Raw genomic sequence first — 60948 nt, 5'->3', positions numbered from 1 at the left:
AGTCATTCTGAGATAATAAAGCTCAGCGGCTGTGTGCAATGAATACTCGTCTGCTTGAAGCCTGTTTAAATACCATATCACGGCTTATTCGAGTAAAAGTTGAGAGCTTCTACCTGAAACTGTTACACTGTGTCCGTCGATAAACGGCAGGAACCATAACCAGGTGTCCGTCTTATAGAGATGTCCGTTAAGAGAGAGTTGGCTGTATGCCAGTTCCCGGAAGTAACGTCACTGTCTAATTGCGTTTCGCCCACTACGTTATTATTTGTTACGATAAAGCACGAAAAATAATCTGCTTGAGATATTCGGCCGAGGACTATGTATATAAACAAAAGAAAAAAGCTGGCTATGACGTTGTACTGCATGTTTTTGTTGTTGCTGTTGTTTGCTTGTGCTGTTGTTTTTGTTTTACCATATTCGTTTTTTTGTCTCGTGACGTCATGACGTTGTCATGACGACACGAGATATATCTACAGGGGGAGAGGTGCATTCCATGCGTGTTTGCTTTCTGAGGCCGCCGAATTTTCCCGCCATGTCAACATTTTTCCCGCCATGTCAACATTTGCTTTGTGAGGCCGCGGAATTTTCCCGCCATGTCAACATTTGCTTTGTGATCTGAGGCCGCCGGAATTTGTATTCTTTTTCTAATGTTATCGGAGTCCTATAACTGTTCAGCGGCTACATGCTGGAATGTACTTTGAATTTAAGTCAAGCCTACTTTCGGCTGCTTGGAAAAATCGCTTTTGATAAGGTGTCGGAAACAAGTCGCGTGACAATTATAAGTACAAACATTATCCGCCTGACAGAAATAGCAACGATCAGTTAGTATGCATATGAATCAAGATGGACGCTTAATCACCGTGATAGTGATCGGAATGGATACCATTAAGGCATCGATTTCAAAACTTTGTTTTTAAGCATGTAATCTTATATATATATATATATATTTAGTTGGATTTTGAGCCTTTCGCGTGAGAACCTTTTGTAGTTGGAATAAACCTTTGTTTTTATCTTTAACTGTGAAATCGTCAAGTTCAGCGCAAGCATTCACGACAAAGGTTTCTGAATTGACAAGTGAATCAAGAGTTTCGTATATCGTGTTGTGAATGTCACAACTTTTATCGAGCGACAAAAGTAGCTTTAGTTTTAGTTCAAATTTTAGGGGTGAGGAGTCTAAATGTTTCTTTATGTTAGATGCACGCTTTTGAATTTTCGATATCTTTACAAACAATAAATAGACGTGAAAAGCGGTCTATTTTCAAATAAATTAAACTCTGAAAAGAGTCACGAGACACTAAGCCCAGAGGGCTTTTGATTTTCGTAGCTATAGCCAGCTTAGCAATAGTCTTCGGACAAATTACTCGACCGACAAATGTTCAAGATGAAAACCCAAAAATGACTCCTGAACGAAATTACGCGTTCTGTTTCCATCAAAACATAATTATATGCACATTTGCTTGATAGCATGAGAATATTCTCTTGGTGAGAGTAATTTATGTTATAATTAGTCATTCTGAGAATCACATAAAAGAATATTTTATGGCAGAACAAAAGAATATGCTTTATCATCTTTGGTCATCTCTCAAATTATTTTCAAAATCATTAAAACGTCATCTTCACAGGATTAACAAATGCGACAAAGATATCAAAGAATTAAATGTTTTAATTGGTTGAAACAAAGTAAACCGAATTCGAATAAGAACTTAATGAAAATACAAAGGAAAAAAGGTTTTACTTTCTTCCAAAAAATAGGTCTCTTTTACCCGCTGTGTCAGGCCAGCTATTTATGTTTGGTCAAATTAACAGAACATTTGTACGTTAAGTCGAACGCGATAGCGCTGTTGTAAACACTACGCATTTTCAAAAGTTCATAAAGTTAAGCTTGGCGCCAGCTGTTAAGAGGGGCTCATTCTTTCAATTTGTTTTTAGCGATTATAAATACGTTTCATCCATCGCAAAGAGCCAGCTACTCCACATAAAAAAACACCATAATCAAAAGCTATCAAAGTTGTATATTAAACAGCAGTGCTCTGTGGGACTATCTTATACTTTTCGATGAATAGGTTAGTTGAGCCCGGTTTTCACTAGCGACGCAAGCACAAGCGCAAGAATAACAGCTCTTATTTCGCCGTGAAAACGGCTTCCACTCAAGCAAAAGCACAAGCGCATTGCAGTTTTATGCTTGTGCTTGTGCTTGCCGCAAGCACAAGCACAAGGATCAAAATTTGCCCTTTTTGCGTGATTGCGCTTATTCTTGCGCTTGTGCTTGCGTCGCTAGTGAAAACCAGGCTTTTTTAGACCGATCATTAATTATTCTTGTCACGCTATAAATAAAAAAATAAAATATACAACAGTAATTGAAATAAGCGTGTTCTCGGCTTCGCATCATTACAGAAATGTTCGAAAGTGTATTTTATGTATAATATAAAAGAAATGGAGTCTTCACACACATGCCACTAACAAGTATCAAATGTCTTTCATTAAAAGAGAGCCATGAAAGCGGAGGTGGGGGATGCGTAAAAAATCCCATTTCCCAGCCTATTGTTTTCCCAATTTTCCAAATCCCATTCCCGGTTCTATTGTTTATTTCTTTGTGATTCGCAGTCCCAGTGCCCCATTCCCATTTTCCCAGTCAACCAGTTCCCATTTTTCCCCTTCAGGCCCAACTTATAACTTTAATAGTACTTATGAAAAAGCATTTTTTATTCTTTCCAAGCGAGCTGGTGGTTCATCGGCGCAGAGCACGAGGGTTTTAATTAGGGTAGAAGAAAGCAGCTGCTTAACGAAAGTGCATGTATACATACAAATAAATGTGACGGCTTGACTAAAACTGTCGATACCCAGCATATTAATTTTGGAGTTCTTCTGCGAAAACTATGTCTCAGCGTATGTTTATGAAGAGCACGAAGCTGTGTTTCTGAATTTGTATTGTTTTTTTCCCTGACATTTTCGTCTTTTTAAAACAATTTTGCTGTTTGTGTCAAATCAGTTAAAAAATGAAACGTGATCCGAACACGAACAAAATAATGGACTCATTTAGTTGTCTAAATATAATTCAGTATGATGTACATCACATTTATATGCGTATATAAACTGCCCCTGAGTAAAGCAGCTGGTAACAGAACAGTACCTAACTCAGTCTGCAGATCTAGCACATTCTCTACCTGGTTGGTCTACGAAAGAAGTTGTTGTACTTGGAAAAAAAATGCAAGATGAGTGCATGTTCTTATCTCCTGATACGATTCGTCACTGTCTTGGCGTGTGCTGTTATCCTCCCAATAGTTCCATGGGAAGGTAAGCGGACAAACGCTTACATTTGTTATCGCTAAAACGTACAACGCTCAACTGAAAACGATTCCACTCAACACAATCAACGCAGTTCATCTTTAATCATTTTCTCAAACATACGTACTATACAAAGCCGAGGGGAAGACCAAAAATAGGAACAAGTTCCCTTACAAATGGCCACGCCAAAAAAACCCAGAAAATTTAGATATAAATCTAATAGTAATGATAAAAATAGTAAAATATATATATACAATTTTTGTCGTTCTTCGCGTTGCTTCCCAACCTACCGAACGCCTGGAACAGGGTACTGCCGTCAACCCTACACTTTTTGTAAGGAATTTAATTTCAGTTGATCAATTCGTTGAGCTTGCTCGCAGGCTAGAACTGGTCAGTTGCATTCTCTCCGTTTGTAAGTAACCCTGAAAGCACCATTTCATGCATTCAGCGTTCCTCTCGGAGTTCTGAGAGTGTCTCGTTATTTTTCTTCTTTCTTTTTAACCCTCGGACGTACCGTGAAGGGGGGTGGATGCCACCCCTCTGTAAGGTTTTTCCAAAAGAGGATTTACTCTATAATGCTGAAACATTTAGTAGCTGTTCATTTTAAATTCCTTGCGAAAATTTTAATATGTCAACCATGTGCCCATGATATTTGACGTTGCCATGGCAACCTCATAATTAGAAGCATGTCTGGCAAAAAAAATCGCAATCTTTAACCTTTTTCTTAGTTTTCTCTTTTTTAAACAGAATTAAACGATTTGCTTATTTTAACATTCCATAAGTATTCTGGATTGATTTTGCATTATTGCATTGTGACTTTCTAAGAAAATGGTCAAATCGAAGATGGCGGTTCCAAGAAGGCGACTCTAATGACGTCACGTGACGTAATATGATGTCACAACCAACAAAACTTATGTCATCTTGTAGAGTAAGCAACGGGCTTTCTACTCAGTGCAAAAAAATTTTGCTGCACCTTAATAGAACGAAAACTCCGGGGAGGGGTTCCATCCCCCCCCCCCCTTGTACGATGGTGGGGGTATGATTTTGTTTGTACGTCCGAGGGTTAATTATTGTGTCCCTCTAAATATTCCCGTAATTGCTTGCCTCCAAACAACAGCTGAGGCAGCTGCAGACATCAACTTAATTATAATAAGTCATTCCTGAAAACGCCCTTGCATTTTAATGTCTAGGGGGATGGACTCCCATGTTAAAGGCGCGGGGTTGTTCCTCGTCTCTTTTATGGGTGTAAATTGAAGACAAGAAAGCTTAAAATAAAGCTTGTAACTTGGCGGTTGATGTTTTACCAGTACTTTGGCACGAAAAGCTCGCCGATGTACAGTAAAATATCTTTAAAAAAGCAGTCACCTTGAGTCAGATCCCCCTGTTCTCCCACGAGAAAGTAATCCAGGAGGTGGAGCGGAACGTGCCTGTGCCTGGAAACGCTTGCACCCCAGCAGCTTTTGATGGACTTCTTCACTAGTCATCGAAGCCACGGTACCCAGTGTTGCTCGTGGATGTCGGCCATTTTGAGAGCCACGCCTCCATGTAGTGTGCGACGATTTGATCTTTGTACCAGCCGTCCCTGTAAACAGGCAGTCATCCGGTAAGTAGACAGGGTAGCGTCCTTGTATCCGCCCTCGGCATTCCAAGATCCCCTACCCGTTGGGTTGTAAGTTTAGCTGCGCTTTATCCATGGCAAACTTGGGTGAATTTGTGCCACGAGTCTGCGCTCTTTGGATCCACCAATCAGTTAGAGACTCCTGTTCGGCTGCTGTGATAGGCCCGTCAACCCTTGGAAAATTATATTGGCGGTTGTTCACAAACCTTGCGATCCACGCACAGATGCGTAGGGTTTTCTGGAGATCATGGCGGTTTAGTAGCTGGTCAAACTCGTCATTCTCCTTAGTAACTGCCGTAGCAGCTAGCACGTCTTTTACGATCTTGGACTCAACGTCGGATTCCGGACTGGCAGTTGTCACTGGGTTTTCAGGCCACCGATATTGGTCCTGGAGCCACTGCGGTCCAGTCCACCACAATGCCGACTCGGAAACAGCCCCGCCGCGACTTCCAAGTTTTGCGGGATTCTGGTCGGTTGGGACGTGCATCCAACCGTCAAGGACGTTCTCCCCAATTTTCCGGACGCGATTCGCTACGAATTGACGATATTCTCCGCCACCTCGAATCCAATGCAAAGCGACGGTGCTATCCAGCCAACAGTGGACCGAGGTCACGGGAAGACCAGTCAAAGCGCTACGTACATTATCAACTAAGTTTGCAGCCATATGTCCCGCTACCAGTTCGAGCCTCGGTATCGTCAGACGTTGCTTGGCCAGCCGTGCGTTTGCTGCCACCAGTCCTTGCGTTGTCCCGGATAACTGACGCACTACGGCATAGACGGCAGTAGCGACGCGACGCCCACTAGCGTCTCCGAAGCTGTGAAGCTCCACACCTTCAATAGGCTCGCCATGCGGTGCTAAACCTCTGATCGATAATGGTCGCTCCGTTTGACCGTAGTATACAAAATTACAGTTGGTGCAATTGATTTTGTAAACTACGCCAGATCTTGGGCGGTCAACATCATTTTGAGCCTTTGGGCGCGTCGAAACAAACTGTTCACAGTTTTTGGTGACAATAATCACCACATGGATTTCAATGCCGTCAATGTAGTTGAACATGAGCCAAATTACCACAAGCGACTCTTTTTGGAAGCCTGGTTGTCCATTAAGGATCCGCACTCTGGGAACGACCATGCTGTCATCCCAGAGGTTTACAAGTCCTTGTCACGTGCATGAGTTTCGCGCCACGTTTTCTTTTGTTTCAAACTTTTACACGTTATGTTTTAAAGCGCGCGCTAACGTGCTGCTATTTTAAATCGCGTGTGACTGAAAGCTTTGATTTTTTAACTGATGAAGGCTTAAGCAATAGCCGAAACGTCTTGGAAAATAACATCAAAAACACAGTCAGCGACAAACCTTCAACAAACTATGTCTTCCCCTGACTACAATTACACTATTTTCAAACGTATTGCAACAACGAATGGCGTGGAAATCATGAAGTTGGCCAGAGATTTGGAAAGAAAAACAACAGCTCTCGCCAGGTACAAGCAACATTTGACTTTTAATTATACGCTTAAGGGACAAAACATTTTGCCTCCAAGCCTTGTTATTACTCCGCCTATCAGAAGTAAGACAGGCTATATAAGATCGCTAGAAATACAGGTCTTAAATATTTAAGACTGCGAATTACTCAATGTCACCAAAGAATACGGAGTTTGCAGACAAAGATCACAGAAATTGTGCAAACACTTGAGCACCATCTTTCACGCGAAGATATGCTCGCTCTTCAAAATGTTGTAAAGCAAACCTCCGAGAACATTTCAGAGAAGTTAGCTCAGACGGACGCAAGGAAAATCAGTCAACTAACAAGCAAAGAGAAGCCAACATCAACTATGGTTGACCAGAAAAAATGGGTTGTCAATGTATCCCAACATGTTTTAACTCCTGTTGAAAGTGCAGCCCTTAAGAAAGGTTTCAACTTCTCAGTCACTCCGACAGAAGTTCCCGTTTCAAAAATATTATCTTCAGTGGAAACGGGTATTTACAAACTGAGTCAATGAGCGAAAGACACAGTACGCGTCTCTGTCAGTAACATCTTAAAATCTTGCAAAATGCCTGAAACGTCTAACATGACAAGAGAGGAGAAAAACGCTTTGCACGACCTGAGGAGAGCTGAGGATGTAACAATCGTTCCTGCCGATAAAGGTAAATCCATAGTTGTAATGGATAAGGAAGAATATCAAGAAAAAGTGTCTGTTTTGTTGAATGATACGAACACATATCTCAAAATAACAGACAAAAGATCAAACCCAACAACTAGTGTCGAAAGGGACCTTAACAAACTTTTGCTTAACATCAGAGAGGAAAAGAATGCCGGAACATCCCAAATTGGACCAGAACTATACAAAAAGCTACATTGCAACAATTCCACACCAGCGTCTTTCTATGGTCTACCAAAAATCCACAAACCTGAGCGACCACTCAGACCCATCACCAGTAGCATAGGTAGCCCGACATATGCTGTGTCCAGTTACCTGGTTTCCATTCTATCCCCTCTCCGGAGGAACAGATTTTCAGTCAAGAACAGCTCAGAATTTGCGCAGCAAATCCGCCAACAGTCCGTCACTAGTGATGAGATAATGGTCTCTTTTGACGTCAAGTCTTTATTCACTTCTATTCCTGTGAACCTGGCTCTAACCATTACAAACGAGAGGCTCCACCAAGATCAACATCTGGCAGATCGCACAAATATGTCCATCAGCAACATCATGAAACTATTAGAATTTGTTCTTAAGCAAAACTATTTCAAACACGATAACATCTACTACAAACAAATCTTTGGATGTGCGATGGGCTCCCCGATCAGCCCTGTTATAGCTGACCTTGTAATGGAAGAGATTGAAGAAATTGCGATCACCACAGCTCATCACCCTCCTAAGTGGTGGTTCCGCTACGTGGATGACAGCCACGCATGCCTCAAAAAGGAACACGTAAATGAGTTTCATCAACATCTGAACTCCATAAATCCCAGTATACAATTCACTGTTGAACTTGAGGACACCACGGAGCAGGGACTACCCTTTTTGGATACTATCACAACAAGGAGTGGCACACGAATTGAGGTGAATGTCTACAGGAAGTCAACACATACAGACCGATACCTTGACTTCAATTCTCATCACCCTGTGTGTCATAAGAGATCCGTAGTTTGCACACTGCTACGAAGGGCAAAGAACATTCCTTCAGCACAAGAAGGGAAACGAAAAGAAACAAAACGAGTGAAGTCGGTGTTGCGCGAGAACAACTATCCACCATCTTTTATTAACAAGTGTGAAAGATCACTATCAAAACCACCAGCAGATTTACCAACTAATGGCTTCGTGGTACCCCCTTATGTTCAAGGCATTTCCGAAAAGATTGGCCGCATTTTGAGACAACAAGAGATCAAAGTCGCCTACAAACCGCTAAAAACTGTGAACAGTTTGTTTCCGCGCCCAAAGGCTCAAAATGATGTTGACCGCCCAAGATCCGGCGTAGTTTACAAAATCAATTGCACCAACTGTAATTTTGTATACTACGGTCAAACGGAGCGACCATTAAAGACCCGGATTGCGGAACACAAACGGGCAGTGGGCATGTTCGACCATGACTCAAAGATCTCCTGTCATGTACATGACAATAATCACCACATGGATTTCAATGCCGTCCGGATGTAGTTGGACATGAGCCAAATTACCACAAGCGACTCTTTTTGGAAGCCTGGTTGTCCATTAAGGATCCGCACTCTGGGAACGACCATGCTGTCATCCCAGAGGTTTACAAGTCCTTGTCACGTGCGTGAGTTTCGCGCCACGTTTTCTTTTGTTTCAAACTTTTACACGTTATGTTTTAAAGCGCGCGCTAACGTGCTGCTATTTTAAATCGCGTGTGACTGAAAGCTTTGATTTTTTAACTGATGAAGGCTTAAGCAATAGCCGAAACGTCTTGGAAAATAACATCAAAAACACAGTCAGCTACAAACCTTCAACAAACTAGGACTTAAAATCCGCTGAAATCCAAACCCTGAGGTTCACAAGGGCGCTGTTTGGCTTGGCACCCTAACCGTTCTTACTAGGAGGAGTGGTAGAGCAACACCTGAAGAGCTGGACAAATAGACTCTCGGTCGGGGAGCGTGGCCGAAATCCTACGTAGTCCGTTTATGTAGATGACTTAATTTCTGGGGGTCCCACAGTAACGAGAGCAAAGAAATTGAAGAGTGGCGCGATATCTATCTTCTCAGAAGGAGGATTTCAGCTACACAAATGGCACTCAAACGCACGTATGCGCAAACATTTGTTTACGTTCCGTTTAATCTGACGTAAATTTGTCTTAAAGCCACATTTAAGTGCTGTTTAATAAAAGAAAAGAGAGCTTAAAAGAATGCTCCTTTTTAAAGTTTCTGTATAATCTATTTGCTGGTTTTTGCCTTTTGGTGGCTTTTGGTCTTCTGGTTTATTATCGAGTTCTGACCCTCAAAGGAGCTTAATTGTTTTGAAATGTCACTTCCATTTCAAGTTCCAGGCTAACATCTGATAGAGCAGCTCTCTAAGTTTGCTTTCCAAGAGTAGTTGCATCAATATTTTGCCAGGAGACCTTGCCACTTGTGAAAGAGCGCGTGGGCAATTTTCCTACTCTTGGTGTATGGGCTGCAAATGACTTTGAACCTAGGTCACCAAGCTACTTTTTACCTGTCTGTCGGATTCGCAGTCTTTTTTCTGAAGCTCATTTAACTGTTGATGGTGTTAGACTGGTGGCAGTTTGCCCTATCTCACGCCGTGTCACTTTTTTACCATCCTGTTAAAAGAAAACCTGCATCGTGCGTTGTAATAAGCCCAGTTCATACATTTGTACATGTGCATAAAACTGTTGTTGATATCAAAATTTTGATGTACGAATCAATTCAGAACGACATTTGTAAATTGATTGACCCAGCTGTTTCCTTCATTCAACATTCAGAGAAGGGTATTTGACAGACTAAGTTTGACATTAGCCGAGAATCGACATTTGAACAGATCTTGTTACTGATGATGACCTTTGAGTCGAAAACGTTTTGTTTTTAAGAATTTTAATAACTTTTATCCCTTTTTAAAAAAAATTTGTGTGGGGAACTCAAGAAAACCCACACTTTCACAATTCAACGTAGCAGATGTTTAATCACAGAAAGAGCGCTAGCTGAGACAGTCTGGGGTAACACAGTACAGTCTGGGGTAACACCTATGAACATAATATTAAACCACTTGAAAGAATGCAAAAGAAAGCAATCCGTCTAATTACCTTTTCTGATTTTGATGCCCATACTAGTCCTTTGTTTTCTCAACTCAAACTTCTAAAACTTCAAGATCATATCAAACTTCAAACTCTTTACTTCATGCACCAATTTTTCCATGACAAATTACCTAAGGTTTTTGACTACTTTTTTATTAAAACTTCTGATAAACATAATGTTAACACACGCTTTGCATCTAGGTCAACTTTTTATGTTCCAAAAATTCGAACTAACTATGGCAAATTCAATATAAGATACAACGGACCTATATTATGGAATGAAATTGATGAGAGATTTAAGATTCTATCGCCTTATTCATTTAAAAGAGAATTATCATTGCATTTCATTAACTTCTATTAAGTTTTTCTACTAATAATTTAATTTTGGTATTTCTGCCATTTTTTCATTTTTTTTTCTTTCCTTTTTCTTTTTACTATTATCTTTTTGCTGTTGTTGTTGTACATACGTGTTTAAGAATTATTTGTTCTGTAATCTACCACCTTAATTAATTGTGTAAAATTGTAAAATGTAAAATGCCTCTTTTCTGACGATATATTTATTTTAAATTAATAAATGGTGGTCACCCAACTAGTTTAGCTTTTTAGATATTTTGGGTGACCAGCAACTGTATGTATTTTTAATTTATTTATTGTTTAAACATTTCTTTTTGTAATTTTACAGTTCAAATAAACTTTTGTTGTTGTTGTTGTTGTTGAGATCACAACCAAATCACCACAATCACAAAAATAAATCTACACGCAAAAGCCCATTTGGACTACACACTTGTTACCTCACGACCTTGTTGACAGAAAAGCGAATCCGTAGGATAAACATTGTATCACGCATACGCGATCGTTTATAAATATTCTTGACGATCAAGACACGCATGTAACGCTACAACAAAAAAATATATATGATTTTAACAGTTCAGTTTCCGACATAAATACATGCGTATATAAACGTAACAGGTTAAGCAGCTGGTAACAGAACAGAAACTAGCTTATTTCGCAGTTCTAGAACATTTTATACATGGTTCTGATGGTTCGTCCACGAAAGGAGTTGTTGTACTTGGTCAAAAGTACAAGATGAGTGCATGTTCTTATCTGCCGATACGATTCGTCACTGTCTTGGCGTGTGCTGTTATCCTTCCATCGGCTCCATACGAAGGTAAGCAGGCAAACGCTAGACTTCCCATTCTCATTTGTTATCGCCATAAGTTTACGTACAACCACTAACTAAAAACGATACCACTCAACATACTCAACGCGGTCAAAATATGGTTGTTATTCACTCTAAAACTGAATTGTGTATAGACTTTCACGGCTAAAAGTCTTTTGCTTCTCGTTTCCGGTTTGGTTGTAGTCGACCCCGGTACGCTCGCTGACTCGCACTTCGCGCTCGCTTTCGCGCTTCGCGCTCTGTGTGTCTCGACATGTTGGCAAGTCTAAATCGTGTAGTGCTAGTGAATCCGTGCTGGTTAAACTTTTGGGGAGTACTACCGTTGATCTTCTCATTGAATTTTCTTTCTAATTTCGCGTAGCTCCCCAAATAACCGAATGCCTGGAATAGACTACTGGTTGCACTCTTGCAATTTTAGGCGTATCATAAATAATTCAACCAAAGATTCAAAATGGCGTTTTTCGTTTCCAAATATCTGTTTTAGTTCCTGAGATATTTAAGCTGAGGTTGCCTATTTATCGAGTCAGGATTTCGCGTTGGATTTCGAGTTGGATTTTCGAGTTGGATTTCGAATTAGGATTTCGAGTTGGATTTTCGAGTTGGATTTCGAGTTAGGATTTCGAGTTAGGATTTTTCGAGTTGAATTTCAAGCAAAACTTCAAGATTTCCGCCACTTACCGTACTAAACATTCCGTTTAGCCTACTATACACGCCGGTTAGCGTACTATGTACTCCGGTTAGCCTACTATGCACTCCGGTTAGCCTGTTTACGGTTAGCTTTCAACTGAATAATTGTAATGGGTTTTGCTTTGTCAGAAAAATCCTGACTCGAAAATCCTAACTCGAAAATCCAACTCGAAAATCCAACTCGAAATCCTAACTCGAAATCCAACTCGAAATCCTAACTAAAATATGCAAATTAGGGGGGACTGATCACGTCATCTACTCAACCAATTTGTTTTGGTCAATTTGCTGCAGAGACCAGTGAAACTTGGCAGACTAATAGATCTGCAGGTGACACACTTGTAGTTATAATAAAATTATGTTACCCTGGCGTCTCACTCTTTTCCAGTCCCTATCAATCTATTTTAGAAATATTTTAAGTTTGGAAAAATGAAACGCGGCCAAGACGTCTACCTAAACCATTTATATGCTTGCCAGAACATGCATATAAGGCTTCATTGGCAAATAAACATAACAAAATGGACTGCGAAAATTGGCCAGGAAAAACTTTAGCATCAGCGGTCTGGAACTCAGCATGTTGCCATGGTAACCAAATTGTTAAATTCATATTGTGTTATAGAGTGTTACCATAAAAAAGCAAGCATTTTCGATACAAATTAGTTGAAATATCTCTTTCTTCATATTTGATCAAAATTTGGTTGAGTCTCTGACGTCATCGCATTGCAAATTTGCAAATTTTAAAAACTTGAATATCTCTGGAATGAAAAGAGATATTTGAAAACAGTAAACAGCATTTTTCTTGTCATACAGAGTACTTATTAATGTTTTTAAACGGCTTAGATAGGAAAGACGCGATTTTCACCATAACAGCACTTTAATCTAGGCTCTTACCGAAAGTGCTCGTTTTTTGCCAAAAAAGTGCTAAAATAATGCTAATTTTTTTAAAAAGTGCTCGTGGGTAACATAAAAATGCTCACTTTTTTCCGATTTTTTTAAACATAGAATATTACATTTTTCAGATTTTCAGTTACATTTTTCAACAATAAAATGTAACGATCAATGTTTGATGTCAGAGTACGCTCTCGAGCTATCTCTGCCTTGGCTGGCTGACTTCCATTGTTCCTCGATGACAACGTGGATGACGTCATCTTGGAACGAGTGTGATGGACTGGGTTTCTAGAAGGCAACCACTGACCTATTCCCCAAACCTATTCCCCAGGCCTCCACGGCTCCTTTGACTAAAATGAGGGCTAATGCATCTTTGGACGCCATAAATAAAGTCAGATTGTGCTTTTTAACACAAAATTAGACAAATAGTCAGTTGAAAATCCAAAACAATGCTAGCAGTGCTTTTTGGGATAAAATGATAAAAAAAAATGCTCGCGAAGCCAAATAATGCCAAAAAAAGTGCTAGCACTTTCGGCAAGAGCCTACTTTAATCACAACAGCTTATCATTTAGAAAACGTTTGTACTGTTAATCGAGGTTGCTCTAGAAATATATTGTGAGACAAACTTTGTTATAAGTGTGCAATTCACAGTTATTTATTTTCCTTGGATGGAGTCATTCCTGGGCATTTACTTTGTGTAACAGACACAAATGACGTAACAAACAAATAATACTGACCAAAATACGATGCCTCAAGAACAATGGTTTAACAATGTGTCCTCGTTTGTGTTCGGTACCTGAAGTATATCCCCATTCCTGTGAATTTTTTCTCTCGATAATTACACTGTAGTTTCTAATTAGGGTGCGTTTCTTTGGGAAAATCCAAAATTGGATCATTGATCTCAGATCACACGGATACTTTGCTCCCAAAGAAACGAAGAATCCGAAAACGGATTTTTTGCCATGACAACCCCGTAAACACATTTCGCACAGAACATAAAATATCAGCACAAATTTATTTTTCGTCGAATGTATCCTAGCTAAAATAATTTAAGCATACAAAATCTTTTACAAAAACCACACGTCGAAGTAGATCTTCTTTAGTGTTAAGCACAATGTGGCGAGAAAGCATCTGAGAGCGAAGAATGATTGCGAAATGATCAGTGCAAATTTCACTCGTGACAATTTCAAAAGGATACAACTTCCGTAGGCACACAGAAGCTGTTCTAAAAAACCTGTATCCCGTTTAAAATGATACTACATACCTATCTGAAGCTACCGTTTCCTTTTATCGTGAAATATTTTTGTATTTTGATCGAAATAACCGCCTAAAACTTTCCGTATGGCAGTGTTTACAAAGAGCGAACCTGTATTTTCACAGCAAAGACCGCTGGGCCAAGGTACTTTTTTCGAATCCTTTCCCAAAGAAACGCACGGATCATGAATCCTAAAAATCCGGATTCAGACATGATCTGATGTATCCGCTCGAAGTGTGGATTCTTCAGATCATTGATCCAAGATTAATCCATTTTCGGATATAGGTAAAGAAACGCAAAATCCGTTTTTGGATCAAGAATCCGGATTTGGATTTTTCCCAAAGAAACGCACCCTTTACTTGTTTCTACTCATCAATGTTTGTTCTACTGCAGGTGCTGCGGCACTGAATTTCCTCAATCCACCACAAGTTATCTTGCATGGCTTCCTGGGCTTGAACAGAGATATAAACTGCTCAACTGATGATCCAAATGCTACAGTCTCCCTCTTGTACACCAAAAATTTCATAACTTGGACTGAGAGAACTGTTGAACTAAATAGACTTATTTTAAATGGACAAGTCTTCACACTGATGAACCTAGTTGTCGGTGATGGTGGAAAGTATAACTGCAAAGCAACAGATGGAAACCAAACTATTCGCTGGCCACAGTCCTACGGCTACATGATACTTCAGTCAGGTGAGCTAATTAACAATTAGACCGAAACTCCAAAACCTATTTATTACTTTTGTTACTTAAGCATACTTGTATGATAAGAAAACATGGATTGACTTAAAAACTTCAAAATATATACAGTTCATGATTGTGCAATGTTTGTGCCACTTCATTAATGATTATCGTGGGCTGCAGTTATTTCATTATTAAACAATGTGTCATACTTTACTATATAGGACAGTTGCCAGCCTATTTTGTATTGACTCCTAACACTACACTGATTCTGTTGCGAGGAGGTGATGGACAAATTTTGTGTGAAACTGAAGGTGTTACAGTTAGCAAGCTTCAGTGGAAAAAGCTAACTGCCTTTGGAGAGGAAAATGTTCCAGACAGCAAGATCACTAATGTTGTTGATACGACCACAAATTTAGTGAAGGCTATTCTAAAGATTACAAATGCTCAACCGGAAGATGCTGGTGATTACAAATGTATGCTGAGAATCTATGGCAAGTCGGGTCGAAGACAAACTAGTGTACGAGTTGATGGTAAGTTGGTGTTACGTGATTCGTAGAGGTTCAAGTAGGTTGTGCACAGAAAGATTGTTTCGACAGAGAATGCACAAGAACAACTTTGAAAAGGCACAGGTCTGATGTGACAAAAGCCTTTTTTATGCAAAATTGCACCCGATTGGCCCCATTTTGCGGAAAGCACCAGTTCAGGCGGAATTTTTCAAGTTCTTGCCAAAGTTCTCGTATTTTTGTCTCGAAAATACGCTAGAAACGATCATTTTTGTTTTCTTTTCGGTTGATATCTTTCTTGTGGTTTTCTAGATAGGATTATTTTCTAATCAAATAGAGGTATTATAGCACAGTTTCGACGAAAAAATCAAAATTCTCGTGATACTTCCCCTTAAAAACTGACAATAACTTCACTTGTGCTCCTCTTTATAGCTAAGACCTACTTTTCTTTTAATTAATGATAGCCGAAACTTTTCTTGCTGCGAACATCATAAATGTTAATATTGTAATATTGCTGCTTATGTTGAAAGAAGCGTTACACTCGGGTGTACTGTTGATTCACCCCTTGCAGAAATTTTGATATGTCAACCATATGTCCATGATATTTGACATTGCCATGGTAACGTCATAATTACAAGCCTGTCTGGCCAAAAGTCATCATTTATAACGTTTTTCTTTATTTTCCAGTTTGTTTGAAACAAGATTGTATGATTTGTTTAATTTTACATTCCATAAGCATTCTGGCTTGATTATGCACCAATTTCCGATATTTTCTTTCTAAGAAAATGGTGAAATTCAACATGGCGGATCCAAGATGGCGGCTCTAGTGACGTCATGTTACGTGATACGACGTCACAGCCAATAAAAATTATGTCATCTTGTAGATTAAGCTAAGTGCAAAATAATTTCGTTGCGCCGTAATAGAACGAAATTCCTGGGGATCCATCCACTCACCCCCGCCCCCCGCCTTGTATAACAGTAGGTAAATAAATTTGCTTGTATGTACGAGGGTACCTATAGGGCTTCATTGCACTATGATTTACATTAAGGACTGACGATGGACGGACGGACGGAAGGAAAGACGGACGGACGGAAGGAAAGACGGACGGACGGACCGATGGACGGACGGACGGATGGATGAATGGATAGATGGGCTGATTCAATTATTATTTCATTTTCTTTAGAAGTCAACGGTGCTTGGAGCAAATGGAGCAAATGGAGTCTTTGCACTAAGACTATCAGTGGCATACAAACAAGGACGAGAGAATGCACAAATCCAAAGCCAACGCCTGGTGGAAAACCTTGCGGCGGTTCCAAAGTAACTGTAAGAGAGTGTAGCAACAATTCAAGCTGCCAGGAAGGTACATGAAGATAAGTTATCGAATTATGGCCTTCTGGGTTAAGTTTTCTATGATATTTTATACAACTGTCTAAGGCTCCGGTTTGGTCTTCAAGAAAAAGGCCTTTTGCACTTATTGATTTCGGAGGCACTGTCACGTATTCGTGACTTTGAGAAAATGCAAGTCAAATCATTTTGACAAACCACCCAACACATTCCACCTTCAAAATAAAAGCACAGTAGCATTTACGTATATTAAAAAAATATATAATGACATTTTTATCAGATTTTCCACTACGTTTTCGAACGGGAAAGATTCCATCACTTGGCACTATGGAAATCTACAAGAACAACACCTGGGAAAAACTTTGTACCACAAATTGGGACAAAGACGAAAGCATTTTGACGTGCATGGCAATGGGTTACTTTGAAAACCGCGTTTTGGATAATGGAACATGGTACAATGACAGTGATGTCTCGAACGCTACTTTCCACAGTAATTGTTTCTCACTGACTAACTGCGTGAATAAGAACGATGACAGACTACAACTATGCAAAGGTATTTATTACATCAGAATCATAAAATGTACCGGTATCATGCTTCTTTTGTAAGAGCATTTAGCAACTCCAAAACTAACAGCTTGTACGCCTTGTACCAGAAGACCAAAACGCTTGTGAGGAAGCTCGAGTGAAAGTTATTAAGATCGCTACTGGCATAAAAGTTCATTAATCTTTCCTTAATATACAATCTTCGTTCACTGTCCAAAATCCACGCGCGCAATTGGTTAAAATAGATCACGTGATTTTGCTTTACCTGTCGTCAGCAAACTCAGACAGTGCAGTATTGACAATAATGCACAAAAATCGTGCATTATTGAAAGTGTCTTCAGCTTCAAGGCTTGTAGAAGTGGAAGAAAAATATATTCCTCAAATTATCAACGATCCAATACCAAACAAAATCGAAGAGGATAACAACTTGAAGCGCTTTCATGTTCAAAGGTAAACTGCAGCTCAATAAATACATTTTTGTGTGCGATTGACTTGCTTGTAGTTGCTTGATTGTGAAAGCCATCGACTTGCATTGAACAAGCTTCTCGCTGACTGTATTTTTGAACGACCACAGCTGATGAACGATTTTATGAACCATTTTAAGCTTTATTTCTGTACGGCTAATTTGTGACTTTTATATTATTGATGTAATCCCGTGTAGTTATGTACTACTACACTTCTTATTTTTAAACATTAAGTTTGTTGTTTGAAGTTCGTTAAGTCGATGATCGCTTGCAGTTCGATGCAGTGTACTCAGATTGTATATTAAAAGGGTTAGAGTCTGTTCGTTCGTGTTTTGTTGACAAATACACGCACTTGCTGGCCTCACAATGAACTCGAAATTTTCAATACTGCACTCGGCTACGCCTCGTGCAGTATTGAAAATTTCTCGTTCATTGTGCGGCCAGCGCGTGCGTGTATTTGTCAACAAAACACTCACAACAGTCTCTAACCCATAAATATCCTGCCAAAGTAAACCGACAGATAGACAGACAGATCAGACAGACGGTCATACAGACAGATAGGCTGGCTGGCGTCAGACAGACAGACAGACAGACAGATCAGACAGACGGTCATACAGACAGTTAGCTGGCTGGCAAACAGACAGACAGACAAACAGACAGACAGACAGACAGAGAATTAAACTATTTAAGAGTACTAACAAAGCATTTAGCTGTAAATAAACTCGTTTATTAACAAACTTTGTTATTCGTTAACAAACATACATATACTTGTGAAATTTCGTTTAACAAATTCACTAAGCCATGCTTTGTATTTTCAAAAGTCCCTGTACGTTTAAATGGTACAAGATCAAACTATGGTGGAAGAGTGGAAGTTTTTTACCGTGGAAAGTGGGGAAGAGTCTGCCGTAATAAATGGGACATTAAGGATGTACAAGTAATTTGCCGTCAACTTGGTTTTAAAGACGCCCTGGCGGAATTCACTGGGTCGGATGTTGCGGATAGCAACCTTCCATTTGTGATGTCTGGAGTGAGCTGTACTGGAGACGAACCTGACCTTGCATCTTGTGCGCGTACTGATGGGAACGTTGACTGTCAAGGAGACACGGGCGCTGAAGCATTGTGTGAACCCTGTAAGTAATATATTTATCCATTTAGCAAAGCAATACTTTCCATTTTTAGTACGGAATTATACAATAATTTAACTATGTGATTAGTGAGACTATTACTACCAGTTTCGAGCGACCGTGAATGGCTAACTTTTTTCTGCGTTTTCTCACGTGTAAAACATTCAAGTTTGTCTAGACAAACTGTCGCGTTTTACAAGTAAACCATTTAAGGTAGTTTAACGGAAAAAAATCACTCCAAAATATAAAAAATAAATAAAAAATCGAAGATTGCTGTCGCAGCAATTGCCAGAAATGTAAAGCCGCCCTTTGCTGTCGACATTCATTGAAGAAATATAAAAAGTCGACACAAAAGTTTTCAAAACCATTGTTTCATGTGCAGAAACACACAGGCGGAGCTGTCAAACATGACATGTTGACGCTTCAAACGTTAATTGGTTCAGTTGAAAAACGCGATGGTTTGTCTAGACAAAGTTGAATGTTTTACCCGTGAAAAAAGCGGGACAAAGTTGGCCTTTCACGGTCGCTCGAAAATGGTAGTATTATTAAATTATGTGATTAGACATTGAGGACTCAAATCTCTGTTAGACAGTCATACGTTCGATATCTAGGGGCAATCACTGTTACCAACCATTCTCGACCCATAAGTTTCTACCGAATCATAGGAACACGAGTGGAAGTGTGGGAGAACGAGAAACGTTGTGGGAACACGCGGCGCATATTCTGCGGTATTCCACGGGGAATACAATTTATTATATACGTACTGAGATTTACTCACTAAAAAGCCGTTAAGTAAATTTTCGTTCGCAAACCGATGTAAACCAATCAAATAAGCGCGTATCGCTTTTTCACGTTTAAGAAAAATGATACGCTCCGCTCACTCGTTCGATTTCTGATATTTTACCAACTCGTGCGTAAATACCGTACGCGCGCACTCTCCATGAAGTATTCTATATGTATTACAAAAGATTGCCGGCGTTCATCACGGCTTCCAAGTTTTCCCGTCGAAAGCTGGCAGCGCGCTCTATTTCTTATTCAGCTCGATTTAGATTTTGCAAGAAGATGTTCAAACATGAATGAAGAACCAAATTTTTCCCTCGAATGCGACATTACATACCTTAGATCTTCGGAAAAACCTGATACTACAGACGTAAAACTTTGTGCAGACGTCGAGGAATTTGCCAAGCAGCAAACGAAAACCAAGAAACGGTTGAGGAAACAGCTTTGCATCGCGATCTTTTCCACGTTCAAGCAAAACAAATATTCTGAAACCAGAACTCTCAATGACTTACCACCGCCAAGGCATATTCTGCTGGCTTTTCGAAAAGTAGATGGAGGAATCTTAACCGGATATGGTAGCACTTAACATTTTGCAATAAGCTTGTATTAATTTGAAGTTGTAGCTTTTTGTAAGTTGTGTGAATTCGTCCAGTAAGCTTTATTAACTGTCATGCCTATGTAAGAGACATGGGATAAAATAGTTCTGCAATGTTTTCTCGTAGAATACCGTGACTATCCCACTCGTGACTTGATTTTTCTTTGTATACAAACTAGCCTAAAGGCTCGTGTGTGCGTACAGTGAAAAATCAAGTCACTCGTGGGATATTTCACGGCACGCCACTCGAAAACATTGTATCACTAGTATGTATTCACATTTTCCCCAAAACTAGAAGAGCCAGTAATAAGTACATAACTATGATATACCTGCAGTTGGCCTTAGGAGGTTGGACGTCTGGTTTCAACAGGGTTCGAATAGGGACTAAAGCTATTTGTATTTGATTAGGGTAAACATATAAGAAACTAATTAAATTAGACATATGAAGAAGAAATATACATCAAGATTACCTATACGAATTTTCTCCACATCAAACTGTTCATCAGACTGAATAAATAAATTGTTCTTTGTTCTTTCAGTGGGAGACAAAATAGTGTTGCCCAGGGAGGAAATAGTTATGGATATTGGCAGCAAGGAAAACTTCCGTTGTACTCTACGGAACGAGACGAACTTGATTAGGTGGTATAACAGCACAGGCCAAGAACTCATTTCTGCACCTGATGGAAGGATCAGGACGTTCCGAAATGGTACATTTGCCATAGAAAGAGTTGAGTTGTCTGACGGTGGAACGTATCAGTGCCAAGGATTAAAATACACGCAGTACTACACTATATATATTGACGGTAGGTTAAGTTATTCATATTAAAAAAACCCGTTGGATTACAAAAATATCTTATGTAGGTGATCATATTTACTTCGACCCTAATTCAAGGAGAAGGGTGAAAAAGAACCCGCATGGAATTCAAGCAATGACAACTTGAAAGGTATATATGCAGGTTATCTTTGCCAAATCGCCACGTGAAATTTATCCTGGAACGTGAACGTTTGTGTGACAAAGTTGTATTAGAGGACCATGCAGGAGGTGGTACAGCTCAAATCACCGATTTCGCTCAAACCTAGCATAAATGTTGGGTGAGATGAACTATTTACTGTGGCAAATCATTAGCTCAAAATATTTTATTCCCTTCGAGTTACGGCACCTTTTGCAAAAATGGCCATTTTTCACTAATTTATGCATATTTAATTAGCTGACTTTGATTGACGAGTTCCATAAGAAAAAAAGACTTCTGAAAATAAAATTCACTGCATTATATTATGTGGTTATTAGGCTTTAAGAACAATAATTCACTTCAACCGTCCGATTTGATTTCTTCTCCTCAAACGGTCTTTTGGAAGGTACACATTTCGTACTGTTGGAAATAGCCTTCCATTAGTGCCAAATATCTCCCATGAGGAAAACATATATACATTATTCTTACATGGGCGATGAAATCCATAATTTAACTTCACAAAAATGGCACAAAATGTTTGGGGACCCTATATATTTTATTCGTACTGAGGAACTAAACACACGTGACTTAACGATTTCTTGCTATTTCTTCAAACTCACCGAAACACAGAAGCCGTTTATTTGCCTCAATTTGGCACAAAATTGGTACGAAATAGAAAATCTATCGATAACAATCACAATATTGGTAAAGAAAAGGCACCTAGGGCATTTATCGGAGCATTTTCAGAGCCATATAATTCGGCAATGTCGTGATAGCAAATGTAAATACAGCAGCAAAAGATTTTCTTCACAGGCTCGCTCAATCCAACATTTAGGCAGGAACATCAAAGTTAAGAAACAAGAAAGTAATGCTACATACATGCCACTTATCGACACTTAGATACTTTCTTCTGAATATTTTTGTTCTTCCTTGCCGCACTTCGATCTAATTTGACATGTGCACTGTTGCTTTGAGGCGAGCTGAACTTATATAGCCAATCCATCGTGGGTTATACTTCGTGAAAGGTATAAACAGGTTTTCAATAAAGTCATTCAAAGAGCTGTTCAAAGTTTTTACTCACCATACCCAACATTTACGCCAAGTTTGAGCAAAATCGGTGATTTGAGCTTATCACCTCTTGTCTGTTTCTGCCCTGTTCTCTCATGGACGCACTCATAAAGCTCTGTTCATAAAACTTGGCTTCCCATTCTTTTATAAAAAGTGTTAATGACTTTGAACAGCGCTTAATGGCCTGGAACTATTTGTTTTCTATCAAAATAGCAGATCTAAATTTTTCTTTCTCGTCATCCGCATCTTAGCGAAGTTGCCTTTCCTTCAACAGCAAGATTTACTGAGGAGTATCCCCATCAAACACTTATTGTCGGCACGTCTGGCATTCTTAAGTGCAATGCTGAGGGAGCTCCACCTCCTCGGTTCACGTGGACCAGAACAGATGGAAAGGCAATTGATACGAAAAGATTCAGACAGCTGCCAAATGGGAATATGGATGTCAATCCAGTTAAGTCAGTCGATAAAGGAGAATACATTTGTACCATAGAGCAGAAGAAAGGAAACAAGCGGACCACAAGTAATGACCAATCTATAAACGTTTCCATTACTGGTAAGAAAATATTTGCATTTATTCCACCGAGGCCTCTCACACGAAGAAAACCTTACTCCTTTTATAGAACGTCTTTTGAAAATTCACGAGTATAATTTTATTTTTTTTACGTAAGATTTTTTTTTGGCCGCTTAGCGTTGCAAATGACGGGTTTATAAGACTCTTGGAAGGTGCTTCTACCTCCTCTATTTCTAGTGGAAATTTCGTCACTTGAAAATAACTTACTCCTTTATTATTTCAATTGGGGCAAGAACGTCATCTAAATACGCTTACCAGAACCACATAAGTAAGTTATATTTAGAATATTCACCTTGACACTCCCCTAAGACATCGCTCATTGTATTTATATTTGTTCCTTTCTGATGCTTAGTTCGCCCAGAAGTCCAATTATTAGGGCCGACCCGGGCCATACGGAAAGGAGACAGTGTCAACCTGACTTGTGTCATCAAAGCAGGCTTACCCAAACCACGGGTGTTATGGTATAAAAATGAAACTCTTCTAGTGGACGAGAAGAATACGAATTTAATCCTAACAGGGGTAACAGATAAAGATGAGGGATTGTACAGATGTGAAGCACGAAATCGTGGTGGTATGGCTGATGACATCGTTAATATTGCTGTTGATAGTAAGTGTATACAAACGATAATTTGCGTTTTCCCCTAGAGCATTCAAGGGTGTACTATTATCACTTGTAATGCTTTTCTTCGTTTCGTAGCTATTGGTGGTTTACGTCGGTGTTTTTCGATCTTCTTCTTAGCGTTCATCAAAAGATCTATGCTAAGTCATGTGTCAAATCCCATTTTTCTTTATTGTAATTATTTTGAAATAAAAGCGATTCACTTGCCCCGTCGGACGCTGGCCATGGGTCATGATAATCGATCATGTGATTGAATTAAGCTTCACAAATTTTATCATCAGGAGTAAAATGAACAGGAACCTTTTTTCAATTTGTCTATGGGAAAGCAAAGGCCTTCCCTTCCACGTGCACCCATATGTAATGCACGAGCTATGTTGACACAGTGATAAACACAATGATTTGAGGAAAAATTATACCGGTACTCTAAAAAAGACTGGTAAAACTACCAAATGATTTCCGTCAATAATTATGAAAGCTAACAAAGTGATTTCAAAAGATTTTGGGCAGAAGTAATTGCATGGCAGTGACAAGAGAATTAACTTTTATGTTCTTTTTTGTTTAAGTTCCACCTAAAATGAATCCCCTGCTCGCGAATCAATCTGTTCCATATAACTCTACATTTGCAATAAGTTGCTATGTGAGTGGAGATCCTCCACTGAAGGTCAACTGGACGAAGGATGGATTGGACCTTCGTAACAAAGAAAACACACTCACTATCGACAGAATTACTTTCGAGGACGCAGGCTGGTATGGATGTAGTGCTGAAAACAAGGCAGGAAAAATACAGATAAATTTCTGGATTGACGTAACAGGTAAACAACTGTTTCTACTTGACATGTTACGCAATTTGACCCTATCAAAACAGACGTACTTCAAACGTTAATAACACTGTGCCTTTATCTGTTATTTATCCAGCAACAATTCGATATGACTTTATTCGCGTCTTCGTGGCGAGACACTAAAAATTTGCATATTGTAAGTTGTTTTGGACTTTCGTGGTCAAAATTGTATCTTCTACAATATTCCGTTTATTATTACATATACACGATCTTTGTTGCTCCTCGAGTTCAAGTCAAAGTACAATGTCCTTATCACATGATGATTCGCGCAAAACTTAAAATAAAATACAATATAAAGAAAAGAAAAAATGGAAGCGAATAAACAAAACAGTGCAAATAATGTCTTGTTACTGTTTATGAAACTTGATGTTGCCAATGCCAACCATATTTTCAATGCCAAGTGCTTTCAAACTTTGAATTGACCAGTTCTTATGAATATTTTTAACCTTCTTGCAGTAACGTTAACATGTTTAGATCAATCTAGCATGCTTTTATTAGTTTTGAGTCAGTTTTGATAATTTTCTAACGCCATGGAATAATGAAGAAATCCAAGATGATGGCTGTTTGATAATCTTGACGTAATTTCCACTCCATACGTTGCTGGTCTCAAAGGAAACATGTTTGGAGTTACACGTACTATACACTCCACAAGTTTGTTTGTCGTAGTTTTAATACTCTGAGTATTTACGATTAAAAGTGTTGGTTCGTGATAGATAAACTGTGCTAATTAAGCTGTTTTAATAGCCAAAAGAGTTGCCCAACGGTCAACCAAATCGTTTGAAACGACAAAAGCGTCACGTGGTGAAACTTATGTACTTTTCAGGTTGTTCAACGATGCGTTACAGAAATAAATACCTTTTAATGGAATACCTATCGCTTTTCATTGAAACCTATTAGTCAAAGTGCTAGAAAGTTAAAGATGACTTTAACTTTTTGACTTAGAAAACTCCTGTGCAAGATGATTTAAATTACGCTTTTTCATGGTCATAAATTGAACACAACTAATTAAACAAAATGTTGCCAAAAGTTTCTCCTCAGATTGTTGTGTCCACAAGAAACCAAACTGTTCCTGAAGGCAACACAACTGAGCTTTTCTGCAAAGCGACGGGTTTTCCAAAACCGACAGTCAGTTGGAAATTTAATGATGGACGTCTTCCTTCGCGTGCTTTTGAAAAACCTACCGAGGATGGATCCAACCTACTTCTTCCAAATGTAACAAAAGATATGGAAGGCACATACAGATGCACAGCAGAAAACAAAGCAAACACAACAAGTTTGACCTCAACTCTTCGTGTTTTAGGTGAGTACCAAATATATCAACGACAAACTAACCTACGAGAAATTGCCGTCAATGATACATTTTTTTGTTGTTTTGGAAGAAAGTGTTGCACGATGCTCTATCTGTGTCTAAAGTAAGCCGGGGGGGGGGGGGGGGCTACCCAAAAAAGTTTTGTACGGGGAGGCTCCGCCCCGAGCTCTTACCCCTTACCCTTTTATATACCATTTTGCCAAAAATTGTACCCCTTTCGTATACCTTTTAATAAAGAAAGGTATCCCTTTCATATACCTGAAAGTCATGGTATAGAGTAGTAGCGCTTAATAAATTGAAATAATACAGCCATAAATTACATCTGTTCGAAATACCGTATTTATTCGATTAAGCGCCCTGGGCGCTTATTAAATTTTTGGACCTTGAGGGTGGGCGCTTATTCGAGGTGGGCGCTTATTCGAGGCTGGGCGCTTATTTAATTTTCACCATTTTTAAGCAAATAGCGCGTTTATTTTGCAAGAAAACAATGTATAACAATTAAACGTGAAGGTGTACCAAAGCTGAATTTTAAATTTTAATTGAAAGTTTCAGTAAAAAAATAAAAAGTTTCGGTCTTCGGGATAGTATTTTAGTAGTAATTAGTCAATTTTAATCTTAACTTCAACAACAATCAAAATTCCTCTTTTAAGGAGGGTGGGGTGGGCGCTTATTCGAGGTGGGCGCTTATTCGAGGTTGGGCGCTTAATCGAATAAATACGGTAGTTTAATTAAAGGCCCTTTCAAAAACCTAACTGACAGATTTCCATACCCTTTCGTATACCTAAACTTATGAAATCCCTACCCTTCTATATACCTGAAGCCTGAAAAAGGTACCCTTTTCGGGCGGAACCTCCCCGTATAGGCCATATAGGGAGTACCCCCCCTCCCCCTCCGGGAAAGTAAGTTGTAAAGCTACTTTGTACAGTCGAACCTCTCCTTACGGGCACCTCCATAATACGGACCTGAATATCACAGGCAATTCACTTGGTCAGAAAGAGACAAAATTCATAGAGCGGTTTTCACTTGAGTGTTGAAAGTTAATTGCGTTTGCTTTGGTTTTGCATTGCTACGCTTAGTGATTGGCTTAAAAATCTCGCGCGACTTTCTCAGCCAATCAGAACTAAAACCAAAACCAATCGTGACTCGCTCGCGCACGTTTTCCCGCGCTTCGTGCCGGCTACATGTATTTGCTTGGAGTTTTGATTGGTTCACTGGTTTGTCTGTGTCCTTTGTGATTGGCCGGAGTAATTACTTTGGTTTTGTTTTTACCACAGGGAGCCCAAGCTCACGTTTGGAACGGTCGGTAGGCAAAAATTGGTGTTGCGTAACACTAGACTGTTGAGAATATTATAAGGTTTTGTATGAGATTTGGGTCGATTTTGCCGTATTTATGCTTAAAATACTGTAAATATACAAAATAAACTTACTTTTGCCATTTGCTGTGTCCTCTTGCCTGTTTTGCGTCTAGAAGTGGTGTTTTAGTCGATTTGTCTCTTCCCTATTCCTTCCTTCCTAAGACGGAAGGAACAGGGAAGAGAAAAATCGACTAAAACACCACTTCTAGACGCAAAACAGGCAAGAGGACACAGCAAATGGCAAAAGTAAGTTTATTTTGTATATTTACAGTATTTTAAGCATAAATACGGCAAAATCGACCCAAATCCCATACAAAGCCTTATAATATTCTCAACAGTCTAGTGTTACGCAACACCAATTTATACCTACCGACCGCTCCAAACGTGAGCTTGGGCTGCCTGTGGTTTTACGACACTCGATTGAAACCTGCTCTATAAACTCTACGTCTGTAATACGGACACTCCTACCTGTCCCTTTGGTGTCCGTATTAAATAGGTTCGACTGTTTGTCATGTAATCGACTGTTTATTGTATTTGTTATGTCTACGTATACAGCTCATATTTCCAAACAAGATAATGGAATATCCTCTTAACTGTTTGCCACTGAGCACATCAAAACATTTCAGCCTATAGCTTATTTTCCTGACCAGTGATTTAAGATTTGCACTTATCACAACTGGCCATATTTTATCTTCCGATGTGGTTTATGCTCTTTAATGTGCCAAACAATTGCTTACATTGACGACTTTATTCATTCATTTCTTCGTTTCTCTTAATTAAACAGAAAAACCCACTTCCGAAATTATTCCAAAACTCTATCCCACGCTAATGGAAGGAGATGCACTCAGATTGAGTTGCAGAGTCAATAAAGTAACATTGCAAATCAAATGGAAGAAAGACGGTGCCTCAGAAATTCCAAGAGCAGAAATCGGTCAGCGAGTAGGTGATGAAAGTGCGCTTCATATTGCAAGCGTTGTGTCGGATGACAGTGGTGATTACTCTTGTGAAGCACACAACAGGGCAGGCACCGTGTCCTCAACTGTGAAGATAACAGTCAGGGGTAAGATTGATGACACGTTTTCATGTTATCAAGAAAACTTTTGTGTTACATAGCCTGATCAGGTAGCCTGATTAGCGCTATGTCGTATACAATCGGTGCTCGAGCAATTAAACTCGAATTTATTCAGTACGTATAGCAAGAAACAGAGGTTGCAACAATCAACTTCATAGTTGTATTATTTTATGAAATCCAAAAATCCTTTCAGGTTAAAATCGTACTTGATACTGATTTTTGTATTGTTGCCTTGTAATCTCGTTCCCAGATCTTGCGGGTAGACGAGCCGGAAGGCGAGATCTGGTCAAATCTGATTTGTACCACGTGATCGCCTGTCAGGAATGTGGCAGTCGAGTCAAATGAGCATGCATGAGACAATTCTAAGATCAAAGATCTCTTCGAGATATCGGCTATTTTGCATGAGGTATGAATAGGGGAAATGATAATACTGAAAGCGATTTCCGATGCATTAAATCAACAGGCTAAAACCGATCTTAAAGTTTGACTGCCACTTTGCTCCAAAAGAAAGGTTATCGGCTAATTGATTTTCCTGATTATCAGCTCGTTGGGAATTTCCATTGTCAAATTCCTGATGCGCCATAAACCATGCATCTTTCATTATCGTCTCGAGTTTTACGTTTGTCTATTTATTTACATTTTGTCAGAGGCACATTGCGGTGAAGTTTTTTTTAAAGAAAACCTTTCCGTTAGTTGATCTTGTCCTCTTTTAAAGGAGAAGTTCATTCCAGAATGGCCATTTGTTTTCTTTACGCCAATAAAAAGTTTATACAAAGATATGTTATTCGCCAAAATTTCAGCCTCCAACGTTCGCTATAACCCTACGAAATCTTTCCCAAAACTCGACAACTGAACACCGCCATCTTGGAGCTGGTAATGTATGCTTGACGTCAAAGAGCTCAGCCTGAAGTTTGGCGGGAAAATTTAAATACTCGAAACTCCTTGTTTCCTTGTAGTGACGTTTGTTTGTCTAAATGCCTGTTTAAAACTGTTCAGCGGTTCAAAAATGATATGACCGTTACCGAAACTAAACTGAGAACTACCAAAGTACTCAAAATAGCTACACGTCAGCTAATCTCTACACAACATTGCGTGACGATCTAAAAATACTTCTTTCAATGAAGTAGTCTACAAACACTGTACAAACTTCATGACAACAGAAAATCGCATTCGCAAATATCCTCAGACAATGAAACAACGATTCAATCGAACAATAGCACAAACCGTGAAAAATACATACCTTTACTTCGCGAAAAGGTAGATGACGAGCGACGCGTGGCATTAAACAAATTACACACTGTAGTCTCAAAACACCATCAAAATTGCCTGCCTTGTATCTTTCATTTTGTTCAAAATTTCCCTTCAAGTGATGAGTGATGACCAAAAAATACTTCTTTCAATAAAAACAAATAACACTTAAAAAAACTAGAACTGCTGACGCATTCCTTTCGAATGACGTCTACATCACACACAGCGAAATGTGATCCTTTGGGAAATTAAAATATTCCCTTGAGAAATTTAAACAGTCCCTTGTAGTTTACAAATATGTGGGGAATTCGGTAAGAGAGTGACAAGCTTGTCTCCAGGATGTTCTATAATAACCTCTGATTGGCTCTTGAATAGGGCCGTTTATTCGTGTGCCGTTATTGGTCGAGTGAATCTTGTGAAACCATAGTTACTCGTTCGATGAATACCAGATTGTGTCATATAATTTTTGCATTTGTCGTTCTATCTTGGATTTGGTCATCCAATTTATTTCGCTTCTCACTTTTTTAGAAAGGGCACTTTATGCTGTCAGCTGTATTATTTGAAAGCGTTTTAAGTTTAGCAGTGACGTTAGACTGTCGCTTTAATAGCAAATGTGTCGGCAAATGTGTAGAGGTCATAGGTCTGCACAGTTTCCCGTTTGTATATTTTGACACCTCTATTCTAAATTTGTCATATGTAATTACTATTGCGGTTAGTTTTGGATCATGCATATTTGCAAGATATTTTTTGAGCTCTCGAAATTTTCCCTCTGGTCCTAAATTTTCCGTGAAGATGTCGACTGCATTCTGCATTTGTAATGCCGGCTGTTTATAGTGTTGCAAGGTGTGTTGCTTCTCATCACCGATGACGGATGTTCGTTGTGCGACATTCTTTCACCACAAAGCAAATGTTGATTATTAAAGATTTCTACGGTATGACTTTTTTGCTTGTTAGCTGTGTATCCTTCTTGTCGTTATTGTTGTTTTCTTTTTTATATCAGATAGTTCAAACCGGCTGCTTTTTTACCGCTTTAAACGCTAATTTCTACCAATCTGCCGTGATCGCCGCCAAGTTTATTTTGTCTCTGTTATTCATCAGAGCGTAGCTATGGTTTCACGAGATCCAATCGACCAATCATAGCACACGAAAGAACGGCCCTATACAAGAGCCAATCAAAGGTTATTATAGAAAATCCTGGTAACACGCGGGGGGGGGGGGGGGGGGCGGAACAAGCTTTTGTGCGCTGATTCGCAGACGGACTATACCGGGGTTTTGTTCATCTGCAACGCAGGCTACCTTGTGGCCGCATCGCACGTTTAAATTTTAGCGCTGTGACGGCCATGTTTTGAAACAGCCAATCAAAAAAAATTTCTTTCTTGACCAGATCTCGCCTTCCGGCTCATCTACCCGTGAGATCTTTAAGCAAGATAAGTTGCCCTGTTTAAAATCTAATAATGTTGATGATTTAACTGCATGCAGTTCTCTTTAAAACTACCAGAATTGGAAATGTACGTTTAGTATACACTATTTCAGTGAGATAAGACTTACTTCCCAACAAATGGACCCTTTTTAAATCAGTGTTATTCGTATTGGTTCATCCAAAATGATATTTTCAAATTATGAAAAAGTTAATTAACTATATTGAAAAAATAATTTATTTGATTGGTTAACTTTACCTATTTTTGAAGGACAATTTTTGTCTTAAAATGTTTCATTTCCCTTGATAAACAAGGCTTTTTAAAAAGTGAAAACTATTTGAAATCAAGTATGTGCTAATAGTGAGGTTTTGAATTCGATTGTCTTGACAGCCGCTCCTTCTAGCTCCAGTGGTTCTCTGGAGTGGGATTACATTGTGGGACCTATAACTGCTTCCATTCTTCTATGTTGTACTATTGCTGTCGGCTGGTATATCTGTAAACGTCGAAGATCAATAGCAGGTGAGTGGATAACTGAGTGCGTACGTGAGCGGCCGAGCAAGCGAGCAAGCGAGCAAGCGAGCAAGCAAGCAATCCTACAAATATTAATTACCTGTGTGGCATAACTCGATGAGAAAACGCCATTTGTGAGAGTTTTTCAGGGATATGCACATTTAAATTTAGTCTCTATGGTATAGTTCGAGAGAAAAAGGTACATTGTATGTGAAAAAAATAAAAATACTTCAGGAATATACAAAAGGAATGTTAAGTCACAAGAAGAAACCCTATCAAGTGCATGCTAGACAAATTTTGTTTTTTTTGTTTACGGACACTTTGTTATTGTTACTAAACAGTCGGCTACGCTGTTCGCACTTTTTTATCATTTTGAGAAAAAATAGAGCATGCTAAGGAACAATCACGTTTGTTATAATTAGTATAGATATGTAACAAGACAGCATGCTGTCCAATTGGAAATAATTCGATGAAAAAAATTCCGAGGACAGCCAAAATCGGACGAAGCCGTAGGCCTCGTCCAATTTGGCTCTCAGAGGAATTTTTTTTCTTCCCTTTATAAGCCCTCCGGATAAAAGGCCCTACGTTTATAAGCCCAACCAAAACCCCTTACGAAGTTGTATAAGCCCAGGGCTTTTTACCGGAATTGTACGGTATAGGATTTACTGACAGCTACATAATTAGTATTTAAAAATGATTCGTCACGATTAAAATGCTGAACTTTCCAAAAATTGTTTTCTTACTCATACCGTGGTTAAAATGCACATGACCTTGTTTGTTTTATTTTTTATGTTTCATTATTTTACCCTGGGGGAACAGCCATAACCAAGTAAGTAAACCATGTAACTCTTTCATCAGTACATATTATCCGAAACCCTCTTTAAATTAAAAGCATGGATCAGTCAGCCACTTTAAAATGCATCAATCATGATAGCGGAGCTCCAGCGGCCCGAAGGGCCGCAGAGCGGAATTTTATAACCATAGAAATAGGAAAACTGTGCATTTAATTTTTCATAGACATCATGGCTAGCGGCATGGCTCGTGGGCGCGTACGAACGTACATATTCCGGTTAAAGGCATACTGGAAAACTAAAGGTTAACCTTCATATTGGACATACATCTTACGGTCAATTGACAGTCTAACGGTCAATTGACCAGTATCACATGACAATATCGCGGGCTCAGGTGTAGAGCTCATCGAGGTCACGTGTTTTTTGAAGTTGAGCGCTGACCAGGTAATGGTTTTTCCATTGGATCGCGGGCGCAAGTCCCAATTTATTCTGTCTGTGGTTAGAAATTCAGATTAAAACACTTGCTCCTGTAAAAATAAAGGGCAAAGTAAATAACCAGGGAGCTCCGCTTTTAGGTATGGCTTAATCTATTACGTGTCTTCTGGGAAAACTATCACAAGCATTCTTGAAAGTTAGAAAACGTTTTGAAAGGATTATTAGGACCCAAACTGAGTAAATAACATCTTGTTACTATACATTGTCGTTGTCGTTGTTGTTGTTGTTGTATTGAGCAGGTATTTCTGAAAACCCCTGTAGTGGTGCCCATAGTATCATGATAATATTTTAATTATTTTGCTTTATCAGCATTGAAGAAAGCCCGAACTTGTTCAATAATTTAGGCCTAATAAAGAAGAAGCAATTGAATTAAAGGTGATGAATGAGAACGTGGATAAATGGGAGGTTGCACGGGACCGTATAATTCTCAGAGAGTCCATTGGCCACGGAGCATTTGGAGCCGTCTGGAGAGCACGTCTGAGTCAACCGGGTGGAACACTTGGAAATCAAACAGTCGCTGCAAAATGCTTCACACGTAAGATCCAACTAATCTGCATTAAATTATATATTATGTAAATGACGCAAACAAGGAAAGCAATTATTTATGCTTTCGTACTTTGCAGCGAGTTCTGGAGAGGAAGGAAGAAAAGCTTTGATGAGAGAGATTGAATTGGGAAAACTGTTTGGAGAGAGTGATCAGGCAAACATTATTAAGTTTATTGGTTGTGTTACAACTGAAGGTAAATACGTTTAATAGCCCAGCATTGGAAAATGTTTCTTAGTCAAATTATGGCAAACACTTTATGAGCTTAAATGAAAGCTCTAGCGATCGGAACGTTTAATAAAATCATTGGAAATAACGCGTTAAATTGGAACTGCCCTTTAATAGTTTACGCATTGAACTGAGAATACTTTCCAGTCCTTTTTTATATGCAGTCGAACCTCCATTTAAAACGTCAAGCCTTCATGTATGGTCGCTTATGGAAGGTGGTCGCTTACTAGAGGTCAGACCGCAAGGGGTATAACTTTTGAGTCAGTCAGAGACATAATCATGTACAAATTCGCTTTATTTAGATGAACGAAAACCCAGGTGGTGGCTCCATCAACTCCCCACCCCATCCTCCCTCCAAAACATACATCTCTTCCATGGTGGGGGGGGGGTGTTGAATTTGCTTGTAAATCTAAGAATAAGTCATCAACGATGATAAAGACGTTTTCATCAGAACCATAACTTGTATTTCTCCTCATAGGATCTCCAATTATGATCATGGAGTATTTGGCACGTGGAGATTTGCTTGGGTTGCTGAGAAAAAGTCGGGGAATTAATGATAAGTATCATCTAGGTGAGGGGAATGTTGAGGAGCTAGGAATATATGACCTAGTAACATTTGCCAAACAAATTGCGGCAGGCATGGTGTTCCTCGGATCAAGAGGGGTAAGTAGTCACGTGACTGGACAGCATAGCTCAAATGCTGGCTGATTTGTACGGAAAATAGACTAAAAAAAGTTCTGGACATTTCAGTCACTATTTAGGTTGTGTTTAATTTTGTAGATAATCCATCGCGACCTCGCAGCTCGAAACGTACTTGTCGATGAGCACTATGTCTGCAAGGTGACCGACTTTGGGCTGGCATATCAGACTTTTAAATACGGACTTGGCAATGCTAAAAAGGTACATTAGTTATTTATTATACTTGGTCTTGGCTTCTACTTGCATGGAAAGTACGTAATTAAGTTTAGCAAAATTTGACCTTTCTTGATATTTTGAACACCAAAAACGACATTTAATTAATCGGTCGCTAAAGCTAAATTTTTCTTGTACCAAGTCGCGATCGCTGATTTATTTTACTTCAAAAACACACATCGCCATATTAACTAGTAATACGTGACTCGCAGGGCCTCACGAAGCTCTGGGTTATTGTTGCCTAGTAACGGACAAAATACAGCAGACAGAATACAAACAGAAACTGAACAATAACGAACTGCACGATTACAGAGACTTCGACAAAATACAGCAGACAAAATACAAACAGAAACCGCACAACAACGAACTGCACGATTACAGAGACCTCGACAAAATACAGCAGACAGAATACAAACAGAAACTGAACAACAACGAACTGCACGATGACAGAGACTTCGACAAAATATAGCAGACAGAATACAAACAGAAACTGAACAACAACGAACTGCACGATGACAGAGACTTCGACAAAATATAGCAGACAGAATACAAACAGAAACTGAACAACAACGAACTGCACGATTACAGAGACTTCGACAAAATATAGCAGACAGAAACCATCGACAAAATATAGCAGACAGAATACAAACAGAAACTGAACAACAACGAACTGCACGATTACAGAGACTTCGACAAAATATAGCAGACAGAATACAAACAGAAACTGAACAACAACGAACTGCACGATTACAGAGACTTCGACAAAATACCGCGGACAGAATACAAACAGCAACTGAACAACAACGAACTGCACGATTACAGAGACTTCGACAAAATGCCGCGGATAGAATACAAACAGAAGCTGAAGACACAAGAATACAGAGATTACAATTACTGAGACAAAATTATACAGACAGACTTTTAGTAGAATCAACTGAACAGCTACAGGATAGATTACAATTAAGAAGGGAAAGTGATGCAGCGCGCTTACAATTAGAATCGGAGGAGGAGAGAAATATTCGATTACAGTCTGCTTGAGAAAATAGTGCCACGCATAGACAACAACAATTACAGCAACAGCAACAGGAACTAAACAGAGATGATTATCTTTCCAATGGATGGAGAAATCCCGATCAGCCTTTACATCAGCAACAATGGGTTCAGAACGAAATGGCAAATTTTCATACAACAATGAACAGTTTTCAACACCAGCAGTTTATAGCCTGAATAGGCGTTGAGGGAGTATTATGTGGAAATCAGTGTTATTTTAAAAAGAAAAGAAAATACGATAAAAATGAAAGGCTCAGGATTCGAACCCACAAAATAAAAAATAATAATAATAAAAAAAAAACCTTCCCGGATTCGAACCCCCGCCCTCAGTCCCGAAGATCTGATTTCAAGTTCGACGCCTGACACCATTAGGCCACCAGCGCGTGGCCTTGTGACGTCATTTCCGCCACACACCAAGCTCACAAATAAATAAATATATATATATATATGACCGTAAACTCCACACGAGATTTCATCCCGCCTGAGCCCTTTGAGGGACAAAATTATACACCCCGTTGCGCTCGGCCTTCGGCCTCGCTTCGCGAGGAATATATGAACTTCCCAAGCTGTTTTATTCCACAGGGCTGCATCCCAGTTAAATGGACAGCACCTGAAATTCTGTTTGGAAATATTGCAGAACTCTCACCAAAAAGTGATGTGTATGTATTATATTATAAATAGCAGTTAATTTTAGTCACTATTCTGACACTGACTTTGATGAACGTAAAACAACGACAACGTTCATAATGAACTAACTACAAGACGTTTTGACCGAGAATCTTCGGCCTTCTTCGGTTCAAACATGGCAGAAAAAGCCATGGCAGAAAAAGCTTTTTCTGCCATGTTTATACCGAAGAAGGCCGAAAGTTCTCGGTCGAAACGTCTTGTAGTAACTTCATTATCAACGTTGTTTTACGTTCATCAAAGTATGTGCCATTTTTAAATGTAACTACACTGAAGAGGACCGGTAAGGTCGAAAGGCCTATGTAGTTTATTAAAATCGTGCTGTGGCTTAGTAACTAATATATAGTGTCATAGATCGAGCGTCTCAGCCAATCAGACTGTCGGATTCAGCCATTCTCCTATGAAAATTACACTTAACCCTCATATTTGCATTATTAACCTACAGGTGGTCTTATGGAATCGTTCTTTATGAGATATTTACCATCGGTAGGTTATTTTTCCTATTTCTATGTAAATCTTTAAATACATTTTTTTATACAGTAAGCAAATTGACGTTATTTTAAAAACCTTTCGAACGAATGACAAATCAGGAATAAGTTGGACCAATTTGGACCAATTACATGTTACGCTTAAATTCAGATCAAGAGGTGACGTTGTAAACCTTCTTTAGTCCAAACAGGAAAACTCTGTAACCAATTTTTCAAGTCAAAAGTAAGAAAAACATTAATCTATTGTCCTCTTTTAGAGCAACAAGCAGACAGCTATAAGTTTATTTCACACCAAGAAGCGCAATCTGTATCCCTGTTTCGGATTAACGCAGCGCCAAACGCGGTGTCCCTTGGCGTGCCACATATAACATAACTAAATATTTTTACGAGTGAATCTCCCAAACAAAAGTCTGTACTGATTTCGCAACAGGAGGCATTCCGTATCCTGATTGGTCAGAAGCCAGGACAGTTGTGGAAATTAAGGAAGGTTACAAGATGCCAAAGCCACCACATGTCGACAAATCTTTGTACGTAGTTAATCAAAGGATTGACTAAAATAATTACCAAAAGCAAATAAGTACACGTAACTTTGGTGCCTTAATACTTGCATTGAAATCTTTAGAAATCTTTTGTTGTAGTTGTTTCTTTCGTTTTGCCTTTTTTTATTTCCTTAGATATTTTCAGATATTCAGCAGTATATTTACACAGCTCTCAAATATACAGTATACGTGTCTAACCTCAACAAAATTGTTACCCAGCAAATGTTGTCAAAAAAGTTGCAATAGAACTTTTAATATCGATCGTTCGAACAAAGGCAAAACTCGCACATAGAGCATTCCGACTGTGATGGTTACCTTACAATACCTTTTGTTTTTTCAAATGTATGGGACATCGCCACTGATGTGTATGCAGCTCTGTAACGAGGCTCTTTGAAAGCCTGCACATTTCTACATTCTTAAAAGTTTTGTCGTAACCCGCGTAAACGGAAACTTTTCAGAACACAATGTCATTGAAAACAACTGTTTCTTTTTAGGTATGATATAATGGAGAGGTGCTGGAACTTTAATCCTGATTTCCGTCCCCCGTTTGAAAATCTGCGACAAAGAATGGATTCTTACATTCGTGACACGGTTTGTTATGATTTTGATAGTAACTGAGGTATTCGTATAGGCTATAAAAAATTTCGAGTGTAATGTCCTTCCATAGATCTTGTACGTTTCTTTGTTTGTGTGTTCGTGTCATCTTTGATCATCTTTGGGTATTTCCCCTTTCTCTCAAATAAGCCCATTTTAGAACATCGATCATAAAATAAATCTACCCTTTGCCAAAATGGTCTGTCAAGACATTATATTAACAGAAAATATTGCTTTGCCGATTTGACCAAGGTCCCCTTTTTGTGCCGCTTTTCTTCTCAGACGTGTTATTGAACTGGTGTAAACATGCACTAAACATTCTCCAGCAGACATAAATTTTTCTGTGCGTTATCGTATTTGTGATGCATGCACCCCTCCCCCCCCCCCTCCTTCCCCCCTCCAGCCTCCTTTTCTGCTGAACCAGATCTCAAAGGCCTTGAGACGAATGAACGGCTAAATAAGGCACCTTCACTCCCAACAACACTCCTCCTTTACTCTCCTTTAAAAAAAAAAAAAAAATATTTTAAAAATAAAAAAAAAAAAATAAAAAAAAAACAAAAAAAAAAAAAACCCTTGGGGCAAAAATTGGGAGTCAAAGGTTAAGCAAGAAAATATCTATTTATCTTCCCTTTGCCTTCCCCCTTTTGAGCACCTCTGGAGCTACCACTGTTACTTACACATTAATACCTTTTACATTATGTTCATCTCAGACATACCTAGAACTGATCAGCATGGATAAGTACGATTCAGCTAAGTACGCAAAAGTGGAAGACCTAGGAGGCGAAGACAATAAGGAACAGGTACAGGTTACTATGTCAAGCGGAACGAAATCCAGAGCAAGAAGATGGTCAAGTGTGGGACACTGAGATAAGCTCTGTCATCGATGATCCATCTGGCCTGCCCGATGTCTAAGTATGGAGCAGACTCTATTTCTAGTGTGGCGGAGTTCCAATGTTAAGTTCCACACCATCAAGCAGTTTTACTGTGAATCTTAATCTGGTCCCTCTGTTTAAATAGAGTAAATTGGCAAGGTATAATTATAGATATAATAGACAGACATAAAATAGACTTGTTTAATTTTTAAGCGATGGCGTGACATCGCTTTTATGCCATCGAACGATCGGTTTTTTTTGTCTGTTTGGCCCGATCGAACAGAAAATCAAGTTTAACTTAACAGGAAATTGCCGCGTAAACACAAAAGCACAATACTTCCGTGCAGTTAGAATGAAACACTTCAATGTATAAATGAAAGAGACTAATTATATATGATGGGGTCTATTAGATTTAGTTGACAGAAATTTTTAATTCTTATAATATAAAGGGACAGTATGAGCAAGAGACCGTTTGACCTTTCTCGCAGCTTTAAAGCTTGCTCGCGTATCGTATGTCGTTTATCCGTGATATCACACTACAGTATAACGCAATATTTGTTGAGACAACATAGGAAAATCTAAAAACAATATAAAAATATAAAATAAAATATTACTGTTTTTCAATTGAGCAAATCTACGAAGAAAATGTATTATTTGCATCCTTGGTCTGTGAATTCATAACAGCTGTATTTATTTTAATTCCATCAGATCCTCAGGCAATGCTATTTATACAATTACTAACAGGCTTCTTATGTTTAAAAAATGTAAACTGCAGTTGGATAACAGTCTTTTTCACACACAAGGTGTCAGCAACTTTTATTTACTTTACGTTTTTTCTCCAAATTATGTAAGACCCCTTGTGAAACGCCATCGCTTCTGCATGCATCGCGTGCCATTTATTGGTAATGCAATGAAAAGGTGTGCAAATTAGCAACATTATCAATTAATACGTATCGCACGTTTCAGTCAATTAATTTCCCTTTTCTACGTAACAAAGCCAAAAAATCACAGGGAAACATTTATTTTTTGTTCAGTTGTTTAGTAGTATTCGTAGCATTATGTATTCATCATTTTATTAAGAGATCACTCATTCGCTACTAATATTACTGTTTTTCCCTACAAGTTAACTTTTCATTTACTGATAAGAAAATGTAAGACAAATTGTTTACAGAGTGTTAGTTAAAGCGACAATTTCTATTTTATAAAGCACTTCTTTGAATGCATCTGAAAATCTCTTTATATAAAGCAAACTTAGGACGCGCTCGTTTGGGATCAATCCGGAATATGAATAATTAGAATAATGCGAGTAAGGGTTCGTTTAGCAGCTCAGTCTTCTGATTGTGGGATACTATTCCGGCTATTCTGCTCCCAGGAGCAGATTAGCTGGAAAATATTCCGGAATATATTCTTATTCCAGAATTTCCCAAGCGAACGCGCCCTTAGATGAACTGAAGTGTATTGCTTAGCCATTAAGTGATACGTAGGTTTTATATAATAAAAGAATAATTGCTCAATTACAGTAATTCTCAAACAATATTCAACTTTTGTAGAACACTCTGTAAGAACTAAAATAAAAATTTAAAAAATTTATTTATGGTGTATACTTTAATCAAATCTTGTCGTATTACTTGCATTTTTAATTCAGCTACCTATGCTAATGTTGTTCGGCTAAGAGGTCCATCTCCAAGTTTAAATCATGAGTTTTACTGCCGGGTGGTTGCGCCAACACGTCATACTACACACATGTTCAAGACCTTGTTGTTGTGAGAAATTACAGCCCAGCTCTATTGATCGTTTTCTGCAGTGTTAACATCCTAGCGGCCATTTGCTCGTGCTCTGGAAACGCTCTGGTGTTTATAACCGTTTTGAGCTTCTCTGAGCTTCACATCTCCTCTAACATTGCCCTAGCCAGTTTGTCGGCAGCGATTTTTTTCGAGGGTTTGTCCATGCATTGCTTTTGGGTTGTTGGAAGCGTCAATGTCCTACAAGGCAACTGCGCTTTGTCAAGTGTGGTTCACCTTATTGGCGCCTTTTGCACTAACGTTTTCGTGTACAGCGCAGTGCTTAATCTTACTCTCGCGACGTTTGAGCGTTATATCGGTGTGATCCATTCGTTCCGTTACCACGACATTTTGCCTCAGCGACGCACCGTAAAGCTCATCATCACAATTTGGTTCGTCAGTCTGTTTGTTAGCGTTCCATTTCTGGTTGACGATTTGGTTGTTGAAAAAGAGTCTCAGAAAGTCTTGTCAGTGACATTGTTTGTGGCTCTTGCTGTCATATTTTATTTCAATTTTACAATTCATTACGCTTCCAGAAGACAACGTCGCCAAGTTCGGGCACAACAGCAAGCGATGCTGCAAATCACAGCTGAAAATCAACAACGACATCGATTTAGAGGTGCAAAAACAATGTTCTTTATTTTCGTCACTCTTGTAATTTGTTTTGTCCCAGCTTTAGTGGCAAGAATTTTAGAACCTTCTTCAAACGGCGCAAGACTCAAGCCCCGAGGGGGGGGGGGGGAGGGGGGGGAGTTGACAGAAATTGTACCCCTTTCGTATACCTTTAACTGAAAAAAGGTACCCCTTTCATATACCTAAAAGACGTGGCGTGGACTTAAAACAGGACGTTTTCTTGTCATTTTCATGTAGCGCTTAATAAATTAAAATAATACAGCGATAAATTGCGTCTGTTCGAAATATTTTAATTAAGGGCCCTTTTTAATACATAAGTGACAGATTTCCATACCCTTTCATATACCTAAACTCGTGAAATCCCTACCCTTTTATATACCTTAAGCCTTAAAAAGGTACCCCTTTCGGGCGGAGCCTCCCCGTATAGGCCATTATAGGGAGTAACCCCCCCCCCCGCCCGGGGACTCAAGGCTGCCTTAATAAGACCATGGACCGCGGTATTTTTCGGACTCTATAGTACTGTATGTCTATTTGTTTACTTTTATAGATGCGCAGAACTTCGTAAATACACTAAGAAACTTTTCCGCCGAGCGAAAGATGTAATTCTTACTTGTGGATGCTATTATTAGATACTCTGGTAAAAGACAAAACCGAGCCTAGTTTTTAATGCCAAGTTTCAAAACGTTTGCTTTGTCAACTTTTTTTTTATTAAAATGCTATAAAAAAAACATCTGTACCACGATTGCGATAAAAATGACGAAACAATTAAAATATAATTATGTTAACACTGATAGACTGCTCGTAGTCTGTATAATTTTGAAAAACAGATTGTTCAGTGCGTGACCTAAAAAGCCTTAGTATTGGAAATTAACAAGCAACGGTTTACAGTAAATTAAATACAGTTGGACCTTCCTAATACGGACACCGGAGGGCAGGGACGGCGGAACCGGGGGCTACCCCCCCCCCCAGAATTTCCAAAAAAATAAAGACTTACTAAGAGAAGAATCTTTTAAGCCCCCCCCCCCACTTCAAGTCACTAGTCAGCCCCCCACTTGGAAAATTACTCCGCCGTCCCTGAAGGGACAGAGCAAAGTGTCCGTATTATAGAGGTCTCTCCTGTGACGTCACTTTTTACCTCATTGACGGCTTTTAATATTTAGTAACTAAAATGAGGCCCATATTCGTCTTTTAAGTGGAATGTGAATTGACACTGTCTATCAGGAGAGTACTATATTGTACATCTCAGCTACATGTATTGTACAGTATACGAATCAAACGAAATGTTCTACAATGTACGAATAAAGTGTTAAGTTGTTGTTTTTGTTGCCACAAACAGAAAATTATATTACGAATACAAAATATCATCGCCTGATCACCGGATTATCAGTAACAAGAAGCTCTTAGAGCTTAAAACTGCGCTGGTCACGTGACCACCCTAGGGGTAGCCATGGGGGGAGAATAAAAAATGCACCCCACCCCCTTATATCCCCTTTATCTGCGTCAAACAATGTTGCGACTGACAAGCAAAATGGTAAGAAAACACCTTGTGTGACATTTCACGGTTGACTAGTTCCATCCGCAATTAAATATTTTTCCTATATGCTAATGCTGGCCAAATTTAATTCCCACGATCCTGATCCGTAAACCAAAAAAACGCTTATCCGGACGACGGGATTTTTTGGGCGAAGGTTTACAACAACTGCCCCTGGGTCTCCGAGGATAAACTTTACAATTGATAAGTACGTCTGGCTTCACGCAAGGAACGTAAATATCCGTGAGAATTTTGACAGTATTCCCCATTTGCATAAAACTGAAAATGGCCCAATGACAATGTTTCGCAGTTTCTATAAAGTTACTACTATTTTTGAACCTCTTCAACAGTTCAAAATTTATTTGACCCTGTTTCGGTTTTCGTATTACAATAGGCGGTTGTAAAAATGCAGCGTTTGACAAACTTTGTGTACATTTCATGGTTGACTTGTTCTAGCCGCGATTAATAATTTTTCTTATATGCAAATTCTGGCCGAATTCCCACGTGCGGACGCTGAAGCTGTTTTTAGAACAGAGGGTATTTCCCTAGCATACCGAATGACGTAAGCGGTACAAGTCAGGGCATGTTTGTGAAGGGAATTTTTCTTTTTCTCTAAAATCCTTTCAATGACACAGGCCCAAAAAAAATAGATTACCCTTAAGAGAAATACTTTGCAATAAATTTGTTTAGTAAAGACCAAAGGATTCGCAAAGATTTGATAGGTAGCTTACATAGCTTTAAAACATTACGTGACTTGAGCTCTAGCCGATCGAAAGTAAAACTTGTCATGTCAGCACATTCTTTTACACCAACGTAATGGTATTTATTCACAGATTCTGGCCCGCTAAATTATATTTCTCTTTGAAAGCGTGGAAATTTAGTATTTTCCATGGACTAAACGCTTCAAAATGGAATAGTTCACAATAAACATACTTTATAAAGAAAAAAATAGAGAAACTTTTTCCATTTGTTACTGATTTGTAGCTTCTAAACATTACGTGACTTCAAGCTCGACCGAGTGGAGGTCTGGGACAGGTCACCGACAAAACGAAAAAAACAAGAAGCTCTTAGAGCTTAAAACTGCGCTGGTCACGTGACCACCCTAAGGGAGCCATGGCGGGGGAGTGAAAAAAAGATAACTAAAAAATATTGAACAACTTGAAGTGAAATGGGGAAAAAAATAAAATAAATAAATAAATAAATAAATAATTCCACATCCTGACAGTGGAAAAAAAAGCCTTTGCCATAAAAGTTGACCCCCCCCCCCCCCCCTTACCCTAACCCGCCTCAAACAAATTATGGTCGCCCTAAAAAAAACACCCGCTTTCGAAACAAACCCCGAATATTGATTTCATTACGTCTGGCGTCTGGCTTCACGCCAGGAACGTAAGTATCCGTGAGAATTTCGATAGTATTCTCTCTTTGCACAGAATAATCTCGTTCCCAGATCTCGTGGGCGAAGCAGAAGGCGAGATCTGGTCAAATCCGATTTGCACCACGTGATTGCCTGTCAGGAATGTGGCAGGCGAGTCAATTGCGCATGCCCTAGACAATTCTAAGAAAATGGCAATCAACATTCTCGTCCCCAGAGGCCGCGATCCTTCTGGTCAGCACCCGGGTGCTAACCAGAAGGATCGCGGCCTCTGGGGACGAGAATGGGCAATCAAATGAATATCCAATCCTCAACCAAATGAATAACGAATGCTTTACCATTCTCGTCTTTCCAGGAATAATATCTAGCAGAGTATTTTACTAAAGAATTAAGCAGAAGGCAATCATGAAAGCTTTAGGTCGGGTAAAAATATTTATTTCATTTAAAAAAATTGTTCATTTGGCGGCGAGACATGTCTAGATTTTATGCAAATTAGATCCGGTCACGTAATCAAACATAAATATTCTTACGGCGGATTCTCTGTTTTTAAACATCGTTATTCGTCAGAAATAGCTTTATAATGCTACAAACAACTAAAACGAAATCTTCTTGTCTTTTGAGGCCGACTGTAAACAACGAAACGTCTCAAAAACGAATATATTATGATTGCGTGCATGATCTATAATTTGCAAAAAAACAGACATTGAATTCTCTTGGGGCCGCATCGCACGTTCAAATTTTAGCGCTGTGACAGCCATGCTTTGAAAGAGCCAATCAAAAAAATTGAATTTTCTTACTTGGCCAGATCTCGCCTTCCGGCTTGTTGCCCCTCTTTCTGTATTACAATAGGCGGTTGTTAAAATGTAGCGAGTGACAAACATGATGATAAAAAAAGACACCTTGTGTGACATTTCATGGTTGACTAGTTCCAGACGCCATTAATTATTTTTCTTTTATGCAAATTCTGGCCGAATTCCCACGCGTGGACGCTGAAGCCGTTTTTAGCACAGAGGGTATTCCCCTAGCCTACCAAATGACGTAAGCGGTATAAGTCAGGGCATGTTTGTGAAGAGAATTTTTCTTCATATCTTTAAAATCCTTTCAATAACACAGCCTAAAAATAGATTACGCTTAAAAGAGAAATACTATGCAATAAATTTGTTTAGTAAAGACCAAAGGATTCGCAAAGATTTGAAAGGTAGCTGATTAATAGTTTTGAAAAATTACGTGACTCGAGGTCTAGCCGATCGAAAGTGAAACTTGTCATGTCAGCACATTTTTTTCCACCAACGTAATGGTATCTATTCACAGATTCTGGCCCGCTGAATTACATTTCTCCTTGAAAGCGTTGAAATTTAGTATTTTTCATGAGTCAAAGGCTTCAAATTCGAATATTTCACACTAAACATTCTTTGTAAAGACAAAGAATAACCATTTGTTTCCATTTGTTACTGATTTATAGCTTCTAAACATCTCGTGACATAACCTCGACCGAGTGGAGGTCTGCGTCTGGTCACCGACAAAACTAAAAAAAACAAGAAGCTCTTAGAGCTTAAAACTGCGCTGGTCACGTGACCACCCTACGGGAGCCATGGCGGGCGAATGAAAAAAAGATAACTAAAAAATATTGAACAATCTGAAGTGAAATGGGGAAAAAATAAAAAAATAAAAAATATCCACATCCTGACAGTGGAAAAAAAAGCCTTTGGCATAAAAGACCAAAGGATTCGCAAAGATTTGAAAGGTAGCTGATTAATAGCTTTAAAACATTACGTGACTCGATGTCTAGCCGATCGAAAGTGAAACTTGTCATATCAGCACATTCTTTTACACCAACGTATTTGTAGTTATTCACAGATTCTGTCCCGCTAAATTATATTTCTCTTTGAAAGCGTGGAAATTTATCATTTTCCATGAATCAAACGCTTCAAAATCGAATAATTCACACTTAACAGTCTTTGTAAAGACAAAAAAGGAGAAAAAGATCAGAGGATACGCAAAGTTGTCAAAGTGAGAGTTGTCATGTCAGCTAGCACATTCTTTGACAACAACGTAATGGTATTGGGAATTTCCCTAGCCTACCGAATGACGTAAGCGTTACAAGTCAGGGCATGTTTGTGAAGGGAATTTTTCTTCATATCTCTAAAATCCTTTCAATGGTACAGCCAAAAAATAGATTACACTTAAGAGAGAAATACTTCACAATATATTTGTTAAGTAAAGACCAAACGATTCCCTTTACATTACGTGACTCGATGTCTAGCCGATCGAAAGTGAAACTTGTCATGTCAGCACATTATTTAACACCAACGTAATGGTATTTATTCACAGATTCTGGCCCGCTGAAATATATTTTTCTTTCGAGGCATGAAAATTTAGAATTTTGTTTGAATAAAACGCTTTAAAATCGGACATCTCACGCTAAACATGCTTATTAAGACCAAAGCATTTGAAAATTTCCCATTAGTAAGTGTTTTCTAGCTTTTAAACCTTGCGTGACCCCAGCCTGGCCGAGCGGGGGCATCAGTCTGGTCACTGAGAAAAAACAAGAGCTCTTAGAGCTTACAACTGCGCTGGTCTCGTGAGCACTTTAGGGGAGCCATGTGGGGGGAACAAAAAATGCCCCCCCCCCCTCCTTATCCCCTTTACCTGCGTCGAACAATGTTGCGACTTACAAACAAAATGGTAAGAAAACACCTTGCGTGACATTTCATGGTTGACTAGTTCCGTCCGAAATTAAATATTTTTCTTATATGCTAATGGTAGTCAAATTTAATTCCCACGATCCTGATCCGTGAAACAAATCTTTTAAATCAGCATCCAGTGTTGTATTGAATTACCGTTTAAAGATTAAATAACCAGCTCCGAAAATGGAATATTGGAGCAAATAATTAAATCAAATTTGAGAAGAACACTAGACATGTGTTTTGCTGAATGGGAATTCCCCGGGGAATTAATTTACCAATGACGTAATCCTTGCAAGTCGGCATGTTTGTCTCAGTGGTTTTCCATCAGATTTCAGAAATCCTCCAGATGACACAGCTCCAAAAATATATAACGCTAAAAAGACGAACATTTCACACTTATCATGCTAAGTTTAGACCAGAGGATTTGTTTAGTTTCCGTTTGTAGCAGATTTAAACCTTTCAGAGCATTGCGTGATTCTTGCCGATTAGTGCCTTGGTAAAGTAAAAATTTGCTAACGCCAGCACATTCCAGAACAAAAACGTAATGTAAATAAATATAAATTCTTGTCCCCTAAAGCGTATTTTTTTAAAGCGTGAAATTTTAGTATTTTCTTTGATTCAAACGCTTCAAAATACTTCACACTGAATTTTGTAAGTAAAGATTAATGGATTCGCAAAGATTTGAAAGGTAGCTGCTGATAATAGCTTTGAAAAATTACGTGACTCGAGGTCTAGCCGATCGAAAGTGAAACTTGTCATGTCAGCACATTCTTTAACACCAACGTAATGGTATTTAATCGGAGATTCTGGCCCGCTGAAATATATTTTTCTTTCGAGGCATGAAAATTTAGAATTTTGTTTGAATAAAACGCTTCAAAATCGGACATCTCACGCTAAACATGCTTATTAAGACCAAAGCATTTGAAAATTTCCCATTAGTAAGTGTTTTCTAGCTTTTAAACCTTGCGTGACCCCAGCCTGGCCGAGCGGGGGCATCAGTCTGGTCACTGAGAAAAAAAAAAAAAAAAAAAAAAAAAAGGACGTGCAGAGCAAGAACTGCGCAGCGCAGTTAAAAAAAAAAAAAGGACGTGCAGAGCAAGAACTGCGCAGCGCAGTTAACAAGAGCTCTTAGAGCTTACAACTGCGCTGGTCTCGTGAGCACTTTAGGGGAGCCATGTGGGGGGAACAAAAAATACCCCCCCCCCCCCGTTATCCCCTTTACCCGCGCCGAACAATGTTGCGACTGACAAACAAGATGGCAGGAAAACACCTTGCGTGACATTTCATGGTTGACTAGTTCCATCCGAAATTAAATATTTTTTTACATGCTAATGCTGGCCAAATTTAATTTCCACGATCCTGATCCGTGAAACAAAAAAAATCTTTTAAATCAGCAACCAGTGTTGTCTTGAATTACCGTTTAAAGATTGAATAACCAGCTCCGAAAATGGAATATTGGAGCAAATAATTAAATCAAATATGAGAAAAACACCAGACATGTGTTTCGCTGAATGGGAATTCCCCGGAGAATTAATTTAGCAATGACGTAACCTTTGCTAGTCAGGGCATGTTTGTCTCGGTGGTTTTTCATCAGACTTCAGAAATCCTATAGATGACACAGCTTCAAAAATAAATAACGCTAAAAAGTCGAATAATTCACACTTAACATGCTAAGTTTAGACCAGAGGATTTGTTTAGTTTCCGTTTCTGGCAGATTTAAACCTGTCAGAGCATTGCGTGATTCTTGCCGATCAGTGCCTTGTGAAAGTAAAAATTTGCTAACGCCAGTACATTTCAGGACACAAATGTAATGTAAATAAATGTAAATTCTTGCCCGCTAAAGCGTATTTATTTAAAGCGTGAAATTTTAGTATTTTCTTTGATTCAAACGCCTCAAAATACTTCACACTGAATTTTGTAAGTAAAGATTAATGGCTTTGCAAAGATTTGAAAGGTGGCTGGATAGCTTTGAAAAATTACGTGACTCGAGGTCTAGCCGATCGAAAGTAAAACTTGTCATGTCAGCACATTCTTTTACACCAACGTAATGGTATTTATTCACAGATTCTGGCCCGCTGAAATATATTTTTCTTTCGACGCATGAAAATTTAGAATTTCCTTTGAATAAAACGCTTCAAAATCAAATATTTCACACTAAACATTCTTTCTAAAGACAAAAAATAAGAAAATGTTTCCATTTGTTACTGATTTGTAGCTTCTAAACATCGCGTGACATGAGCCTGACCGAGTGGAGGTTTGGTACAGGTCACCGACAAAACGAAAAATAACAAGAAGCTCTTAGAGCTTAAAACTGCGCTGGTCACGTGACCACCCTAAGGGAGCCATGGCGGGGGAGTGAAAAAAAGATAACTAAAAAATATTGAACAACTTGAAGTGAAATGGGGAAAAAATAAAATAAATAAATAAATAATTCCACATCCTGACAGTGGAAAAAAAAGCCTTTGCCATAAAAGTTGACCCCCCCCCCCCCCCCCCCATTACCCTAACCCGCCTCAAACAAATTATGGTCGCCCTAAAAAAAACACCCGCTTTCGAAACAAACCCCGAATATTGATTTCATTACGTCTGGCGTACGGCTTCACGCCAGGAACGTAAGTATCCGTGAGAATTTCGATAGTATTCTCTCTTTGCACAGAATAATCTCGTTCCCAGATCTCGTGGGCGAAGCAGAAGGCGAGATCTGGTCAAATCCGATTTGCACCACGTGATTGCCTGTCAGGAATGTGGCAGGCGAGTCAATTGCGCATGCCCTAGACAATTCTAAGAAAATGGCAATCAACATTCTCGTCCCCAGAGGCCGCGATCCTTCTGGTCAGCACCCGGGTGCTGACCAGAAGGATCGCGGCCTCTGGGGACGAGAATGGGCAATCAAATGAATATCCAATCCTCAACCAAATGAATAACGAATGCTTTACCATTCTCGTCTTTCCAGGAATAATATCTAGCAGAGTATTTTACTAAAGAATTAAGCAGAAGGCAATCATGAAAGCTTTAGGTCGGGTAAAAATATTTATTTCATTTAAAAAAATTGTTCATTTGGCGGCGAGACATGTCTAGATTTTATGCAAATTAGATCCGGTCACGTAATCAAACATAAATATTCTTACGGCGGATTCTCTGTTTTTAAACATCGTTATTCGTCAGAAATAGCTTTATAATGCTACAAACAACTAAAACGAAATCTTCTTGTCTTTTGAGGCCGACTGTAAACAACGAAACGTCTCAAAAACGAATATATTATGATTGCGTGCATGATCTATAATTTGCATAAAAAACAGACATTGAATTCTCTTGGGGCCGCATCGCACGTTCAAATTTTAGCGCTGTGACAGCCATGCTTTGAAAGAGCCAATCAAAAAAGTTGAATTTTCTTACTTGGCCAGATCTCGCCTTCCGGCTTGTTGCCCCTCTTTCTGTATTACAATAGGCGGTTGTTAAAATGTAGCGAGTGACAAACATGATGATAAAAAAAAGACACCTTGTGTGACATTTCATGGTTGACTAGTTCCAGACGCCATTAATTATTTTTCTTTTATGCAAATTCTGGCCGAATTCCCACGCGTGGACGCTGAAGCCGTTTTTAGCACAGAGGGTATTCCCCTAGCCTACCAAATGACGTAAGCGGTATAAGTCAGGGCATGTTTGTGAAGAGAATTTTTCTTCATATCTTTAAAATCCTTTCAATAACACAGCCTAAAAATAGATTACGCTTAAAAGAGAAATACTATGCAATAAATTTGTTTAGTAAAGACCAAAGGATTCGCAAAGATTTGAAAGGTAGCTGATTAATAGTTTTGAAAAATTACGTGACTCGAGGTCTAGCCGATCGAAAGTGAAACTTGTCATGTCAGCACATTTTTTTCCACCAACGTAATGGTATCTATTCACAGATTCTGGCCCGCTGAATTACATTTCTCTTTGAAAGCGTGGAAATTTAGTATTTTTCATGAGTCAAAGGCTTCAAATTCGAATATTTCAGACTAAACATTCTTTGTAAAGACAAAGAATAACCATTTGTTTCCATTTGTTACTGATTTATAGCTTCTAAACATCTCATGAGATAACCTCGACCGAGTGGAGGTCTGCGTCTGGTCACCGACAAAACTAAAAAGAACAAGAGCTCTTAGAGCTTACAACTGCGCTGGTCTCGTGAGCACTTTAGGGGAGCCATGTGGGGGGACAAAAAATTAACCCCCCCCCCCCTCATCCCCTTTACCTGCGTCAAACAATGTTGCGACTGACAAACAAGATGGTAAGAAAACACCTTGCGTGACATTTCATGGTTGACTAGTTCCTTCCGAAATTAAATATTTTTCTTATATGCTAATGGTGGCCAAATTTAATTCCCACGATCCTGATCCGTGAAACAAAAAAAATCTTTTAAATCAGCATCCAGTGTTGTCTTTAATTACCGTTTTAAGATTGAATAACCAGCTCCGAAAATGTAATATTGGAGCAAATAATTAAGAATGCCGGTCGCTAAGAATCCAACATTTCTTGGCAAGAGGATGGAACTTCGATTTCTTTCATACTTTTATGTTAGATAGGCTAGGGTATAACTTAAAACACTGTATAGTTCTTTCGATTGAATATCCTTTTATTTTAAAGAAAAATGCAAATAACAAAAATCCGTTAAAATCGTCATTTGAGGCGCTAAATTATTCATGATTTTTGCACGAGTTTGAGAGCCTCGCGTGCAAAAACAAATCACTCTACCGTCTTTTTAACACTCAAACCATAGTTAGCAATCTCTAAACATCTACTGAAATGATTTTGGGAAATATTGCGTTGTTCTTTGTAGACAAAATAATTTTATTTCGAAGGCATACAATTCACTGCCGTAAAAGTACTTGGTAAATAAAATTAATTTTCACCATGTGGGAAACCTTCAAATCGTTTAAGCTTCTGGTGGTTGAATGGGAGAAGAATGGTGTATAAATCCCTGTAAAAATTTCTCCGGGCAAATGATTAAAAGCGACGTGAGATCTTTTCGAATTCGGTTAAATATGCAAATATTTGACCTTCCGCGGTCAACTTTGAAGTTACGGGTCAGAAATAATTTTTGTTCCGTGTTCCAAGTCCTAACCCATTTAAGACCAAATTAAGCATATGAAAAAAATATGTAATTTTCTAACCTTTATCTGCTGTAAAAGGTAGGTTCGAAGGCCATTTTAGCATGATTACGGCTCTTATCATTCGTCGCATCCGAGCTTCGTTTTCCTTCCGCGGTCAACTTTGAAGTTACGGGTCAGATATGAATGACATGAATATTTCAATCCGTGCACAAGTCTTAACCCATTTTGGGTCAAAATAATCACACACAAAAACATTATGAAATTTTCTAACCTTAATCTGCTGTAAAAAGCAGGTCCGAAAGCCTTTTAAGCACGATTCCGGCTCTAAGCATCCGTAGTAATTTGAGCTTCGTTTGTGTAAGTATTTAGTGGTCGAAATCCAATCTGTGATCAACTTTCGGCGCTTCTCGTCACCACTGCATCTTCTTCTGACGGCATACGCCGATTGTTAGTATTGCCTCGTTAATAGTACACAAAAAATAACATCTGATCGCTAAACGGCATCATGTCGGCGCTTACAGTAGCTTACAGTCCCATCTTGCAATGGGCCGTCTGTTCGTCACGCAATACTGTGTCATGGACATTTTTTAGGGGGTGGTAGGTGGGTGTGGGAAAGTTTGAATATGCGGAAATGCTTGATTTAATACTTTATGACAAGTACGTACTCGAGCCAGCAACAACAACAACAACAACAACAACAACAAGTACAGTGATATCTTTAGGCAGACAAGATAATGCACACGTACTGTCAGTTGATAAGCGTTTGGTACAGTGTAATGCAACTGTTCGCGAATTCGGTTGCTCGCGCGGGGTTGGTTGTAATACCGGGGATGGAAGAAGGATATAAATCTTTACTAAACAGGTAGAATTTTTAATTAGTTATTCCCTTTTTTACTGTAGAACCGAAAACGAAGAAAAAAACTCGCGTCTATGTTTTTTGGGGGGTGAGGGGGTGGGGACCGGGGGGTTCTTGATTAGTTGGTTAGCAAAGTTTTATTTTTTTTTTTTCACAAAAAAACCTAACCAAATATCGCATGTCCTGTATAAATGGTTAATGATAGAAGTAACGATAAGTTTGATTTTTTTTTTTTTTCGTGATCGAGTGGCAACTTAATAAAAACATTACATCGCAATTTTTTCGCCCTATGGTAAATCTGGGTGACCTGTGGCTTCGGGTGGTCATTCGTCAACCTGTAACAAAGTACTTTCTTGGGGTGCCGTTTTGAACATACTGTCGAATTCATGATGTCTAAATTTAACAATAACTAATTTGAAGTTTAAACGAAATTAAAACATGTTTAAACAACTCAGTGCTAAGACTCTATGCTAAAAAGGATAAGCAAATTGCTATGGCAATTCGGCGTGTGAAAAAATCGCCAAATTTAATTTAGTGGCTTCCTAAGTAAACAAAACCTTGGTCGTGCTAGTTATTGGCACCGTCTGTTTGCTTAAAGGCAGCGCGTGAACAATTTTTTCAAAGTTCAGTTTATTTCACTGGAAATGGAAGGTCGTTGTTCTTTTAAGGCCCTTGTTCGTGGAGTTTGCGGTTTTGATTCTAAAGATCGAAAGCGTCACACTGAAATCGTTCCTCTACTGTCGTGTGAGAAGGACATCAGCAGTCACAAGTCCCAGTATTAATTTAGTTAACTCTAACATGACTCTTTCCCGTGAAAAACCAAACTTCAGAAGCAAGCTATTTGTTTGGTGTTATAAGGCAGCTCTTGAAAACAGTCTTAATATAGGAAAGAAGTAAATGGTTTGAACCCAGTATCAGGTCGTGAAGTGTGATCGTCCGGGTGAGAGTTGCTCTGAAAACTCTAACCTGCGATCAGGCTTTCTCCGCCGCGAGAAAAATAACGCCTGATCGCAGATTATGAAAACTCCGGGATAGGGAATATTTTTTGAGGTTCTTGGTCCATAAGTAGGGTATCATTTTGGCAATGTGTTCCGGGTGTGATCCTTAGATAGGGTACCTAAATTCTATCAGCTAAAATAAACGCCCAGCTAAACGAAAAAAGGTATCTTAAAACTGAACTTTTTGTTCAAGTACTAGTAAAGCGATTTTATAAAGATTTGTGTTTTGCCGTGTGCGGTTAGCCGTTATTTGTGTCGGCAAGGAACGCTTTTCCTCCCCTTGAATAGATTGTTATTTTTCGGTTTTGGGCCTTAAAAAGGGGTATCAATGTTCGCTTTCTTTACCCTTAAACCCTATTCGAAATTTATGAAAGTACCCCTCCAAATGTTTCGTGAGGGATTGCTGGGTGGGTGCGCTACTTATTTGTTTTCAAAATAAGATAAGTGGAGGATGGAAGTGCGTATAAAATTTGAACCGAGACCACTGTTTCCAGTTTGCACCATAATGATTAGTTAATGTATTATATTTGAATAAAGGTATAACTGTTACTCAGAGATATCAGAATACGGGCTCCTTTTATACTTCAGTCGAAGCTCTCTTAACGGACACTCTCGTAAGCGGACAGCTCTACTTACGGCCACCTTGTTAGAAACCCCGTTTTTACTCCCATACAAACTCTGTATTTTTACATTCTCGTCAGCGGACATTCCCGTAAGCGGCCGCGGACACTTTCCGAGATTACGACTTAGACTTTTTCTTTGTTTTTAGGCTCCCGTAAGCGGACACCGCAAAGAAAATCATATAAAAAACCTATGTATCTTGTATTAATCAATCAACTTCACATCGCCGTTCGTCACAATGATTTTTCTGTAATTACCGTACCAAATTTTAGTGTTTTTCGGTCGTCATCCACGTCCGGTTACATTTCGAAACACCACCAACATGCATATTACCATTATGTTAGCTGGGCAAGCTCCCGTAAGCGGCCATCTATCCCCTACACCTCTAGTGGCCGCTCACAAGAACCATTCTCGTAAGCGGCCAGCTCCAGTTGCGGACACTTTTTTCGCGTCCCGAGGGTGTCCGCTTATGAGAGCTTCGACTGTAATCTCCTCCGACGCGCTTCCCCCACCTCACTCCCCCTCTCCAACCAAAAAAGTAAAAATTACCAGTACCTAAGTGTTGCCCATCACTTTAAATACAGCGCATTTTTTAACATTTCCGACTGTATTTACCAGTTAAGGTGAGTTGATTTTGCTCATCCCTTTAGCCACAAAGAGCACCGTATTCTGTTGGGCGCAGCACCTACCCGTAGAGAACTGAACTCCTACCAGCAGCAATTAGCACATAAGCCATGGTCAGCCATGCCTAGTCGATTAACCAATTATTGGCATGCTGTTATAACCTTGGACAAGCTTTTCAACTGTGGTGTTTGTTCTACGATTTTGGTAAGGCCCCGGAAAGCTCTTGTAACTAAGAATATTAAAAGCGTTAGCATGTAACCAGTGATAAATCCGCGGTTCAGGGTAAAGAATAGATAACGCAAGCAAAGAAAACCAAAACTATTCTAATACACGTTTTCTTTTTCTTAAATCAGTCCTGTATGTGTATTCCAAGGCTAATTATGAACAGTTGAACCTTGATATAAGGGTTAAGGTTGTATATCGAATGTTAATTAAGAGACACGCAAAAATGTGTTCACTGTTACGAATCGAAGTTTTGTTATACCGAATTTCTTTTTTACGTATTTTATTATAACTGTAGCAAAGAGTATCGTTCATTTGACCTAGGAATTCGGTAATTCTAGTTTATAATAAAGGATCGTTCAGTCGAGCTTTTCACGACAAATGACGCCCTAATCCACCCTCCCTCCCCCCGCCACCTGCTAAATCCCCATGACTTGCGTGACGAACAAACAGATACGTGACTTCGTGCACTGCAAAGATAAGCGTCAACATTATTGTATCATTTTAGCAGCGATCAGATGTATTATATTTGTGGACTATAAACCAAACAATACTTAACAAATGACAAAGCCGTCGAAGAAGATGCACTAGTGACGATATGCGCCGAAAGTTGATGAGAGATTCTTTGGTTTTAGACCACTGAGTATGTTGCACGTTGACAGTTGGCTCGGTGCAGACTTAAAACGAAGCTCAAATTACTACGGATGCTTAGAGCCGGAATCGTGCTTAAAAGGCTTTCAGACCTGCTTTTTACAGCAGATTAAGGTTAGAATATTTCATAATGTTTTTGTGTGTGATTATTTTGACCCAAAATGGGTTAAGACTTGTGCACGGATTGAAATATTCATGTCATTCATATCTGACCCGTAACTTCAAAGTTGACCGCGGAAGGAAAACGAAGCTCGGATGCGACGAATGATAAGAGCCGTAATCATGCTAAAATGGCCTTCGAACCTACCTTTTACAGCAGATAAAGGTTAGAAAATTACATATTTTTTTCATATGCTTAATTTGGTCTTAAATGGGTTAGGACTTGGAACACGGAACAAAAATTATTTCTGACCCGTAACTTCAAAGTTGACCGCGGAAGGTCAAATATTTGCATATTTAACCGAATTCGAAAAGATCTCACGTCGCTTTTAATCATTTGCCCGGAGAAATTTTTACAGGGATTTATACACCATTCTTCTCCCATTCAACCACCAGAAGCTTAAACGATTTGAAGGTTTCCCACATGGTGAAAATTAATTTTATTTACCAAGTACTTTTACGGCAGTGAATTGTATGCCTTCGAAATAAAATTATTTTGTCTACAAAGAACAACGCAATATTTCCCAAAATCATTTCAGTAGATGTTTAGAGATTGCTAACTATGGTTTGAGTGTTAAAAAGACGGTAGAGTGATTTGTTTTTGCACGCGAGGCTCTCAAACTCGTGCAAAAATCATGAATAATTTAGCGCCTCAAATGACGATTTTAACGGATTTTTGTTATTTGCATTTTTCTTTAAAATAAAAGGATATTCAATCGAAAGAACTATACAGTGTTTTAAGTTATACCCTAGCCTATCTAACATAAAAGTATGAAAGAAATCGAAGTTCCATCCTCTTGCCGAAAAATCGAGAAATTGTCTGATTCTTAGAGACCGGCATTCTTAAATCAAATTTGAGAAGAACACTAGACCTGTGTTTTGCTGAATGGGAATTCCCCGGAGAATTAATTTACCAATGACGTAAATCTTGCAAGTCAGGACATGTTTGTCTTAGTGGTTTTCCTTCAGATTTCAGAAATCCTCTAGATGACACAGCTCCAAAAAATACTTAAAGCTAAAAAGTCGAACATTTTACACTTAACATGCTAGGTTAGTTTCCATTTGTAGCAGTTAAGCTTTCAGAGCATTGCGTGATTCTTGCCGATCGGTGCCTTGTGAAAGTAGAAATTTGCTAACGCCAGCACATTCCAGGAGACATACGTAATGTAAATAAATGTAAATTATTGCCCACTTAAGCGAATTCTTCTTTTAAAGCATGAAATTTTAGTATTTTCTTTGATTCAAACGCTTCAAAATACTTCACACTGAATTTTTTAAGTAAAGACCAAAGGATTCGCAAAGATTTCAAAAGGTGGCTGGATAGCTTTGAAAAATTACGTGACTCGAGGTCTAGCCGATCGAAAGTGAAACTTGTCATGTCAGCACATTCTTTTCCACCATCGTAATGGTATTTATTCATAGATTCTGGCCCGCTAAATTATATTTCTCTTTGAAAGCGTGGAAATTTAGTATTTTCCATGAACCAAACGCTTCAAAATCGAATAGTTCACACTAAGCATACTTTATAAAGACAAAAAAGAGAAAATTTTTCCATTTGTTACTGATTTGTAGTTTCTAAACATCACGTGATTTCAAGCTCGACCGAGTGGAGGTCTGGGTCTGGTCACCGACAAAACGAAAAAAAACAAGAGCTCTTAGAGCTTACAACTGCGCTGGTCTCGTGAGCACTTTAGGGGAGCCATGTGGGGGGGGGGGACAAAAAATGCACCCCCCCCCCTTATCTCCTTTGCCTGCGTCTAATAATGTTGCGACTGACAAACAAAATGGTAAGAAAACACCTTGTGTGACATTTCATGGTTGACTAGTTCCATCGGCAATTAAATATTTTTCTTATATGCTAATCTATATGCTGACCAAATTTAATTCCCACGATCCTGATCCGTGAAACCAAAAAATCGCTTATCGGGACGACGGGATTTTTCGGGCGAAAGTTTACAACTACTGCCCCTGGGTCTGCAAGATCAGTTCACAAGAACGTTTGGCTTCACGCCAGGAACGTAAGTATCCGCGAGAATTTCGACAGTATTCCTTATTTACATAAAACTGAAAACTGGCCCAATGACAATGTTTCGCAGTTTCTAAAAAGTTAGTACTATTTTTGAACCTCTTCAACAGTTCAAAATTTATTTGACCCTGTTTCGGTTTTCGTATTACAATAGGCGGTTGTAAAAATGCAGCGTCTGACAAACTTTGTGTGACATTTCATGGTTGACTTGTTCTAGCTGCGATTTATAATTTTTCTTATATGCAAATTCTGGCCGAATTCCCACGTGCGGACGCTGAAGCTGTTTTTAGAACAGAGGGTATTTCCCTAGCATACCGAATGACGTAAGCGGTACAAGTCAAGGCATGTTTGTGAAGGGAATTTTTCTTTTTATCTCTAAAATCCTTTCAATGACACAGGCCCAAAAAAAAAATAGATAACCCTTAAAAGAGAAATACTTTGTAATAAATTTGTTTAGTAAAGACCAAAGAATTCGCAAAGATTTGATAGGTAGCTTATAATGAAACTTGTCATGTCAGCACATTCTTTTCCACCAACGTAATGGTATCTATTCACAGATTCTGGCCCGCTGAATTACATTTCTCTTTGAAAGCGTGGAAATTTAGTATTTTTCATGAGTCAAAGGCTTCAAATTCGAATATTTCACACTAAACATTATTTGTAAAGACAAAGAATAACCATTTGTTTTCATTTGTTACTGATTTATAGCTTCTAAACATCGCGTGACATAACCTCGACCGAGTGGAGGTCTGCGTCTGGTCACCGACAAAACTAAAAAAAACAAGAGCTCTTAGAGCTTACAACTGCGCTGGTCTCGTGAGCACTTTAGGGGAGCCATTTGGGGGGAACAAAAAAATGCACCCCCCCCCCCCCGTTATCCCCTTTACCTGCGTCGAACAATGTTGCGACTGACAAACAAGATGGTAAGAAAACACCTTGCGTGACATTTCATGGTTGACTAGTTCCATTCGAAATTAAATGTTTTTCCTATATGCTAATGCTGGCCAAATTTTCTTCCAACGATCCTGATCCGTGAAACCAAAAACCGTTTAAATCAACATCCAGTGTTGTATTAAATTCCCGTTTAAAGATTGAATAACTCGCTCCGAATATTGAAGCAAATAATTAAATCAAATTTGAGAAGAACACTGGAGCAGCTTTTTGCTGAATGGGAATTCCCCGGAGAATTAATTTACCAATGACGTAAATCTTGCAAGTCAGGACATGTTTGTCTCAGTGGTTTTCCTTCAGATTTCAGAAATCCTCTAGATGACACAGCTCCAAAAATACATAACGCTAAAAAATCGAACATTTCACACGTAACATGCTAGGTTAAAAGTTTGAAAGATTTGTTTAGTTTCCATTTGTAGCAGATTTAAAGCTTTCAGAGCATTGCGTGATTCTTGCCGATCAGTGCCTTGTGAAAGTAAAAATTTGCTAACGCCAGCACATTCCAGGACACAAACGTAATGTAAATAAATGTAAATTCTTGCCCGCTAAAGCGTTTTTTCTTTTAAAGCATGAAATTTTAGTATTTTCCTTGATTCAACGCTTCAAAATACTTCACGCTGATCGAATATTTAAAGTAAAGACCAAAGGATTCGCAAAGATTTGAACCGTAGCTGATAATAGCTTTGAAAAATTACGTGACTCAAGGTCTAGCCGATCGAAAGTGAAACTTGTCACGTCAGCACATTCTTTTACACCAACGTAATGGTATTTATTCACAGAGTTTTGCCCACTGAATTATATTTCTCTTTAAAATCGTGGAAATTTAGTATTTTCCACGAGTCAAACGGTTCAAAATTGTATATTTCACACTAAACATTTTTTGTAAAGACAAAAAAAAGAAAATTTCTCAATTTGGTCACTGATTTGTAGCTTCTAAACATCGCGTGACATTAAGCATGACCGAGTGGAGGTTTGGGACAGGTAACCGACAAAACGAAAAATAATAATAATAAACCCTGTGCAGAGCAAGAACTGCGCAGCGCAGTTAATAAACCGCGTGCAGAGCAAGAACTGCGCAGCGCAGTTAATAAACCCCGTGCAGAGCAAGAACTGCGCAGCGCAGTTAATAATAAACCCCGTGCAGAGCAAGAACTGCGCAGCGCAGTTAATAAAGAAGTTAAGTTTATGTGAATCTGTTCCTTCGGGCCGAGCTAGTTTCCGTTGTCCGTATTAGATAGGGTGTGTATTATATAGGTTTTTCCTAAAGAAAATATATGGGAATTTTGTCGGGACATCGGAGATTGTCCGTAATAGAGAGGTGGCCGTATTAGAGAGGTGTCCGTACGGAGAGGTTCGACTGTAAAAAAAATCTACCCTCCATATCATTGTGCGTAAGAAAATTCCTTGTGATTTCCGGCTGATATTGAAACTACAATCGGCTTTTTTTTGTTGCAACCAAGCTGAAATTTGAACCTGTAATTTCATTCACTCCTTGTTGCCACCCAACTGTACTGTTTTCAGGGCTGGGGTTATTGGCAGACTCGTACCCGGTCGCTACTCGTTTTCGCTACGCTCGAAGAGGTTGATGGGAAGGACATAGAAAATAAAGTTCGTCCTTCCCTTGATGCCTTGCACGTCGCTCAAAAAGCAAGAGAAGCGACTGGGCACGAGTCTGTGTAATTGGCTCGGAAAACCTTCAAAAGCCTAAAAAGGAGCAGTTTTGTGCCCAAGAATTCAGCGCGGATAGAGAATTTCATGTGTTGGAGGCAGAATTGTTTAAATAAGCTTTAGAAGAAAAGATTGATGACTTCGAATTCGATCAGGATACATTTTGCGCCTTTAAAAGGTAGTTACCCTCAGTGAAACTTTAATTAAAAACATCGATCAGAGTCCGATATGTCACAAAAAATATTTTCCCTGATCACTGAATCAAGTTTATTCCTCGCGAAGCGAGGCCGAAGGCCGAGCGTAGCGGGGTGTATAATTTTGTCCCTCAAAGGGATCAGGCGGGATGAAATCTCGTGTGGAGTTTACGGTCATATATATTTCTATATATATTTGTGAGCTTGGTGTGTGGCGGAAATGACGTCACACGGCCGCCGCGCGCTGGTGGCCTAATGGTAAGGCGTCGAACTTGAAATCAGATCTTCGGAACTGAGGTCGGGGGTTCAAATCCGGCTAGGGTTTTTTTTTTTCTTTTTTTTTTCTTTTTTTTTGTGGGTTCGAATCCTGAGCCTTTCATTTTTATCGCTTTTCTTTTCGGATTAAAATAACATTGATTTCCACATAATACTCCCTCAACGCCTATTCAGGCCATAAACCTTTCATCGCCATCAGGGCGCGCGGGCGGAGGCTTCGAATCCTCCTGCCGTTCGTTCTTCTTTTTTTTAT

The 60948-nt window shown here is 39.0% G+C and overlaps 1 protein-coding gene across 1 annotated transcript; it reads left to right on the top strand.

The window, feature by feature from the left end:
• The first annotated feature begins 16571 nt into the window (after positions 1–16571).
• On the top strand, positions 16572–39909 carry LOC144655379 (fibroblast growth factor receptor 3-like). Its single transcript, XM_078515624.1, has 20 exons — positions 16572–16703; positions 16968–17240; positions 18516–18824; positions 20733–20996; positions 22486–22764; positions 23135–23389; positions 23965–24213; positions 25268–25540; positions 27689–27964; positions 31033–31161; positions 31972–31981; positions 32783–32973; positions 33062–33178; positions 33689–33873; positions 33991–34110; positions 35755–35831; positions 36302–36342; positions 36775–36871; positions 37378–37474; positions 38188–39909. Exons 2-20 carry the CDS (start codon positions 17015–17017, stop codon positions 38341–38343), a joined length of 3351 nt encoding a protein of 1116 aa, XP_078371750.1. The 5' UTR covers positions 16572–16703; positions 16968–17014; the 3' UTR covers positions 38344–39909.
• The last annotated feature ends 21039 nt before the right edge of the window (positions 39910–60948 follow it).

Source organism: Oculina patagonica, chromosome 5 (genome assembly GCF_052425735.1).
Source record: "Oculina patagonica isolate OP01 chromosome 5, crgOcupat, whole genome shotgun sequence".
Taxonomy (NCBI): Eukaryota; Metazoa; Cnidaria; class Anthozoa; order Scleractinia; family Oculinidae; genus Oculina; species Oculina patagonica.
This window is presented reverse-complemented; position numbering and strand designations above follow the sequence as displayed.

What these genes read in the sequence shown, in the direction of transcription:
- LOC144655379 (XM_078515624.1), top strand. Translation starts at nt 17,015, where the DNA reads ATGGAAATCTACAAGAACAACACCTGGGAAAAACTTTGTACCACAAAT. An exon ending in TGAAGCATTGTGTGAACCCT is followed by an intron (nt 18,825 to 20,732) that starts GTAAGTAATATA and finishes TTGTTCTTTCAG; the next exon opens with TGGGAGACAAAATAGTGTTG. An exon ending in CGTTAATATTGCTGTTGATA is followed by an intron (nt 23,390 to 23,964) that starts GTAAGTGTATAC and finishes TTTTTGTTTAAG; the next exon opens with TTCCACCTAAAATGAATCCC.